The 72,089-nt window shown below is 32.8% G+C and overlaps 2 protein-coding genes and 2 non-coding genes across 4 annotated transcripts; 2 read left to right on the forward strand and 2 right to left on the reverse strand.

Moving 5' to 3' along the window:
- Nucleotides 1-15,358: 15,358 nt before the first annotated feature.
- On the reverse strand, nt 15,359-21,558 carry LOC105787023 (uncharacterized). The gene is made up of 3 exons (XM_012613490.1): nt 21,512-21,558; nt 20,971-21,235; nt 15,359-15,442 (listed from the first exon to the last, which is right to left on the reverse strand). Exons 1-3 carry the CDS (start codon nt 21,556-21,558, stop codon nt 15,359-15,361), a joined length of 396 nt encoding a protein of 131 aa, XP_012468944.1.
- Nucleotides 21,559-21,944: 386 nt separating this feature from the next.
- Nucleotides 21,945-22,050, forward strand: LOC128032799 (small nucleolar RNA R71). The gene has a single exon (XR_008189128.1). It is a non-coding gene; the product is annotated as a small nucleolar RNA R71 (small nucleolar RNA).
- Nucleotides 22,051-36,108: 14,058 nt separating this feature from the next.
- LOC128032745 (small nucleolar RNA R71) lies at nt 36,109-36,215 on the reverse strand. The gene has a single exon (XR_008189047.1). It is a non-coding gene; the product is annotated as a small nucleolar RNA R71 (small nucleolar RNA).
- A 10,755-nt stretch (nt 36,216-46,970) lies between these two features.
- LOC105785830 (glycosyl hydrolase 5 family protein) lies at nt 46,971-50,106 on the forward strand. The gene is made up of 4 exons (XM_012611996.2): nt 46,971-47,477; nt 48,178-48,425; nt 48,519-49,039; nt 49,130-50,106. Exons 1-4 carry the CDS (start codon nt 47,067-47,069, stop codon nt 49,639-49,641), a joined length of 1,692 nt encoding a protein of 563 aa, XP_012467450.1. The 5' UTR covers nt 46,971-47,066; the 3' UTR covers nt 49,642-50,106.
- The last annotated feature ends 21,983 nt before the right edge of the window (nt 50,107-72,089 follow it).

Here is a 72,089-nt window from a genome sequence, read left to right on the forward strand (position 1 = left end):
AGTATAAATATGATATGTATGCAACTATGAATTATTACTAAAGAAAATATATGAGTGTATGAATGTATGTTGGGGATGGTATGTAAATTTGGTATGGAATCTGATAAGTTCAAGTATGTGATGAGTGGTGTATGATTACTATGATGTTGAAGTATGGTTGTCTATGCCTACCTGGAATGTATGCTGTGAGATATGTGTTCTTTAGGGTGTATGTTAGGGAATTAAAGTGTTGGGTTTAAATTATGTCAGTGCATGAAAAATCTATAAAGAGAGTCTGTGCCCGGTCACCGCGGTGGTATATGTCGAAGACCATCAGCATAGAAAACACGAACTCTGATATAGAACTCTAAAGGAAAAGTCCATGGCCATGGCAATCGCTAAAAAAGGAACTAAGGACAGCGTATGTCGCTGGGGGTTCTCTACGTCTCCTGAAGCGGTGATGGGCAAATCTCACGCGATGAGAGTTTAGGAAAATCTATATCATAACCACGATAGTCTTGAAACATCTAGGTGGCATTTTGTTAGCCTTTTTGACGAACTCTGAAAGAATAGTCTTTGTGGTGAACTTTGAAAAAATATTATTTGTGGCGAGCTTTGAAATAATAGCCTTTATGGCAAACTCTGAAAGAATAGCCTTTGTGGCGAACTCTGAATGGACTAACTTTGTGGCATACCTTGATTTGGAAGCTTTGTTGCATGTTCTATATGATTTTTTATATTACTAAAGCAGTATGCTATAATATATCTATAAGTTACACGGTAAGTACTATATAAGGCTAAGATTTGACTGAAGTTAGTGAATTGAAAAGATACAGAGAAGAAATGAGACAATCTTGAAAACATGATTCTGATTAAAGGTTTGTATCTATATGTTTGAAGATTGTATCCGCCAACTATGTATGTGCTCATTCATGATAGGTGATTATGCATTAGTTTTGGGTTGAGCATGCATATGTAATGATATATTGAGTCGTATGGATCTTTAAAGAGAAAATAGGTTAGGATATATGAATGTTTAGATTGAAGGATATAAGTAAAGAATCGAAGTCATCAATGAGAAACAAATGAATTTAGAGTAAGGCATGGTAACTAGCATATTTAAAAGATCAGAATTCGATAAAGTATTCAACAGAAGTAAAGTTAAAAGACTATGAATGGGGTAATCGTTATAATGAATTATGAACTAATACATTCAAGTATTAGTCAAGGTAAAGAGCTATGTATTTTCTCACTAAGTTCTTGAGAACTTATCTATATTTTATATTATGTTACAGGTTTGACGACGTGAGCCTACACCAAGAAGGACAATGCCAGAACTATGCCAATGGAGTGGCGTATCAATCTATTATGCATACAGAGCATGTTTGGTGGCATTTACGGATCAATAGCATTGCATAGGAGTATTTATTTAGGATAAATGTAAAAAGTTATGATATTAGGTGATGACTTTTGTAATTAAATCTCTCTACTTGTCCTTATATATATTTCTTTAACATTTATGTATTCATTTGAAAACATAAATTATTCTAAGTTTTATTAATCACTTGTAAATTTATGTCTATTTTCGCGTGGTAACACCTAAGATTTAGATCTAGTGAATCTGATTAGGTTGAGGGCGTTACACTCCGAGGGTCAAAACAACTCAAAATAGTGGAAGGACCCTTTTTTGGAATAAATATATTAGTACAAGTGGGGACTTGTACCTATACAACTCCTTGGTACTATAACTTTTTGCATTTGGTTATACTTGTTTTGATACAACTAGTCTCAAGTATCGATATAACTATGTTAGGGGCTAAAAATCACCTAAAAACTCACTTTTTTTGCCACCTAGAAGCTTAATATCAAATCATGCACTTATGACTCCCAAGAAATCAAGTTTAAAACATCTAAAACTAAACTCAAATCACTATCAAAACATGTGATCATCCAAATGCCATAATTGAAACTAAAATTTAACCTCATACCATCCTCTAACCTATTCAAAACTTAGTCATCAAGCCATAACATATATGCATACATAGTTTAAGACCCCATACATGAACTAAAGCAATATGCTCAAAATATTGTTGTAACCCAAAATACACAATCACCCACATTAAGTAAACAAGCTTAGCATGAATGACATCAACTATAACACCCCCAATTCGGTGGGTAGACCAAAGAATGGTGGTGTTACCAAAAGACTGAAAACATCACACAATACCGGAAAAAAATGTTTTGCTCATTAAGCCATTAAATATATAATAGCGAATAAGTTTTAGAAATGTCGTTTGGAAAAATATGGTTGTTAGGGCATATACCCAAGGTAAAATATAAGAGTAAGGCAAAATATGGTGAAGTGCCAATAACATTCAACTTATACAAAATAATGATTGAAGGTACAACCCAAATTCACTTTGTACAAAGTTTAAACAAAACAGACTGAACTACGAGCCACCCCGATATACGCATGTTACAAATTAAGCAAATGAATGGCTAAAAATTGAGTTAGCAATCTGGCTGTATCCCTTCAAAGAATTCGCAACCACCCAAAAATACTTGAAATAGGGATAAAGGAAGCTAGGTAAGTTCAAAAGAACATAATGTGTTCTTGATCTATCACAAATTGTAGTGGCAAATTAAGTACTTTTTGGCACTTAACGAGCTTGTTTACTAGTCATTTTCATATCTTTTATTGCATTTTCACATTTCTTAGCTTAGATATAAATTATTGCAAAATAAACATTTTTTACGCATGTTTTAAGTGTTTTGACAACCCGTTAGGCGAACTCAGGCCTCAGGAATGACTAATGTAACAACCCGTTTTCAGTGGAATCAGAATAGTGGTTTTGGGACCACAAATCCGAGGTTGAAATATTTATTTTATTAATATTTTATTGTCTACGACATGATATTATTACCGTATAAAAATTTCGTTAAGAAATTTTACCATTTACATGCTTAATTCGATAAAAAGCACTAAATTGCAATAAGTGCAAAACTTGAGTTCTATAACTTAAAGAGATCTAATAGTCATGATATTAAATGGTTAGAGGGTTGATGTTGTAATTAAACCATTTTTATTATTAGTGGTCAAAGATAGACATGAGATTGATGTTTTAATTAGTTTAAATTTAAGGTTAATTAAGTAATTTGGAAAATAAATAAAGAAAACAATGTAAAAGGTGTTGTCATCTTCTTGGTTTATCTTCACCACCAAAAATTTTAGAAGAAGAAGCCATATTTGAAGCTTGAACATTCGGCTAGATATATTTACCTTGCATGTGAGTAATTTTTCTTCCCGTTTTTAATAATTTCTATGTTTTTGAGATCGTTATAGCTTAATCTAGCTAGCCTGGGGATTAATTTGTGAAACTGTTAAACTATTAGGGTTTTTCCATTAATGAATGTGTATGAGTTTTGATGATTTTTAGAATAAAATGATTAGTTGTTGTTAAATAAACATTTGTTAAAGTGATTTTTAATGAAATTGACAAATAGGGATTAAATTGAAAGATAGAAAATGTACTTGGTAAATTTGTTAAATAAATGAAATATAGGGCTGGCTAAGGATTTATATGAAATTTGGCTATAGTGAGTTGAGGATGAATTTTATGAATTTCCATTTTTATGAGCTATGGACTAAATTGAAAAGACATAAAAAATATAAGGGCAAAATTGTAATTTTGCTAAAATATGAATTTGAGTTAAATTGATTAGAGTGATTATTGAATTGAGCTGAATTTATTCATTTAGATCAAGATAAATCATGTACGGCTCTAGATCGAGGCAAGAAAAAAGCTTCGAATTAGTCGACTTTATTTTTTCTACGTTTAAGTTCGTACATTTAAGTTTCGTTTTTATTTTATGAGTTGAATACTATTATTGTATAATATTAAATTGAGTGTTGATGAAAAAAATCCAACGACGTAACGTCAATCATCAACGAATGGAAAGGAATAGCTTCGGCTATCGATTATGTAAAGGGAGGTGATGACCAGCTAACTATTAAAAGGGATGGTGACTACCATCGGACTATGAAAAGGGATGGTTTCGGCTATTGAACTATGGAAAGAGATAACTTCAACTATCAATTTATGAAAAGGGATGGCTTCGGCTATCAATCTATGAAAAGGGATAGCTTCAGCTATCAAATTATGAAAAGGGATGGTGACGACCATTGAACTATGAAAAGGGATGGTGACGACTATCAAATTATGAAAAGGGATAGCTTCGCCCATCGAACTATGAAAGGGATAACTTTGGTTACTGAATTACGTAAGGGATGTGTCAACCATCATATTATTAGCTTGTGTGAGCTTCGGTAAGAGCTTTCAATGCAAATTTACATTAATATGATGAAAGGTAGGTAATGTGTACCTTTTTAGAAATTAAAAGTAAGAATGTATATATAAGAGTTTTCGAATTAGATGTGCTCATGTTGATTTGGGATATACATGCATTGTAGTTGTTTAATGTATTGGTAAATTTAGACTATATTTGTTACGAACTTACTAATCATGACATGCTTACTTTGTGTTTATTTTTCTGTGTTTTTAGTTGTCGGAAGCTCGCTCAGGTTGGAAAGTTGTCAGAGATCTATCACACTATCTATCGGCTCTTTCGGTACTTATGGATGTTTTATTTGATTATTATGGCATGTATAGGTATTTTGGCTAATGTTAGCCATGTATTTTGGTTGTTGAAATGGTCATTTGGTTTGGCTTGAATCATGGTATTTTTATGGTGTAATAAATATAGTTTTGGCATGTAAATATTAGCTTTAGAATGGTTAATGTTTGGCTTGTTATGCTTGAAAGATGGTTGAAGGTGGGATAGGGTGAATATGCATATGGTAGATTTTTTTATGAGGTATGTGAATGTGGTAATTTGGTGTATTAGTTATAAGTGCATTATATAACTACTTGGAGCTAATTTTTGAATGGTATATTTAGTACCTTTTTGGTATGTTTTTGGTTGGTAAAACAAATGGTACAATATGGTATAAACTTGGTTAAGCATTAGTTAAACAATTGACTAATATGTGTTTATATTGTTACATGTTTTAAATGTTGTTATTTGAGGTGTCATTGGGCGTTTTGGTTGTATGAAATTATACCATATGTATATAGCTTAATTATGCAAGATTTTGGTGCCTTGTTATGGCTTGTGCATATGCGCAATTTTGGTTGTAAGTACATGCATAGTTGGGTGAGAAAAATGGCTTCTAAAATGACCTATTTTCATCCACACGGGTAGAGGCATGGGCGTGTGTCTTAGCTGTGTGTGACACACGGCCATCTGTCCCTTGTAGCTTTCAAAGAGTTATAAGTCAGGCAGTTACATAGCTTAGCACACGGCCTGGCACACAGGAGTGTGAGGTTATTTCGAAAGGTATACGGCTTGGAACATGAGCGTGTTGCTTGGCCATGTGACCCAAGTCAGTGAGTTACACGGGCACGGACATGAGCTAGGACATGGCCGTGTGTCCCTACTTCGAATGTCCACATAACCTGAGACACATACGTGTCTCTTGACCGTGTGAGTCACACGGCCTAGCCACACAGCCATGTGACCTTGCAATTTGAAAACTTTTATCCTTTTTCAAAAAATTCTATAAGTTTACGATTTAGTGCCGACTTGTTTCTAACACATATTTAGGGCCTCGAGGGCTAATTTAAGGGACAATATGTTTGTATTGAATTAGTTTTAATTTATTTATTGATATGATTTGAAAATTTCGAAATTTATGTCCATTTGATTTGAAAACTCCAGTAATGCTCCGTAACCCTATTTTGACGACGGATACGGGTTAGGGATGTTACAACTAATAGGTTATTTGAAGTGTGCAGGATACCATTTTAGGCCTAAAAATACAAAGAATGACGATCGTGTCATGACATAGAACTTCGAAGTCAAAAATGAAAATCCTAGGCCAAAACAGTGAGTGTTGCTACACAAGTTCCTCTATGTCACACATAAGGGTGCATGATGCAACACAGGGATGTGCATGTCGCGACTAGCGTCCTGTGTTGCAACACAGCCTGGACAACATCATGATGTAGTGCTGACGTCATAACCGTATCTTGACAGATTTTCTTAGATTTTATTTCTTACTTGTACTCAAAGTATCAAAGGTATTTAGTATTTGCCAATATAAACACCTTTATAACAGCATTAGACGGGGATTGGACCTAGACCTAGACAATATTACTTTATTTAGTTCTTAGCTTTAGTTTATTTTTATGTTTGCTTAGACGAAATTTTTCCTGTTCTGATCTGGAGACGAATGCAAGAGGAGATTGTTCTAGAACTGCACATATATCTATCTATTCATGAGGTTACTCATATCTCTTATTCTTTTATTTATATTTCGTTAGCCTAATCAACTACTATTTGTATGAGTATTAGAATAAATTATTGTGCTTTATTTATATCTAGCATGTTTCGGTTATAAAACTATTTAATTTAAGCTCTGTTATATGTGGCATGTACCTAGAAGTTGTTATGTTACCTTAACATGATAATTTTGGTTTGGAAATTTAGTTAACAATGAACTTGTAACACACCAAACCCGATCCCTTAGAGGATCTAAGTATGACGTGTGACTACATATAAATGTCTATCTTTAAAACTGTTTTCGGCGTAAACCTTGTAAAACTGTAGTGTTTGAATTAAACCTTTAATAAAATACTAAAATAAAATATAAACCAAATGGCGTATAAACTTCAATAAGATGATTTCATCATTCGAAATACAATACTATGAAATCGTTCCATAAACTTAAATGAAATTTTATTAAAACATAGTTTATCACATGTAAGTTTCAAGTACAAATCCTTCTCAAAATACAACTAGACATCACCCCAATTTATCATGCATAGTACAAATAAACAGATATCTCACAGCAATAGATGTCCTCTAGTGTAGTTCTTCAGAAAGTCTTCCTTCAACAGTAGGCCTGAGAAAGAAAGGGTAACAGGGTAAGTTTAAAAGAACTTAGTGAGTTCTACAGAGATCTTAAGCAAAATACTAATAGCAAAATCCAATATTTCAAAGGAATATCTCAACATCATAGAGTATGCCCAATTGCATATACAGAACTCAGACAAACTCAGTACACCAAAAGCGTATCACAAGGGTGAATACAATGCGCCAACACAACATAACTTAGACATTCCTTTTTCATGTAAGTCACATACCCAGAATTCAGAGCCAGATACATTCCATATGGTTTCAGTTCATTCATATACATTCACTCCTTATAACTCTCCTTATCAATGTCATTTAGTAGCATGTTTTATTGTGAACTGTCAATCCGATTTGCGATATATTTTCCCTACCAGAGGCTAGACAAAACCTATGTCCTTAATGATATCTCCACATATCAGTCCATATCATTTCATTCATATTAAAAACAAATGGTAGTGAATTAACATGAAAATGGCTCATACTTCTTATCCTAGACATAATAAACTCAGACTGACAACTCTGAAAAGATAAACATTACTCGTACATATACAATAATCATCCTTTACAAAGTAAGAGTACTTGCATTACAATATTATAAAGTAAATATAATCACAACACATGAAGTAAGACAAAACTCAATAGAAATATAACAAAGTCTATATAACAGGTCTTTCACCTTTATCACTTGGACCTTCAGTAACTTCTTGAGGTAAAATAGGGATAATTCAACATATCAGATCACAACTCTATCTAATCTAAGCATGCATGCAAGAACTATCAACATTTAACCCAGAACCAAGAAGTTTAGTTCCTTTCACACCAATCTATACTTATGCATGCAGAACTAGAAATACATAAATAACTTCAAAAATATCCTAGGGTTCATCAAAATTACTAGAGAGCTGAAACAAATGTATAAGTTAGTTGACTACAGCGAACCCAACTTTGGAGAGGTCTTATAGACTTAAGTTTCAAAAAATGTCAGGAAAATCAAGGAGGAAGATGAATAAAAAGAAAATGCAATCAGTGAAGGCACTGGTATGCTTATATTCTTAAGCATGGAGACAAGGTTTAGTGGAAAAATCAGATAATTCCACTAACACTCTTGATTCTTATGATTAAGTGTGCTTACCATAATTTAAGTCTTTTCATCTTCAGTAGCTTAGTTCCATTGTAACTAAGTCTCAATTTAACTAACTAAATTATCTTACTAAAATAATAAACAAATCTATTTAACAGTAAAACAAGCAAGTTTACCAAAGCATCTGGGTGGCGTACACTTAATGTAATAGTCCACCAAACCACCGATCTTCACTAAGCTAAGAGTTCGCCAAAAGACACATACAAAGAATTTTATTCTTAATCAAAACAAACAATTTACTAACTCATCTCTACTTTTAATTTACCAAAATACTGTAAATAATAATCAGATACCGAGACTTCACTGGCTGGTTGTTACAGAACTTGTGATGTAAATGGCAAATGGCATATGTACTTGTATTCAGTAACATGATGTGTTATGTGTGAATGGTATCTAATGATGCATAATTGAATGTGAATTGATTTGAGGAGATGAATGTTGAATAGCTTGTAAAAACATATGTAGTTTTCATGTGAATTGGTGTCAATTATGGCATATGGGTTTAGATGTTTGGGATGATGGTCAAACGGTGTGCTTTGGAATAAATTTGATATTTTTGGAGTGGGTATATGTTATGTTTAATGCATCCCATTTGGCTATTTCTGAAATATGGTATGAAGTAAATGTCAACTGGTCTATTTTGCTCCAAAATAGGTTCCTTGTCCCGACGAAAACTTCCCCTCGTCCCAATGTCGGTAAACAGTTTTTGATGTCACGACTTTGAGTGGTTCGACGTTATAACGTGACATACTATTTTAGTGATGTCCTGATGTAGAGGTAGTGATGTCACAACATCGTCCCTAAATTTTTGAAACTTTACAATTTGGTTCTTCTTCGATCTTGAGTCAATTTTAGAGTTCACTTAAGCTCGTATAAGGCTTGAGAAAGGTTTTAATTTATACTGAATGATTAAAATGATAGATGTTCTTGGTTTTTTTACTTGAGTTGTTTGTTAAATGTTTGCAATTGTTCCCATTTTCGATTGTAGCATTCTATAGCTCAAACCTAATGACCAAGTCAGGCAAAAAGTGTTATATTGAATGGTATCATAGCTATTATGTAGTTGATTCTAGGATTGAACGTAGCGCGTATCGAGTCTAGAAGTACACGCCATAATAACCTCCTACTGTGTGATACAATCTTATCTAATTTGAATCTACTTTCTTATAGATAAATCATATTGGCCAAGTTTAATCGTGTCGTATCTGACAAGGTAGACAACAATGTTCTTACTTCCTATCAAGGAACTGCTCAGAGCGTGCCCACCCCGAAAGGGCCAGAAAGTGAGGTGCAAGGTGGCTTCTTCCAAATGCTGAATGAGTGGTATACACAGTTTTTTGCGAACTAATCATGCGGCTCCTTAACCTTTATCCCCTACAGTACCTTCTGTGGCACCCCTTTGTCTTAAGAGTCCCAACACGGTAAACATTCATAGACCTCCGATAGATCAGATTTCAAAATTTGGAGCTGAAGAGTTTCAAGCAAAGAGAGATGACGATTGGCCGCCTCCGGACGTACCAACATCCAGAGTAGAAATGCTGCACAAAAGATGGGGAAAAACAGTATCTGCAAGAATATGAGTTAGGTTATAATATATTTACAATGGAGTAGGTAAGTACTCTAAGAATCGTACCCAAGGGAGGCAAACACTAAATTAATTCTAATTTAAACATTGATAGATCTAAATAGTAGTTTAATCGAATTATAGTACGAAGAATTAAAATAAAGGTTTATGATAAACTATACTAAAAATAATAAGCAAGGAAATAAAAGCAAATTAAATAAATGAAAATTAATAAATGAAATAATTGAATATGTATCAAATCTAGGCATATATGATTAGCTCTCTTTGGCATTCGTAATCAATTGTCAGCTTGGGTTTTCTTATTCAATTAACTAGTCAATACCCTAGCAGGATCTTTCGATACGTCTACTAAAATACTGAGTTTGCAAGAACTACTTATCTTACGATCTCATAGTCCAAACTGGTTCAGTTTTAAGGTGTTCACAGATAGGCCATACAAAATTTGGGTTTATTCCCACCTTGAGGACTTCCTAAGGTTATCAGGTCTAGGTTTTAGATTCTTCCTTTCCTAAACAGCTGATCTATTAAGAAATTCCTACAAAACAGTTAATTATTTATACCTCTACTCTCCAATCCTCCACAGGAGGATTAGTTCCTCATGGATCTAATAAACAATATAAACTTGAATGAAAGAATGAACATAAAGAACAATTCAAGAATAGAGTTTAGAAGAAGCCTAATTTGTATTAAGCGTAAAATCCTCACAAAGTTTAACAGTAATTCTAGAATCTAATTTCTTCAAGTAAATAACATGAACATAGTTTGATAGTAAATAAAACCTAAGAAAAGGAAAAACTAAAGACTAATCTAAAGAGAAAATTATACAACATGAAAGGTGTCTGTAACATGTGCTAAATGAGCCTATTTATAGACTTAAAGGTGGTTGCCGTCCTTAACCCTAGGTCAATTGTCATCCTCATGTTTAATGTTTGACTGTGTGGACCAAAATGCCCCTGGCTCATAATTATTTTCCATATAGAGGCGATGTCGCAACACACCAGGTCTTGTGTCGCGACATCGAGGGCAATATGTTCAGCTTTAGGGTGACTTCAAGGGTATGTCGCAACATCCTCAGGCTGTGTCGTGATATTGAAGGTAGTCTCAGAATTCCCTATTCTGCTCTCTATGTTGTGACACTGCATGCTCCATATTGTAATCTAGTAACCAATATTGAGTTATTACGCCTTCTAATGGTCTCTTAAACACTCACAATGTATATTAGCTCACCCTTAGGCCTCATTCGACCCCTAAGGTCAATAAAGGACTCAAATTGCATGTTTTATTTACTTAACTAATACTTCTGAAAATGTAATTAAACTTAACTAAAATACTCATGTTCAGGCTCCTAAAGTGCAAAAACTAGGTTAATATGCTACATCGAATTACAGCAGATTAAAATACCCCCTACTTAAGTCATTTCTTATCCTCAAGCAACACAAGAAAAATAATAAATGAAAAGACAAACCTTGAGAAAATATGGTACAAATGTTAGCTTTGGTGCATATGAGTAGGCATTTCCTACTCACACATAATCTTTTCATGAAATAGAACTGACTTACCACTTTTGATGTCAAACATCTAAGTTCATTTTATTACAAAGCATACAAGCAATAATGGTCTCAAATGCATGAATCCATCAATAAATTATACAAGTAACTTGATTATCTTGGCAGCCTACAAACAGTCAATAATGTAATTATTTAGTATAATTTCGATTTGTGAATAAGTTTACCTAGATCGAATAGGGCTTTTCGGCTTGTAACCTTCTAAGGCTTAAGACATGTATGGATTTCAATAGTAGTAAGTATCAAATAGTTTCAGGCACAAAAATATTTGGCACATCATATTGTCCCCTATTCTCCTCCTTAGTAACCCTTTCCCGCTCACCGCCTTATTTCTCCTTCTTTCACCTTATTTATTTCTCCACATAGGTAAAGTCACACCATAATATAACAACTACGGTTAGCTCAAGAGCTTTTCTGCACTAATGAACAAGTTTTTCTACTTTTATGACTTTGTCATATTTTTCTTTTTCAATAGATCTCACTCACAAATGCTTTTACTTTTCAAGTACCTTTTTCTACTCATTTTGATTTTCTTTTTGAATTTGTATTTTATTGCACATATTGGCTAACCTATAATCACTATATCACACTAATCCCTCCTATTTCACTCTATTTTTACAAAATCTGCCATAATGTATCTACTTAACCCTTAATACGTATGGCCAAACATTTATAGCCGTGCAATTCATCACCAAAGAAAAAGGGTAAGTACAAATTGATATTTTGGCTCGGGTTTTGTACGTAGGTTCATCAAGAAAAGTTTTCTGGCTCAAAATTAGGTACTAAAGATAAATAAAAGGGTTAGCTTTTTTGCTCTAGATGTATATCAAACAATTACTTAAGTCATCCCTAAGTATCTCAATATTCACAACTCTAATCAACCAAACAACCACAAATTCAACAATTTATCATTCATGTCATCATGCTCGTTTCCTTGTATTCTCTATATCATTTGGTACATTCAATTGCTTAATACTTATTTTACAATGTAATATATAGAACATATTATTCTAAAAATAATAATAATTAAAGTCATCTATCTTCATGCCAAATTTATTGTAAATTGTGTACATGCTCCTAACCAATCACTTGTATTTCTACAAGCTCAAGCACACAAATGGCAAGAAAAATCAAATAACACCATAAAAATTTAAAATAAATTTTCTATGTTACACCCCACACTTTAGTTAACACATTTTTCCTCAATGTGTAACCCCTAAAAACGATAAAGAAAGAAGTTATATAATAGCCCATTTTTCACTAGTGTCAAAAACGGTGGTTTTGGGACCACAAATCCAACGAGTGAGTTTGCATAATTAGTATTTAAATTATACTAGTCAATAATAATTTTTATATTGAATTTTAATTTAAGGAATTTTAACTAATTGAATTAAAAGTTAGTATAAGTGTTTCGGTTCAAAAGTCAAGTGGTTATTGAAAACGAGGTATTAGGACCTCATTTCCGTATCATAGAGTCGTATTACATGTGAATTGAAGTTTGGTCCAATAATTTTGATGATTTATTGCTTAATTACGGTAAAAGAATTAAATTGTAAAAGAGGTAAAAGTTGATTGCTATAGATTTAAAATAGTAAAGGGACCAAAATGGGAATTTAACCATTGTCAAAAAGTCCAAGCGGTGGTGGATATGATTAATCCACTAACTTTTGGGTTATTTATTCATTTAGTCTTAATAGGTTAGGGTTAAATTGAAATGAAGTTTAATTAACTAATAAATTAAAATAATTGAAGGATCAATTATGCAATTAAACCCACCTTGAATGGTAAACATACCATAGGTGACGATTATGGACGGTAATGGGCTTGAAATTGTTTAAATTGAATGGAAATTAAAAGGGTAAAATGGTAATTTGATAATTAAACATAATGTAAATAAAATAAAAGCTAAAATAACTATCATCTTTTGAATTTTCTTCTTTCCAAAACCGAATAGCCATGGGAGGAGAGGAGCAAGCTTTCGGCCAAGCTTAGGGTTTCTCGTTTGATAGGTAAACCTTGCCCGTTATTAGTAATTTGTATGTTTTTGAACTCAATCTAGCTAACCCGAGGACTAATTTGTAAAACTGTTAAATGTTTTGGATTATTCCATTGATGAGTTATGAAATTCCTGGAATTTTATGATAGATCATTGAGTTTGGTTGTTAAATAAGACTACTTTGTAAAGTAATTTTTAGTAATTTTAATGTTAAAGGACTAAAATATTAAAGTGAATAAATTATAATGGCTTGATGTGAAATAACAGCAAGTATGTGCTGAAATGGGGTAGTATATAGTTCGGTTGAACTTAAATTTGATTAAAATTGGCTAAATTGCAAGTTTTAAGCTTAGGGACTAAATTGCATAAAAGTAAAATGTTAGGGTAATTTTGTAAAAATTTTAAAAAGACTTAATTGCATAAAATAGTTAATTATGTTGCTGGAAATTGATAATTGAATGAAATTATTATATAGATCAAGGATTAGCTGATAATTGAGGAAAAGAGAAAATTATTGAATAGTCCCTAAACTTTCGTTATTGCTGCAGTTAGTCTAGTAAGTTTGTTTGGTTTAATTTTAGTACATTTTTAAAGATATTATATGAACCTAATGACATAATGTTGGTTTATATTGATGTGTGTAAATGAAAATGGAAATAATGATTTGATACAACGTCGATCACTGATTGAGATACTCTGAACTGTTACTGCAAATCAGTCCAGTAAGTTTGCACAATAAAATAATTGATTTAGTTGTTTTTTTGTGAATTATTGAATAATTAAAGTATATTGTATTTAAATTTTCTTGTATAGTAAATATTAAATTATGGAATTGAATCAAATTGAAATGAAATTATAATTGAGGTCATGATTGGAAGTCGAAAAGAATATAATTGAATTCATGTGACAAAGAACGCTTAACTAATTATATGATATGATAGTTACTATTTATGTTACGAATGAATTAAATTGATTGATATATGACAATTAGTAAATTGAACTAGATTGCATTATTAGTTAATTTGGTGTTCTTTCTGATAAATAAGAAATATATGGATGTGTGCTCGTAATGGTATAATGTAAAGAAAGTTAATTGAAATGGACATGGTATATGACCCTTATGAACCTCGTAAATACTTGGAACACAAAGGACAGGTCGTTAGGGGTTATACATTTCGACTGCTAGTCTTGGATGTCGTACCGATGGATAGTCCCTATACTTGAGCCGTTACTGGAAATTGGTTTTGTAAATTTGATGCTCATCTTATATATATATGGTTATATTTTATTATTTATTATTGGATTTACCTTTTTAGCTTCAGTATTATAAAGTTGAATGTTGATTGCCGGGAATATATAATAGAATTGAGTTGTTATGGCGGTGTATTGTATTGGGCCTTGGACCTAGCAAGCTTTATGTCGGTGTATTGTGTCGGGCCTTGAGCCTAGCAGGCCTCGTACCAGTGTTTATCGGGCTTTGAGCCTAGCAAGCTTCATGCTAGTGACCAATCGGGCTTTGAGCCTAGCAGGCTTCGTACCGATGTTCATCTGGCTTGATGCCTAGTAGGCTTCGTGCTGGTGTAACGATTCATATTGGATATTGTTGACTTGAGATCTTACTAAACGACGACTTGGAATATGAATTAAACTAATGTGCTGTACAATACTCACTTGTTGTGAATTGTGATTGAGATGAACTTAGTTATTTAATCCTATAATTTGATCTGTTATGTTTAAATTTAGTACGATTATCATTTGATTTAACGAACTTACTAAGCTTCAAGTAAGCTTACTCTTGTTTTGCGTTTGTTTTGTAGATTGCATTTTGTAGTTGGGAGATTGGGTCAACCCGAAGAATCACACTATCCCGGGGACTCTTTATGGTAGATTTTGTAAACATCTTGGCTTATATGACATGTAATAGGGTAAATGAATATATGAAATATTTCTAGATATGTGTTGGATTGGTATGACTTGGTCTGGGTTCCTATGCAATTGCAAAAAAAATAAAATGAGATAGCATGACTTTGGTCATTTTCAGGTACACATAGCCTGGGACACAGGTTGTCACAAGGCTGTGTGTCATACAATTTTTAAAAACAAAACTTAAAAAAATTTCAGTCATCCTTCTCAAAATCCATCTCATCATCTTCTTCATCGTCATCCTCTCCTTCCTCTTCACTTTCACGCACCTCTTCCTCCTACTCAGGATACGTCGGCCCAAACATATCTAGCGTGTAATTAGGTACCCTAATATTGTTTTTCCATGCAAACTTCTGAAAGATTGGGCCTGATTCCTACATCCAATCCAGTTTTGGATGACTGCTTTCTTTAACTTCTTGTTGAGTGGTTGATTTGGTTTTCCTTTGAGACAAAGTCAAAGCAGTTGTCGCCTCTTGTTGGCGTTTGTTCTACTTCTTTATCTACTTTATTTGAAGTTCAATGTATTGAGTAAACAGAGTGTCGCTAATGATGATTTGGGATGACTTTATTGATTATTTTGTGGATGCCATCGGAACACCTATTTTTTGCATAAGGTCGTCACCAAGTGAGGGAAGAAAACTCCCACATCCTGGCCATTGATGCATCTCTTCATATTTTGGTAGATCCATTTTTTGATATATATATATATATATGTTTTTTTTTTTTGCAAAATAGCATAAAGAAAAACCGCTTGAAAAGTATTTACATTACACATTTAAAGCAAGAACAACTTGTCTGCATAAGAACTGAATCCACATTTTAGCTTTAGAAAACATTATAGCTTGATGAAAGTAGGTTGGGATATTGGTACCTGGGCGATATTTCTATTCACCCCTTCCTTTTGTTAAAAAGTTTATAATGTTATCCATATCTATGTCTCGAAAATACTCTAAGTCAATTTCATCAATAAAAATATTTTTCATAGTATGGGGCATTATAAAAGTTAAATAATTCGAGGGGTTATCCCCAGTTCTTTCCCTCGCATAGGTACTGTTTCCCACCTATGACCTACAATATTTCTAGACTTTTAGTTCTGTAAAGATGCATAAAAATCTTGAATAGCAGAGACCACAGCAACGTCTTTTAGGATAATCAAAAAATGTTCCCACCTATGATATCTAACTAAAGGCTATATTTCCTGGCAGATAATCATGGATGGATCAAATCTTCTCTCTTGAATGTAGGTTTTTCCTTGAACTTCTACAAAACATTTCTCAACATTCAGGTTTAAGAAATTAGAGGGGTTCGGAACCATCGATGATTTCAGTTCATTAGTTCTTCGAACCTTCCTAGGAGGCATGGTATTTTCAGATTACAAACTAATGAAATATCAAACAATTAATTTCAATGGAACAACAAAAAGTTAAGTTAAGAACTCTTAACCTCGTGTAATTAGTGGAATTCCTTGTAATATTTTTTTTCATTGGGTGTTTCCCGTCTTTTCTTTGCACCGAATAAGATTGAAAGAAGAAATTTTCCTAATAACTAAGAAGGAGAAGTAAAAAGTGAATTTTAGGGTTTTAAATGAAAAAAAGGTTTTGAGTTTGAGAGAGTCTGGAGGAGTTTAGGATATTAAAAGATGTTTAGAATGGGTGATTAGAGTGTTTTTAGGTTAAAAATTAATGTTTTGGAGGTTAAAAACCAGGTAAATTAGGTTCTAGCAAACCGGGTTGTGCACTTGGGTCAAGTGAACCCTGTAGAAAATTGCAGTGATGTCGCGACACAAGGTTGTATTGTGACATCCCTGTTAATTTGCTATTGTCACAACAACGGGGTTTGATGTTACGACAAAATCTAGACTCTTGGATTTCTAGGTAAGTTGGCTTCGGTGTTGTGATAATCAAGGGCTGTGTCGCGACATCAAAATTATTCCGTTAATTCTGCCTTTGATGTTGCGACACGGGGTTACCGTGTCGCGACACTGGCTCTATTTTGACCCAAAATTCCAATTTCTAAAGTGTTATGGTTTCTATAAAACATAATTTTAATAAAAATTAAAATCTAGACTAAATAGTTAGCTAAAGATAAAATAGTTTACAAAAAGTTAAATATTAATTTAAATAATTCAAGTTTTACTACCGGATCCATCCGACAGCATCATTAATTCATAGATTGACGATTCTCCGGTTCTATCAATATTAGTTCATCGTCTGTCATGCCACTCCACCTTTGTCCGCTTATTCATTTCCTTAAACTTGTTTTTTCGACCTGCATGGATTAAAGGAAGTACATCCCTTGACTTGGGATTATTAGAAATAGATAATTCATTGTTCTAACGCCCTATACCCGGCACGATCATCAAGCCCAAGAACAGGATGCTACACCACCGTCTCACATCCCATACAACATAAGTCAACATATTATTAAACATACATATTTTTGTTTCCTTTATTATTATGGATTCATACGAATTGTAGTTATGCTTAATCTAGGGTGTATAAAACGTGCTAACATACATTGTACAATCATAAAATAAGCACCAAAAAAGCATTAGGATCACTTAGCAAAATATCCCAAAATTATTACGTAGGTATCGATATTGGTAGAGTGCCATCGAAAATTCTCTCAAGTGGTATTGATACCGCTTGGAAAATTGTTACCAAATTAACTTACTATTTCTCATCTTAAGAACCCAACTTTCAGAAAATATCGGTACCACTGAAAAAGTATCGATAATTTTACCCCGATTATCGATACTCGTGGCAAAATATCGATACCAACTAGGAAAACTGACTTCTTGCACTTTGGAATATCGATACCTCTATTCCAGACCATAAAAACACAACATATTTCAGCATACAGATCATTTCAAATAGGTTCCAAGCATCATGCGTCAATTGTCTCATAAAATAAACACCGATATGTCTCAAATAATAGTCCCAAACATCATGTTTAAAGCCTACAAATTTCCCTAGCACAATAGCCATGCAAACAACCAAAAATCATGGCAAAGCCAACAAAACATCTACCACATTGCCTTTTATTCCCAAAACAAAAATAATCAAATAACATCTGCTAATAGCGACTAAAGTATTTGGCTTGGATCACCCCTCGAGACCACACCACTCACACTGGCACTAATTATTTGAAATGGTTAAAAAGGACTGGGTGAGCTTAACAAGCTCAGTGAATGCTCAGAACAACCACTATGCAAACAAGTCATTATGTATCGACTAAGCAAACAAGTCATTATGCATCAACTAAGCAAACATGTCACATATTCATAACATATTTTCACTCTAATATCATATTTCACACGTTTAATCATCTTCCATTTATACTATTACACATTTATCACATTAATGACATGATTATTTAAGTATACATTACAACACATATAAATCACATTTAACCACATTCAAACACATTTTACGATAGTTTGGCTCTTGAAGTTATGAAACATAATGTGGACTCAATCACCACACATTGGATGCATAGATCTCCAAAACACCAAAATGACTCATAGAGTCTAACATATTCCATAAGTGAAGTGTATAGCAAACACTACCCAACACACTAGACACACATATCCCGGTGATGGAACTTAGCTCACATTCTCTTATCTCTCCAAAACCTATCCATGGGACTCAACACCCCAAAATCATATCACAAGGTGAGTACTCACAATCCGATGGCATGCCAATTATATCCAATGGTCTCATAAAACCACAAGGCCAAAATATCCACATTGTTATCACATATTTACTCACCGAATTTTCACACATATTCATTGCATATTTACTATCCCATGGTATGAAAACATACCCACATATTTACTCTCACATGGCATGAATATCATACCAACATATTCTCTTTCACAACAATCATCACAAGCTTATGGCACATCTCATAGCATCTCTTATATGTTCATATTTTCACAATTGCACAAACACACATATAAAATTTAGTCATAGGCCTGAGAACACTTACATTCAGAATTTAAAGTAGGGGTTTAGGCTACCTTTAAATTCCCAATTACATAATGAATCATCTACGAGTAGCGATTCCAAAACACTCACCAAAATATGCTTTCGCCGAAAAATTGAAAGCTCAGAAAAGATTTTCTTTGCCTTTGTCTCTACTCGTTGAAGGTCATATTGATTTCGACACTTAAACAAGACAAACCACACAAATATACAATCAATAGTCAGTCATTAACTCACCTTAAATAGTAAAAAAAATAGCTTAAGCTACGTTCTCTTTTAACCATAACCTTCGAAATAGAAAACTTTAAATTCGTATATCTCAGCCTACAATTAATCTTTTTGCATGATACAAATTTTGTTCATCTACGTAATCATCTATGACTAATTCCCAGCCTTTAAACTACACAAAACTACTCAATTCTTAGTATCGACATTTTTCGACAAGCTTTGGCCATTATGATAAAAATTCATTAAAACTCGAGAAATTCTTAACAAAACCTCAAAGTAACTTTAGAAACATTTTAATCATGTTAAAGCAAGTTAAAAAACACTTTGAAACCACATTTTAATCTACAGTCTCGAAATCCACCATTAACAACTAAATTTTTGGCTTTTTATCTAAAACATGCATTTTAATGGCTAAAAATTCAGTTCTAGAGACTAGATATCATTTAAAACTATTAGAAATATGGATGGTTACCTTTGATGGAAGAAAAATGAACTTTGACGTAAATTCGAGAAAACGCACTCTTGAAGAAGATGATAAGATTAGTGAGGTTTTTAGGTGTTTTTCTTGGTTTCAATGGGGATTATTGGTTGAAAGGATGTTGGAAGTCAAAAGGAATTAGGATTTGGAGTTCAAAATCAAGTGCGAGAGACTTGGGAGAGTAAGGGATGGCACAAACAAGAAGAGGGGTTAGTATCGTGAAACAAACTAGAGAAGGGGACTTTAGGTTTATTTTAAAAATCTAGTTAAATTGCTTCATAAAACCTTTTAATTTTGACTCTTTTATAAATGAGTCCGATTTTCAAAATTAAACGTGTTGGAAACTCATTTTCAAAAATTAACTTAATTTCTTAATAGACATTGTCGAAATCATTATCAGTTACAAAACTTATGATATTCTGAACACATTTAGGCTAGAATTCCAAAAAAACCCTTAAAACTTATAGGCCCAATTTTAGGGTGTTACAATTGCAATGCTCCCCTGACTTCTTCCTACCTTCCATGTGCTATTGGTGACCACACTTAAAAGTTTTGGTCTCACCATTAATTTTAATGGTTAGTTCATTTTTTTCTAAATCAATAGTGCACTTTGATGTGGCTATAAAAGGTCTACCTAGCAGGATTGGTATTTCTCAATCTTCCTCAAAATCTAGAACCACAAAATCTACTGGGATGATAAAGCTATGCACTTTGACTAACACATCTTCTAGTACTCCTTTCAGATGCACTAAAGTTCTGTCGGCCAACTGTAGTGTTTTCTAGGTATTTTTAAGGTCCCTTAACCTGAGATTTTCACAAATCGATAAAGGCATTAAATTAATGCTAGCTCCTGGGTCACATAAAGCTCTATTAAAATGAAGGCTCCCTATCTCTATAGGAATAGTAAAACTTCCCGGTTCTTTCCAATTTTTGGAACCTGTCTTGAAATAATAGCACTATAGAAACCACTTATTTTAACTTGTTCACCTACCTTAATTTTCCTATGCCTAGACATAATTGCCTTTAAAAACTTGGCGTACTTAGGAACTTTTTAAATTAATTCCATCAAAGCCAGGTTAATATTTAATGCTTTGAAAAAGTTTAGAAAACTTACAAACTCGTCTTCATCCCGCATTTGCTTTTTTTCTAGCCTTGAAGGGAACGATATTTTTTCTACAATAGAATCTTTAGTTGTTTCTACATCTGGCTCAAATTCTGATGCAACTACTTCCTCTAACTCCGAATCATCTTTAGCTTTTAAGGGTCTTTCTTGAAGATCATTAGTATTCTCTATATTTACCTCTTGATTTGGGTCTTCTGGGCTACCCAGTACATTACCTGATCTAAGCGCTATTGCTTTCACATGCTCATTCCCTTTTCTACTAAGTTTATTTTTGGTATTAATAGGAAGAGCTGTGCCAATTTTTCTTTATATATTGGCTCATTTGATCTTCCAGTTTAGTCAAGGTTCTCGTTGAATTTCTGCACTCAGACTGCACCTACTTTACATTTGTTCTTATTGACTGCATCTCCCCCTTGATTCTATCCAAACGTTGACCACATACAGTATGGTCACTTGGGTTGGCCCTTTCCTAAGGCTTTTTGTAAATAAGGAGGTTAATAGTTAGAATTTTTGACTTGGTTCGAGCTATTACCTCCTCATTGGTTTCCTCCCCATCTCAGATTCAGGTGATCTCTCCATCCAGGATTGTATGTATTTGAATAGGGATTCTCAACCCTATTTCCAATGTATTTTACATCCTCGGTGGGATTATTAATATAGTGGAAGAGTGGTTTGTCTCCTCCATAGATAGATGGTGCATTCTTTTCAACCTCTATTCGGTTGATTCTATCCACTGACTCTTGATATTTTTCATCTGCTTAGATAGCCCTCACCGAAGATGGTCTTTCGCCATATGTATATCGTTTAGTTGGCCAATGGCAAGAATTCATCGCCATACTTTCTATTAATTCATACGCATCCTTATACGTTCTGTTCATTAAGGCTCCTCCTGCTGCTCTATCTAATCCTGACCTCGAATACACATCCATCCCTTTCTAAAAAATTGTAGTCGTAGCCACTCAGGCAATCCGTGGTGTGGGCATTTCTGAATTAGCATCTTAAAATGCTCTCATGCGTCGTGTAAGCTTTCTCCCTCTAATTGCTTGAACATCAAAATTCCTCTTCTTAGCTAGACCGTCTTACTAATTGGGAAGAACTTTTGTAGGAATTTCCCGTCGACTTCGTCTCATGTCGTGATTGATCTTGGTGCCTGTGAATCTAGCCAAGAAAAAATGTTATTGATTAATGAAAAGGGGAACAACTGAATATGAATAGCCTTGTCAGTGACCCCATTGTATTTGAAGGTATTACAAAGCTAGAAGACCCATTTTAAATACTGAATCAGATCCTCTGTCATTGTTTCGTGGAACTGCATATTGTTCTGAATCATCTGGATCATCGCTGGCTTAATCTCAAAATTATTGGTCGTGATAGCTAGCCTCATTATACTCCATTGAACCATATCTAGATTGGGTAGCGGATACTCTCTTAGAGTGCTCTCGTTATGTGCCATGTGTATATTTACTAGTACTTGTGGTGGTGGTGGTGGTTGATCTTCTATATTGTTATTGTTAGCCTCGTTGAACAGCGAATTCTCGTGTGGTGGTAGATTCCCTCCAAAAGGCAACTAATTTTGTATTGGTTGTTGCTGTTTTTGCTGTTACTATCGATGATTTCTTCAGATTATTCTCTCTAGATCTTTGACTGGCTCTATAGGCTTTCCCCTACTACGAGTCATGTGCTAAACCCAAAAAGATAAAATTAGTAGAAAACAAGAAAATTAAATTTGTAACTATAACCTAAAAATTATCTAATTATTCTATTAATATGTAATATAGTGACGTTGCCTCCCCGACAACAGTGCTAACAACTTGACTGCCTCCGAACGTACCAACGTCCAGAGTAGAAACCCTGCACAAAATATGGGAAAAATAGTATCCGCAAGTATACATGTCAGGTTGTAATATAGTTACAATGGAGTAGGTAAATACTCCGATGATCGTACCCAAGAGAGGCGAGCACTAAATTAGTTCTAGTTTAAACATAAATAGATCTAACTAGTACTTTAATCGAATTATAGTACGAAGAATTAAAACAAAGGTTTTTGATAAAATATATTAAAAATAATAAGAAAGAAATAAAACAAATTAAAATGTCACTCTTACGATGATAAAAGCAAATTTAACATTTATCATCTTTATTTCAAGTACTAGTTTCAAATGTCCTTTTTCCATATTTATATTCTTATAAATATTTTGTACAAACAATTAAGTAAAATCGTTTATTACATATGTATATATATATATTTCCATACAATCATTTCAGATAACCATTTCATCTAAACATTTCATCTTACCATTTCGTTTACACATTTAACATATCATCCCCAAATCACTTCTTCCAATTAAACAATGTGAAAACTAAATAAATTAGATTAACCATACTTGTCAATCATTTACAACACGTATAGAAATGATACTAAAATGGCTCATCATATGCTTCATGTTCTATAATAATTCAATCCAAACTAATTCATATATGAATATAAGTATCTACCTTTAATCACAAAAACATCGATATGAAACATATTACAAAATCATTCTTGATACAATATTTCAATGGTATACATCAATATTTCAACATTAAACACATATTTTCATAACCTAGTGAACTATAGAAACATGACCCGGTAACTCGGGTAACTACACCACGCCAAAGGCATCGAAGATACGTAACAGAGGCACCGAAGTGCAATCTTGTACAAACACGCATACTAACCCTATTGGCATGCCAATCGTATCCTAATCGTTTACTACGTTCAAATGGGCATTTAAACAAAATTCTTAACATTTATAAATTAGAGGCACTTCCAAAAAATTCGTACACATGCTGTGAACTTGATACATTCATTTTGAAATCGTATAACTCATATTTCACAATCATTCATCAATTTCCAATTAAATATTTTCTTTTTCACCTTGTACTTAATTGTAAACAATTTATAGCTATATTATGATATTAAATATTCAACCACATACCAATTTAAGCTAATCCAAAAGAGCATAAATTATAAATATTTATATATACATTGATCACATTTCAAGTAAATATTACTCACCTTACATTCAACCATCAAGAGTTAATATTCTCAAATTAATATTAATAATTCAATGACAAATTAATTAACTCATTCATACAGGATATTATATGAACATATAAACATGTATCTATTATATGAACTTCCCTAATGCACCAACAGTTGACTCACAGGGACTACTCGGTAATTTTTCCTTTTTCTTGATTATTCTCCGTACTAATCAAATCTTAATCTAAAATAATTAAATTCAATCTCATCAAATTCAAATATAAATCCCAATTCAATTTTATGCATGTGACCCTTAAGTTTTCATTATTTACACATTTTCCCTAAACTTTTACCTTTCTTACAATTTAGTCCCTAAACCCAAAATTACAAATTCAATAAAATTTCTCAATACCCCAAGCTAACTGAATTAGTATCCATACTAGGAAAGTCCATAATTATTCAAAATCCACAACAATACCATGTCAATTTTAACATTTCAACTAATTAGTCCTTGAACTAAAACTATCAAAAATTACTGTACAAACTAATCCTAATCAACAACCAATACTTCAAATCCATTACTTAACATCATAAAAACAAGGATTCATCAATGGAAAAATCCTAATTTCTTGAGAGTTTAAAAAGCGAAGGTACAGGTTAGCTAGAACTAGTTGTAATGATCTCAAAAACATAAAAATTACTAAGAATAAACTCAAAAATCATACCATGCAAGCACCAAAGAGGAGACCGAATACTTAGAAGGTTCTTTCATGGAGTTTCGGTTGTCCAAAGAAGAAAAAATAAAGATGATGATAGTTTTTTGTCTTATTTTTACCTTTATTATTATGTTTTATTCCTTTTAAATTTTAAATAATAATAACATTAATTTTAACCAAAAACAAAACGTTAACCATCCACACTAATCAAAAATGGCCTATTTTCCATGTAATTCCTCCCTCAATAACCAATTTAACCATTTAATCACTGAAAGTCAATAGTGATTAAGTTTTACATCTTTACAATTTAGTCCTTTTAATAAATTAACTATCTAAAAATTAAAATTTCTTAACCAAATTTTAATGTGACCCTAATAACACTCCATAAATGTCGGTTTATAGAAATACTTTAAGGTATGCCACTTGAACCTAATTATTCTTTCAATTAACAAAAATCATTAAATCAAATTTTAACGTATTTCTATACTTGACTCATAAATATCAAATATTAATATTTACAGACTCACTTGCCAAACTTGTGGCTCTAGAACCACCATTTCTGACACCACTAAAAAAATGGGTTGTTACACTCACTTTCTAAACCAAGATAAATTATTATTTACTTGGTTCGACTTATCTATTGATCTCATCTATCCTATGATAACTTATTTGGGTTATCAAGCCTAATATTTTAAGAACACATAATTTATACCAACTAATCCTTCTTAGGAAATCCTAAATCATTCGTTAGTCTCATCTCCATCCACTTGTTAATCTCCCCTAAAGGATTTAGCCACTCATGTTATTCATAATCTCAACTTCGATTGAATAAACCATGTGAGAAACACGATTGATTCAGAGAAAAAAAAAGAGATGTAAATGTGGAACGACAGAAATATGCAAGTGTACACAATCGTAACAAGAAATAAAGTACAAGTATGTCGAGTTATCATAACCACAGGGACTATATAAGCAAATATTTATGAAATATAAATTTAAACAAATTGGTAGAGAAAAATATATTGATTTGAAATAGGTGATCTAAAAATTAGAAATTAAGTAATCAACTAAAATTAGAAAATAAAATTCCAATGACATAAGTGTGTTAGATTAATTTCATTCTTTAACTTAGAATTATTAAAACTATGTTTATGTTGTTATGAATAATTTCATGACAACTTGGCATTTCGCTAACTAATGCACATACATACTTATTGAATTAAAAAATAAACATATTCCTATGTTGGATTAGTTAATCAATTCATAACCAAGTATAAGACAATAATTCAATATATTTTTTATACTAAACGATTTAATCACAATAATCTTACAATTTATGCAAGGCAAGAATATTGTTTAATATGATTACTAATTTAACATTCATTTAACTTAGAAGATTAAATGTGCCATTCATTTACCTTAGAAGATTAAATGTGCATCAATTAGATATTGTGTTAGTTAATTATAATTTCAACCCGATTAATAATTAATTCAATTTTCATCTTACAATTATAATGCAAGCATAATATAGGCATGATTTTATCTAATTGAACAAATTATCAAGGCCTATAACAAGAAAAACATTATTTAAATAGTTTAAGTGGACAGAATGCAATTAATCCAACATAAACAAGATTTAAGTCATTTCAATTAAAATATAAGCATAAAAATAATAAGAATTCATGTTTATGATCACATAATAAACTGAAAAGATAAAGAAAAGGGAACTAGAAGGCAAATCTCGATGAATCTCCGGAGTCAGACTAGCGTGCTTCTCTTCCTCTCTACTTGTTCTATCGATCAACGACCTTTGAGAATGCTTGATTTCTTCCTCTCCAAGAGACATTCTAGATCTTTCTCAAGAGGGGAAATCGACAAAGGAAAGGGGAAAGAAAATGAAAGGCAAAGGTGAATGAAGAAATGAAGTGAAAGAAGAAATGAGTGAATGATGAATGGTGTGTGAAATGAGGAAGTGAAGGGGCTATTTATACTTGAAACTGTCAGCTCAAGTTAGCTAAAAATAGCATGAAATCCCCCTTCTTATGGTGGGCCATGCTAGGTGGAAGGAGTAGTTGAATTAGTTTGCTATTTTATAGCTTGTGGCTAGAAAGAAATTGCATGAAAATGGGAGGGGTTGGACTGTGTCTTGAACAAAATTTTAAGGATCATGTTGCAATTGTTATAATCAGCTTAGTTATATTATTTGGGCAGCAATTGGGTCAGCAATAGGTTGCTATTCCCTTAATGGATTAGACCTCATCAACTTAGCAAATTTAGGCCCCTTTCTCTAAATCAGGCTAGGAGTAAATTTAACCCAATTTTTATTGGATCAAAAATAATTTTTCAAATGGTTCAAGAATTATAATTGGGGCTTCCATGGATGGAGAATAATCAACCATCCTCATGGGTTAAATGATCTAAGAAGTGCTTCAATGGTCCAATCTTCTCAAGGTGACTGCCGAGCTGATTTTTCATTATTTGTGCAAAACTGTCAAAAATAGACCAAATTATGCAAAATTATTATAAAAATAACTAAAATTTGAAATGTTTCATAAATTGAGTTCAAATTAATTATTTTATAATAAATTTTTAAAATTTGACAAAAAAATACTTAGAAACTACATGATTTAGTGCTCAAAAGGTCTTGGAAAAGTCTATATTTTAGTGTTTCTACACCCCAAACGTAATTCATTAATTGTCCTAAATAATGAAAAAAGGAATTTAATAAAATAACCTTTTGAAAAAAATTCAAAATCCTTGCTTCCAACAATTATGAGTTTAGTAAAATTGTGCTTAAGAACAAAAATTCGAAATCATGGAACTTAAGTATACACATTGTTCAAATTATTCTCAATTATTATCATGATAGCAAGAATAAACTAAATGCTCTCTCAATAAAAATATGCTAAAATTTTACCAATTAACTTTTATTTCCTCATTTAAGATTAAATTGTAATCTCTAAGTTTAATTATGCCTTCATAAGTTGAGTTTAGCATTTCTCTCCACTAATGTAGTCAACATAGAAATTTGAATCAATAGGTCTTTTAAATAGGTTGTAACATGGCTTGACTAGGGGTAGGTAAAAGATAGATAATTTTAATCTAAAAACCCTAGACTCAACTTGCATTGGACCTTCGAAATAAATACCTCCAAATTCACCAACTAATTTTGCACTTGAGTACATTGTACCTCTATTTTTTTGAGTACATATGCTCTCTTTCACTTTTTTTTCCTTTTATTTTTTTAACACGCTCAAGCATATTACTGTATGTACTACAATTTTTTTAGCATTTGATACTTCTTTACAACTCTCCCAAACTTATTTTCAGAGAATATTTTGGATAGATTGAGTTTAGTGTTTAAGACAATTTAGAGATAAATATTAAAGAACAAATGGCTTATGTATGCAAGGTTCCAATAAAATCAGGCAATATAGTCTCAAAATCGAGTTTCAATGGATAAATATTTGTTAAGGTTGGCTTAAAAGGCTCAAATGGTCCAAACAAAATCTGCCTAAATCATGTTCAAAATTTCATGGCACCTAGGATTTTGCCTCAATAAATTACTAAGTCAATTCAAGAGACTTAAGCTTTCATTCATGCTTAGTGTTTCTAAGGAATTAAAAATTTCATGGTTTGATTTACATACTTTTTTAAGACTAACATGTATATCATAATTCAGCTAACATAACAATTATTGAGATAATAGAACTTTATTTATACTAAATTTTAGCATAATCAACAAAAATTCAAAATTTTGAGCAAAATATAAGTTAATCATAATTTGGTAGGAAAAATGAATTCTTGAAAAAAACCAATTCAATTTTTGGTCCCCCAACTTAAAAAGAACAATGTCCCTATTGTTAAAATCGATAAGTAGAAGGAACAAAAATAAAGAACTAAATAGATATTGTACACCACGTAGGACCTTAGGAAAGGGAGGTAAGTCAAGGTTAACTGCTTAAATACCAAGTCTTTCCTAGATAGGTCCATTCTTAGACATGTAGATATCTATTACCACATTTATTATTTTGAAAATTGTTTAATTTTATTAATTATTTCAACTTATTGTTTTATTTATGCAAGAAATAGAAATATCCTAAAAGAACTTAAAACTAAAAACTTAAAATATCCTATAAAGACCCCCTTTTTTTATTTATTTGTAGACCTTTCAAATCTGACCCATCTTTTGCCTCACCGTTCTTGTTCTTGCTTGAGTCATCTTGTTCCTTCCTCGACATTGGACTCCATGTCTCAAAGATGAAGTCTGAAAATTCAGTGACAAAAACAAGCGGGTTATGAAATATTTTCTTAAATGCATATTTGATCAAATAATCTCATATTTTTTCATATCTCCAATAAGCCTGTTGTTGCCAATGCATGTTGTGCAGCATATCCATTATAGTAGACTGTTCACTTTGTGGAATGGTGCTAGACGAAGGGACTATTGGTTTCAGAGTTAGAAGATATGTTAAGAGTGGTTTCAATTTTGGGTCTGTGGGTAAATAGCCAACAGTAAGGTTTAGAGATGGAGGAGGTAGCGGTTTGAAGGATGGTTTAGGTGCGATGGCTGGTGGCTTCAAATGAAGGTGTTTGGGGTGGTGATTTAGGGAGTTAAGGGTTGTGGCATTAAGGGGTTAAGGGAGATGCACTATTGGGATACTTGGGAGTGTTGATGGGGCTAGGTAAGGGCTGCAGGTTGGTGATGGTATGTGTGGCTACAGAAGTATGCGACAACAAGGTTCTCTAGATGTGGATGTGTAGCAAAGGATTGGGTATTTCCCTTCCTAGAAGTGTCTTGAATTTTAAGCCCAAATGTAAAACCTTTATGGATACTAAGTACTTGTACTGAAAGTAAATTGAAAAAGACCCAAAGAAATTAATGTTTGGGTAAAAAATTAACCTTTTATTTAACAAAACAAGTAAATAAATTTTTGGGCTATTTAGAAAAATACTTCTTTTTAAATTACATTAAATTAAATTCCTAAGAAAGACTGGAGAAGTCATAGATAGTCATTCTTAAGTCTCAATCTCCTAGACAGAATTTTAATTAATGTATTGATCCAAAGAAAATTTTATCTAAGTCTTCCATTTTATTCAAAGGAAAAAAAAACTGAAAATATAAAATAACGATTGAGAAACTGAAGAGAACTCCCTCAATGTCACTGGGGATCGTCACTGATTGAGGCAATGTCAAAGGGCCATTTTTCATGCCAATCATACCCATCTAGGAAGAAGAAATAATCTTTCTCAACAATTTTGTTTAGCATTTGGTCAAGGAAAAGAAACATGAAATGATCTTTCCCGGTATTCTTGTTGAGCTTCCTACTAATCATCCAACTTGTGTTCGTCCTTGTCAAAATCAACTCATTTTCGTCCTTCATAATCGTTTCATCCTTTTTCAGCCTATGCTCAATAGGGCTTACCTAATGAGTGTAAGGGTCGAGATAAATGACTCTAGCTTTTAACCATTGAGACTTGAATTTTCCCATATCAAATACCCAAGATTGGGTCAATCCCCTCCGTCCTTCATTTAATTTCAATCCAGGTGGCTTTTCAATGGGAGCTTTTGCTGCTTTGAATCCTTGTGATGAAAATTCTAATGAACCAAACCGATTTTTAGAAATGACTTGCTTCGAATCTGCTTCTAACAAAACCGAACATTCATCATCTTCATCATCATTCGTTGGATCACTTAATAACATGCATTCCAATTCTGGGGGAACTAGCAATTCTATCTTGGAAAAAACAGAGCATTCTATAATCTCATCAAGGGATTTAATAGCATTGAAGACATTAAAAGTTACTATGTCATCGTGAACCCTCATGCTAAGTTCACCATTTGTACATTGATCAGCATTCTTCCGGTTTCAAAGAATGGTCTCCCTAGAATGATAAGAACTTCTTTATCTGCCTCAAAATCCAACACAATGAAGTTAGCAAGAAAGATAAAGTTATCGGCACGTACCAGTATGTACTCAATTTTTCCTTCAGGATGTGCCAATGACCTTTCCACCAATTCGAGTGTGACTATCATTAGTCTGACCTCACCAATCCCTAGTTTCCAGAACACAGACATAGGCATCAAGTTGATGCTTGCCCCTAAGTAACACAATTCCTTACAACAATAAGTTACCCCAATATTACAGGGTATGGTAAAGCATCCTGGATCCTTCAATTTTAGAGGTAGCTTGTCTTACAGGAATGCATTGCACTCCTTTGTCAGAGCTACTATCTCAAATTCTCCAAGTCTCTATTTCTTGGATAGGATAACCTTCATGAATTTGACGTAGTTTAGCATCTGCTTAAGAGCTTCTACCAACAGAATGTTGATGTAAACTTACTTAAGTACGTCTAGGAACTTCTTGAACTAGACAATTTGTCTACTTCTGAAGTCTTTGAGGGTAGGGTGGCGGAGGATTCTTTACTTGCATTGGGAAATTTGTCTACTGTAGCATTTCTACATCTAAAAAATATGTTAGTTTATCAGAATTTACTAGGCTAAAAGTTACCTTATCATAATTTACAGATTCTGATTCTACGAAGCTGGGTTTTCAACACTCGATTAAACTACCACTTTATCTTGACCATCAGTTGGCTCCTCTTCAACTTCGACAATGTTGGGCTTTATCATGTTTTTTTCCTTAGATCCAATACTTTACAATTCTCATTCCTCATATTTCTTGTATTTTCCATACCACTAGGTAAAACACCATGTAGTCGGTTCCTAAGTTCAGTAGCAAGTTGACCCACTTGATTCTCCAAATTCCTTAAGGTGGTGTCATTCTTTGCCTTATATGTCTTCAATAGGTTTTTAGACTATTGGAAGGTTTGACTTGTGGTGGTTTGTGAACTTGTTGAGTAAATCCAAGTGGTTGGGTCGGTCTGGGTTGTACATGAGTGTTACTGGGTCCAACCCTTTGGTTACTCCAGGAAAAATTCGAGTGGTTTTGCCAAGATGGATGATAAAAATTGGATTGTGTTCCATGCCTACCTCGATCCTGGTTTTGGTTACCCATGTAATACACGGATTCTGGGTTTGATGGGCAATCTTTGAACAAGTTCCCTTCCCCACAATAAACACAGGCTATATTCTGGAATTGATTGGAAGGTTGAGCTATAACATTATTATACCCTTTAGTAGTAAAATTTTTAAGCATTGAGGATATCGAAGATACTTGAGCTACAAGTGAAGTGAGGGCATCCACTTCATGTACTATTACGACTCGTCTTGAAGTTGCTCGACTGGTTGGCCACTAGTAATTCTCACTGGCAATTCTCTCAATAATTTCATAAGCCTCATTATAAGACTTAGAAATGATAGCACCATTAGCAGAAGCGTCTACTACCATCCTTGTGTGAGCATTGAGATCATTGTAGAATGTCTCTAGTTGCATGCAATGTGGGATTCTATGATGAAGGAATTTTCGTAGCAGTTCTTTAAACCTTTCCAACGTCTTGTACAAGGACTCATCATCCATCTGTTGAAAGGTAGTGATCTCATTCCGCAACTTAGCATTCTTGCTAAGTGGGAAATATTTCATAAGGAAGCGTTCTGGTACCTCTTGCCATGTGGTAATGGAATCTAGTGGCAATGAGTTCAACCAAGCTCGAGCTTTATCCCTTAGTGAATATAGGAACAAATTTAATCTTAGTGCATCTTCGGGTACTTCGGCTAACTTGAAGGAATTACTCACCTCCATAAACAATCTGAGGTGAAGGTGAGTATCTTCACTAGGCATTCTATTGAACTGACCCACTGTCTGAAGCATTTGGAACATGACCGGCTTCTGCTCAAACTATTGTGCCTCGATCTCGGATCTCTTAATACCAAGATTAAGCTCATGAAGTAATGGCACAACATACTGTCTTAAGGCTCTATCTCTATCTTCAGCAATAAGGATAGGATTTTGAGCATGATTCATTCCATTTCCTTGGTTTTGCTTTTTCTTTTTGAAATTCATCTCTTCGGTCCTTTGATTTGCTTGTCTTTTCTTTTTTCTGAAAGTTCGTTCTATTTCAGGATCTATAGGGAGTAAGTTGATAATTCAATCAATACTCATAAAAACTTGAAACAATCATAAAAAAATAATTTAATTAAAATTAAAAAGAAAAATAAACCAAAAAGCAAAATTAACAATTTCACAAATAATGTCTTTTAAAACAGTCCCCGACAATGGCGCCAAAAACTTGAAACAGTGAAAATGTGCAAGTGTACACAATCGTAACAAGAAATAAAGTGACAAGTATGTAGAGTTATCGTACCCATGGACTGTTTAAGCAAATATTTATGAAATATAAATTAAAACAAATTGGTAGAGAAAATATATTGATTTGAAATAGGTGATCTAAAACTAAAATTAACTAAGAAATCAACTAAAATAAGAAAATAAAAATTCCATTGCACGATTTCTAAAATGGTTTTAATCAATATGGCATAAATGTGTTAGATTAATTTCATTCTTTAACTTAGAATTATTAAAACTATGTTCATGTTGTTACGAATAATTTCATGGCAACTTGGTCTTTTGCTAACTAATGCACATACATACTTATTGAATTAATCAAATAAGCATATTCCTATGTTGAATTAGTTAATCAACTCATAGCGGTACAAGATAGAGTGAATTAAATAATTTTTGTACTTAACAATTTAATCACATCAATCTTACAATTTATGCAAGGCAAGAATATTGTTTCATATAATTGCTAATTTAACCTTCAATTACCTTAGAAGATTAAAATGCACCAATTACATATCGTATCAATTAATTACAATTTCAACCCGATGAATAATTAATTCAATTGTCATCTTATAATTATAATGCAAGCATAATAGACATGATTTTATCTAATTGAACAAATTGCCAAAGCCTATAACAACAAAAACTTGATTTAAATAATTTTAGTAGAAAAAATGCAATTAATCTAATGCGAAGAAGATTGAAGCTATTTTAATTAAATAGATGCATAAAAACAAGAAGTATTCATGTTTATGATCACAAAATAAATTGAAAAGATAAAAGAAAAGGGAACTAGAAGGTGAATCTCGATGAATCTCCGAAGTCGGACTAGCGTGCTTCTCTTCCTCTCTGCTTGTTCTATCGATCAATGGCCTTCGAGAATGCTTGATTGCTGCTGATCCAAAAGGCATGCTAGCTCTCTCTCAAGAGGGGAAATAAACAAAGGGAAGGGAAAGAAAATGAAAGGCAAAGGTGAGTGAATGAGAGAAGTGAAATAAGAGATGTATGAATGATGGATGGTGAATGAAATGAAGAAGTGAATGGGCTATTTATACTTGAAACTAGCAGCTCAAGTTAACTAAAAATATCATGAAGCCCCTTTCTTATGGTCAGCCATGCTAGGTGGAAGGCGTGGTTGAATGAGTTTGCTATTTTTAGCTTGTGGCTAGAAAGAAATTACATGAAAAAGGGAGAGGTTGGACTGTGTCTTGAATAGAAGTTTAATGACCATTTTGCAATTGTTATAATCAACTTAGTCAGCTGATTTTGGAAGCAATTGGGTCGGCAATGGGTTGATATTCCCTTAGTGGATCAGTCCTCTTTAACTTAGCAAATATAGGCCCCTTTCTCTGAATCAGGCAAGGAGTAAATTTAAACCAATTTTTATAGGATGAAAAACAATTTTTCAAAAGGTTCAATGAGTCTAATTTAGGCATCCATGGTTGGAGAATAATCAGCCATCCTTATGGGTTAAATTATTTTAGAAGTGCTTCAACAGTCCAATCTTCTCAAACTGGTTGCCAAGTTCAATTTTCATCATTTGCACAAAACTGTCAAAAATAGATCAAATTATGCAAAATTATTATAAAAATAACTAAAATAAAAAATTTTCATAAATTGAGTTCAAATTAAATATTTTAGAATAAAATTTTCAAATTCGACAGAAATTACTTAAAAACTGCATGAATCAGTGCTCAAAATGTGCTGGAAAAGTCTATATATTTTAGTGTTTCCAAATATTTGTGGATTGAGTATCGAATGGGGAACGAAGTAGAAAATATATCGATTGGAATAATGAAATAAAAAAATGCAATAGAAAATATAAATTGAATACTTTAATTAAACAAACAAGTCCTTGAATCAAAACTGATTCAAGAAGAAAAATAAGAAAGTATTTAAAAAGCCGAAAATAAAATAAACTAAAACTAATTAAAAAATACGATGGTTTTTGAAGGCATCTAGGATAACTTGATTACATTCAACCCCTAATATCTTATTTGTAGAGGTGCTGGCAACCTAAATTAGGTCTTCAACACGTCCTAGATCTTTGTATAAGTTTGATTGTGTAGACGAAAACAACCTCAAAATACTTGGGCAGCACGTCAACCTTAAGTTGTGCCACACCTATGACATGGCACGACACAAGATGAATATAATTCCTTGTGTCGTTCCTTTGGTGTTTTGATGTCCCAGGAAGCTTGTGCATCACTCGACATTTGCTTCCATGTCAATTGGGTCTTTATATCTCCATCCTACATACTCAATTGAACCAATTAGCAAAAACCGAAAGCCTGTGTCGGCCTATTGGGTCACCACACCTACAATATGTGTTAAAAACACTTATTTTTATTAACTTTCTATCCTAAGGACTAAATGTTGAAAACATAAATTAAAATCCTAAAGTGCTTAGAAAACAAGGTCCTTAAGTGCGAAATTGACCCGAATTAACTACTGCATTTGATGGCAGGTCAGATAGTTAGGAAATTTTTAAATTATAGATATGATTTATATTTTTTTTAATTTTCATTCATTTAATTTTCTAAACTTTTCTTTTACTTTTTGGATTTCAATGTATGACTCGGAGTAGGGGAGCACCTATAGAGCTAACCACTAATCCAGAAAGACTTATTCATAGAAATCGTTGGCAGTAGCAACAACAACAAATGAAGACTATGCATTAATAGATCTACCACTAGTTAACCCGCTATTCGACAAACCACACTTACCAGATCTACCACCACGACCACAACAATTACCAATAGAATTGTCGATGGTTGAACTCACTCTGAGAGACTATGCGCTACCAAACCTAAACATAGTACAATGTAGTATCACGAGTCCAAAAATTACCACAAAAAATTTTGAGATAAAGTCGGCCATGATCTAGATGATTCAGAAAAACATGTAATTTAGACCAACTATAACGGAGGACCCAAATCCACACTTAAAATGGTTTCTCCAAATTTATGACACTTTTAAATTTAATGGGGTCATCGATGACGCTATTCGTCTTCAGTTTTTCCCCATCTCCTTAATAGATAATGCTTCCTCTTGGTTAGAATCGCAGGCACCAGGATCCATAACGACGTAGAATGAACTTGCTGAAAAATTCCTATACAAGTTTTTCCCTAATAAGAAGATGATCCAACTGAGAAGAGAGATCACAGATTTTAAACAAATGGAAGGAGAAAGTTTTTATGAAGCTTGGGAGAGATTTAAGTTGCTGGTAGAAAGATGCCCTCACTATGGTCTACCTAAATGCTACGGTTGCAAATGTTCTACAAGGGTTGGATGCACATTCTAGGATAGGACTAGATGGAGCTGTAGAATGAGCCTTGATGAACCACACATATAAAGACATCTATCAATTGATAGAGCATATGGCATTGGACTCCTACTAGTGGCCTAATGAGAGGTTCACTTATGGTCTGAGACCACCCATGGCCAAAGCTATCCACGAAAAGGACTAGCTTAATCGATTGGAATCCACATCCACTAGGCCCATGGTGCACGAAGCAGTTAGAACAATCGGCCAGTACCCTAAGAATCCAACTGAGGACGTGAATTATATCGAGAATAGGGGTGGAAATCCCTATTTGAACACTTATAATCTAGGTTGGAGAGACCACCCAAATATGAAATGGGGTGGTAATCAAGGAGGAGGTAACAATTCCAATCCAAATAGACAAAATATTACTTACCAACCTCCTTATTTGCAGAAAACTCAAGAAAGGACCAACCCTAATAATCATATTGTATGTGGTCAAAGGCTAGATCAAATTGAGGGAGAGATGCAGTTAATTTGGACAAAGGTGAGACAAATGCAGTCTAAATGCACTCAAATAAGAACCACATTGACTAAACTTGAAGATTAAATGAGCCAATTAATGAGCATGATGGGAGACATCAAAAGGCAAACTAGCATAACCATCCTAAGAAATAATAAAAAATAACTTTAAGAAAGAAGGGAAGGAACAAGTGAAGGAAATAACGCTCCGTTCGAGTAATATATTAACTAACCCAAATAACCCTACTCTAGAGGAGGGTGAAGAAGATGTTGATGATCCTTAGGAAGTAACCTCTCAAGGAGATGATGCTAAAACAGGGCTAGAAACGGTAGCCGAGCTGACAGTTGAGCTAAAAGCTTAGTAGAACAGATAATGTAACACCATATACCCGGTCTAGATGTCTGACCTATGCTATAAGGTATTACGACCTTAAACTTTAACATCATTTGAAAATTAACAGAAATAATCAAATAATTCATTTGCAATCATTTACCATGATGTTCAATCAAAAAGGAGTTAAATCGAGTTTACGGAATATTTAAAACAAGCCTAAAACAATTCTAGATTAAAATGAAACTTTTACAAAATTTTTAGTAAAAAGTGAAAACAGGGGTCATATGGCCGTGTAGCTAGGCCGTGTGATAGAGCTCAGCCCGTGTGGCCAAATCGTGTAACAACCTGAGCCCGTGTAACTCAGGGTCACATGGTCGTGTCATCAGGCCATGTAACTTTCTAAGACCGTCTGGATAAATCTGCACCAAAAATCGAAGAAGCCACATGGCCATGTCATGCAACCGTGTGGGACACATAGCCGTGTGTGCCCAAAAACACCTTCAAACACAAGCCAACTCACATACCAATTCTTAGGTTCCAAGCCACACATTAACCAACATTTAAACCTATTCAAAATGTGCCAAAACTTGCCAGAATATACCAATTCGCAACCAACCTATATGCCTAACCAATATGCCCTCATTAGCAACACAATTCAAATATAAACAACAACCAATCAAACCAAAACATAATCAACATTCTAACCTCATTTAACCATCATTCAAGTCTCAAATATCATATGCTAAAATCATCCATTTATACCAATCTTTCAAATGCAAACATACTCCAACCTAAGTTCATAAGTTACTAAACCAAAATTACCATTTCAACAACTACATATAAACAAAGGCATCAAGTGATAAGCTACCATTTCAAGTTACCAAAATACAAAATTACATCCCAAATGACACAAGTCATTACCAAGTTACCTAATAGCATAAATATATTGAAAACCTTATTTACATGTCATTTATAACCAAGCCAAAATAAACAAATAACTAACGAAAGAGTTGTCAGATAGTGTGATCTCCAACGATATTCCAATCGACAACAAACGTCCGACAATCTACAAAGAAGAAAAAAAAACAACATAAAGTAAGATTACATAATACTTAGTAAGTTCATAAAACAAAACATCACATACCTGTCAATTTAATTTATAAATCATACATAACATAGAATAAACATTTCGTTGTCTTGTTTCATCATTCCCACTTTATGAAGTAACTAAAACCTGAATGATTCATATCACGTTAAGAATCACATACCAAAATATAAACAAACAAATATAATCCATTATATCACCTCATTCCATTTCTATTTCAATAGCTAATTGTTTTTCCCGGAGAACAATAGTAAATTGGTTTCAAATACGCGAGAGGGTAATGCTCACACAAGCTGACTAGAGGACATTAACCAATACATGATACTGCTCACACAAGCTTCAGAGAATCCACAACACATGCAGTACCTCAAACCATCTTGTACACTAGGTAAATTCCATATGCTAATTGTCCAAACAGTTTAGTTAGTTTATAACCAAATCTAGTTACCAAAACTTGCTCTTCACAATGCTTGAGCAAACCAGGTGAACTATACCTTTGGCGGTAACCTACACATAGCTTATTTTTCTTTTATCAAGTTCTTCTTTTATTAAAGAACACATCAAAAACTAAATCTTGATATACTTCCATAGGCCAATTCTCAATTCTCCAAGACATTAGTTTTCTAGAAATTTACAATTTGGTGAACTAACCATTAGATTGCTCTAGAACAGACAACTTCACGTCTACACACCTTCAACCCGGATCATCCAGATTTGGGGTGTGACAATCATATATTGGTGTACACCTTTCTCTGTACAGAGCCCATTCAAACCTCCACAAAGTCGAATAGCATATATATATCCATTCTCCGTTCAATTTGCCCGAACCTTCGCAAAGCCAATTAACACGTGGAACAATATATCATCCGCCAGTACATCCCTCTTTACTCTGCATATCATTCATATACATGCATTTCATACACAAGCACTCATCCAATACTATTGTTCATACATGACACATTTTAAGCCAAGCATTTCATCTATACCACATAGTTAAACTTACAACCAAGCATGCATTTGCATATCAACACATAACATGCGTAACAATACATCAACATTCAACCACATAATAACTCATCATTTGCACCACACTCAGCCATAGAATAACGCATCATTTGTACAACACTCGACCATACATACCAAACACACAATACTGAAAATAATTGGACAACCATTAAAGACCTGAGTTCTGGAACTCACCTGAAAGTTGATGTCAAAACCATCTGCTTAGCTTTTCCTTTGCTACTTGAACCTCCTTATTCAACAAAACATAACAACCATTTCAGAATTCCAATGAAGACAATTCATCATCATAATAACCATAATTTCTTTGCATGCAGAGGCAATTTAACAATTATCCACAACCTTACCCAATACAAAACAGAATCAATGGATTAATTGAAATCCTTAACTTTCTTCCCTTTTCTTAAATTCGTTGATACAAAAAGGTTAGAAAGCTTACCAGCTTACGAAATTTTCAGTTTCTTATGCTCAAACTTCAGTCTTAACCCTCCATGCATAACACTCATTAATCCTTTTTTTTAGAGTAGACCAGAGAAAAATGAAGAAGAATAGAAAAAAAAGAAAGAATAACACCGAAGAACAGTGTCTCTGCTATATTAATACCCTTGCGCTTCCTCCACCAATATCAATTAAATAGCCAAATCATGTCTCGTACTAAGAAAATTTCTAGTTCAATATAATCAAACTAAAGGTTGCAATCCAATTCTTTTACCAACCAGCCCGCAATGTGCTCTTATTTACTCAAGAATCCGCTCAAATTGAAAGCTTTTTCAAATTAATACCCAAAATCACTTTTGCAATTTAAGCCTTGGCATTTTTGGGTGTGATAAATCTTCAATATATTTTTATACTAACTCCGTCAATATTCCTATTTTACCTTTACGGACTCGATTCATGAAAATAAGGTTTTGAAATTGCATTTTGAAAACTACCTAAAATCGAGTTGTTACAAAGGCAACATATCATATCTCTATTCTATTTGAACAACCAACTCCCTAGCATCCTATATACGTCCTAGTTATTCCACTAAGTTATAAGGGCAATACTTCCAGTTAATCATATTCGTATTTGTACATTTTCATATATTTACATATCCACTACTTGACTAAGTCACCTTGTCACATATTCTAAATTACAAACCATTCAAATATAACTATATATACATCAAGAATTGAATTTCATTACATGTTTATTAAACGAAGTTCAATATCATTTCATTTCCATTTTAATTATTTACCCATCAATATCATATTTCACTACTTTTCACATACTACATTGCAATTCACATTTTAATAGGCATTTTATGGCCATCAAGTTTTCATCACATTATTAAGAGATGAAAAGGGAGATATCTCCCACATAAAGATGATGGCTGGCTAGCTGGGGGAAGGATGAAGATGATTCCACACTCTTTTTCCCCTTATAAGTCTTCAAATAAGCCAAAAAGTTTCCAACAAATTTTAAATCCATAATTTAACAAATTGTGACCTATTATTCTTAAACATGATCTAAATAGCCGAAATCAAATATAAATATCAAATATCTTAATAAAATAGTATTTTCAAGATTTAATTCTCTAGAAATGACTAAAATGCCCTATTGTGGCACATTAATAGGAAATAATTAATTCCTAACCTTGTGGTTCACTTATAAAATTTGATATGGATATATGGATGGTGAAAATTTACATCTTTTCCTTTTCTCAGTAAAATTAAAAGAAAATTACAATTTAGTTCTTGTGCTTCCCAATCTTTCCAATTAAGTCTCAAAAGTTATTTTCCTCTCACTAACATATAATTGAATACATTTCCATGCCAAATAATCAATAATAATTCAATTTTCTCATTTTGGTAAAATTTACACTTTAATCCTTAATCTTTTGAAACTTGTAATTTAGTCCTTTTACCTTATTTTTCTTTATGAAATTCTTTCCATTAATTCCCTTATCCAAATTCTCTTAATAATAAATTTTTTAACTTGTTGTCCAAATTTTCTTATAAATTTACAGATCCGACGCCTGCATAGCATCACATATTAAATTGAAATTTTCGGAGAATTCCAAGTAGAGCTGTTAGGCGTGGGTGCGCCTTATTTTCATATTTAAGTGTATAAACTTTTAGATAAATTAGGAAAGTAGAGATAAACTTTATATTTGAGATTTATTTATTTAGTAGGATTCTCTCCTTTATATTTCCTTTTTAATTATCTTCATTTTTATTTTAGGAAGATAAATATTTTTATATTATTTAGTATAAATAGGAAATTTTAAACTTTAGAAAGGAAGATGACAACTTCAATTTGTTTATTTCTGTGCTTTCTATCAACATCAATTACGAAACTCATTTTTGTAGTTAAAAGAATTTTGATATTTCGATTCTACAAGTTTTAGGATCTAATCATTTTCTTTTCTATTTACACATCTTCTACTTAAATTATCAATATTTTGATTTGTTAGAGTATTTTTGTTATGAATAGAATTATTGAATCTGTAATTATTTAATTATTCTAATATTTGTAAGTATACATTTTATGTTATTGAGTACCCAATCTAGCATAAATGAACTTTTCTAGTTTTTAATGCTATTAATAGATTAGATTCTAGGCGCTAATTATAGGATTATTTGTTAATAAGGAAAAAAATTTAACGAGCGTTCTTTTGATTCTTGAGAAGGTAAGAATAATTTGATAGCTAGACTCTTCACCATAACTATAATCAATTTATATAAAAAATTTAAAATCATCTTTGCATGGATGATTAAACTCATAAATCAAAACTAAAATATCATCTTTAACTAGATTTTCACCAAATTAATTTATCAATTTTAGTAATTTTAAATCAAACTTTTAATTTCAAACTCCTCTATTATTTTTATTTTATGAAGAGATTTTTTATTATCAATTCTTGTGAATGCGCTGTTTATAAATTTATATTTTGAGTAAAACTATTCTTTTGTTGGATTTGAAAACCATCAACGTCTAATATTTACCATATACTAGACTCCTTCGGATTGTTAGTTGTGGAAGGAAATAAATCTTGAGGATCTTTTTCATACAATAATACATTTATTTGATCTATGATTTAAATGAGTTGTAATTTTCATAAAAATAAAGATTGAATCAAGTAAAATAAAAATTAAATTTTATGTAATTTTTAGTTTTTATATTTATATTTTTAGGAATTTAGTCTTTCTACTTTCAGATTTAAAATTCAGGTCTAGTGGTTAACATCGTTAAAATTATTTTGTTAAATTCAAGTTTAGTTTCATGACTACTAAGTGAGCTTTTTTTCTATTACAAAATATCACATCAACAAATTTAACAAAAAAAATTTAACAGTGTTAACAACTAGATCTAAATTTTAAATTTTGAGTAGTAGTAGAATTAAATTTCTAAAATTAAAAGTATATAGACTAAATTCTAAATTCGTGAAGAGTAAGGGAGTTAAGGCATATTTTAACCCAAATATAAAATTTTAACCGACTTGTTTTGAAATCAAGTAGGATTTTATTTACTTCATAGCCTATAGCAAAAGCAAATGAATGCATTGCCTTGAAAGTGTGCCAAAGGCCACCCACCTCAAAGGCGAAGGTACCCTACACCAGACATAATAATAACTTAACCCTAAAGTAAAACGTATGTGCGAGTAAGTGCAAAAGTGGGGATTTTGATTTCTGGTTTTGAAGGCCTTTGCTTTGCCCATTCACTCATCTCGTTTCAACAATTTTGAACATATGGCCTCATTACTTTGCGTGTTACCAACAACAACAAACATAAATGGTCCAAAAGGGCAATTCCTCAACGCAGAACTCAAACTTTCCATGAAACCAATCATTTCATCGACCACCAAACTTGCTTTCCTTCCCTGGAAATATATATACACACATCATCCACATCGGTGCATGCATTTTATAGGTTTGCGTAATTAATTAACATAGTTTAGTCGAGTATCAAATTCAAACTCTTGCTTTATGGTTGAGTCAATCCACATGTTTATTTGTAATCTTCACTTTTCAATTCCATCCCAATTTTAAATCCAACTTCATTTGGTGGTTGTTATTTTCAAATCTATTAATTTTAAATTATTTATTTATAGAGAGAAACTTCAACACAAGGATACCTTCAATTTCAATAAATTATTGTTTTAAACATTAAATAATAAAAATTACCGCTTATGAAAAGTTTTTACTTGCATATACTGAATATGTATAACAAAAGTAACTCATTGTAATGCACAACTTAAAACAATTTATACTTCATCAATTTAAATCCAAAATAAATATAAAAGAAAATCCATGATGAAATCTGAGTTAAAATATCGATCCAAAAATTCAACGTTATCATTTTATTCTATTCCCATTGTTATCGTGAGATATCATTAAACAACACAAATTATGTGCAACATGTTTTATCACTTTAGTAACATATTTAAGTTAAAATAATAAAATTAATATGTTAATATTGATTACAATAAAAATTAGTGATCGATTTTATTTTTGTTAATTTCATCACTCATATTAAGTCAATTTTACATTCTAGTCACTCTATTATTAAAATGTGTTTAGTCATCCACCGAAATAATGGGGTGGTCTTTTTTATTAGAATAATAATCATTTTAATCTTCAATGATTACCCGATTTTGTTAATTTACTCTCGATTTTTTTAAAATCAATAAATGTAACCTTCAATATTTACACATTTTGTCAATTTAGTCATGATTCTAAAATTTTAAAAAATAAATAAATAATTTAAATATATAAAATAAAAAACCTATTAAAATTTGAAAATTCAACTAAAATTAGGACTAAATTTATATCATACAAAAAAAAGGTCATGTTAGTATTCTATTATCGTGATAAAAACCCCACAATATAATCAACAAAACTCTCCGATAAAACCTATGAAATGAGTGCAAAATACAAGTAAAAGTCGACAACAAATACACTGACAATGCAGCACAAGCACTCCCAAAAGTTACATTCATTCATGCGAATAAATTGTCTATTTATAGGTCAAATGAGGTAGCCTTCTAGATCAATTTTTGTAGAGATAAATACTAAAATTTGGTGCATAATAATTCAGGATAAAAGCTTCAAAAAATTATCCCAAAATATAGTATTACCATCAAAGAAAATTCAACAAATAAATAAGATAAGCCTTACGTGATAAAGCATGTTGATCTCCAACTTCTTTAAACAGTCATACTCGATCACCAATGTTTGAGATGAAAAGAGATACATATCGGAGTGCATTTGGTTATGATAAAAATATATATGTAAGCCCAAGTTAAACTGTCAACATCTCATAATACCTAGGTTGTCCCAAAGATCTTGTCTAAATAAGTGTTCAAAGAGATATTTAAACAATCTGTGTTCAAACCGTTGTTTAAAGAAGAGTCGTGTCATTAATCTTGGATAGCCTTGATCTTAAAAGAATTTATCAAATTTATTTTCAAAATTAAACAAAATAAATTTATTTATTTTTAATTTGATGAATTGATTGTGGAATTAAACATTTTATATAATTTTATTATTATTTCCTAAATTATATTATATTAATTAATACATAACCGCTGAGAAAACTAATTGTTAGATATATATGATACAGTTTGAGGATAATTAAGCTCGGTGGAGCAATGGTAAATGCATGATTGGGAAGCAACATTGTTTCTCTAATAAGGTGTTGCAACTTTCTTTTCTTTTTCTTTTTTCTTTTTGGAATTTTTAAAATTCCATTTGAATGTCTTATCAATGGACCGTTATTTTTTTAATCCAGTTCTTAACAATTTGTCAAAATAAAATTTCACGGAAAAATTATAAAAGAAAGTAAGCTAAAACAATTCTTTTCTATAGTTTGAAGGCTAAAAATTCTTTATCCCATTTAAATAATATTATAAATAATAGCTAATAATAATGGTTTAATTTTTAAAAAACTCTATATTTTAAAAAATAAAAATAACGAATAATAAGAATGGTTTAATTTTCTAAAACCTTGATGCTTTTTAAAAATAATTTAAATTAATTTAAATGAATATTATTGTTTCATACAATGAGGAAGGAGTTTTAATTTCATAAATGAGGTAAAGAAAATTTAATTGATATTTTAAAATTAAAATAAATAAATGTGTCAGGTGATAATTTTTAATCTTACTCGTGAGATTAAAAACTTCATAGCCAATAAAAAATTAAAAAATTCTTTGCTAATAAATCAAATAATTTATATAAGGCAAATGTTAATTTAGTGTTAAAATTTTAAAGGTGAAGGTAGATTTTAATAAATAACTCAAATAAAAAAATTATTTAATTTTACTATTTTTTAAAGAAAATCAAAGGCTTCCGTTAAAGAAATATCAAAACACAGAAAAAATGAATAAAGAGAGAACAATTAAAACTTGAGCCATCACGGATTGCAAACTTCAGCTAAAACAGGGCCAAAAAGAGCCTTCTCAAACTCGGCCATAGCAGTCGTGAATAACAGCCATAAAACCTTCAGCACCTTCAGGCTCCAACCAAGATGCATCAACGTTACACTTAGGAGGAGGAATCCAGAACTCTACGGTAAGCATTCCTAGGCACGGCTACACCGTCAGCCATATATTAACGAATATTGTCTATGTAAAGTCGATTAAACAAAAAATATGACAAAAATTCCTGCACAAGTTTAAGTCTGACTAATAAAATACAGCCTAGACTATAGGGATTCATCCCTTTTTCTTTTTCTTTTTTTTCATTTAAAGAAACAATCATTAAAAAAATGAATCCCTCTCAAAGTAGCTCAGCATTGCATTCACCTTTTGCAAGCTCAAAAGTTCCAATTAGCTCCAAGCAATCTATGATAAAATAGTAAACCAGTGGGAAAAAGATTCAACCAGTCGCATGTTCGGGCCATTCATTTACACTATGCTAATTAATTAAATTAAGGAGTCGGAGTTAAGATATAATTTAAAATGTACTTCAAATCCAAAAAAGTAATATATATAGATATATATATATATATATATATATTATGTTAAAAAAGTAAAATATATTTGGAAAAATTACATTTAAGGTCACTAAATTATTAATAAGTTTACATTTTGATTACTTAACTTTAAAAGTTATAAAAATAGTTAATGAGCTATTCAAAAGTTTTCATTTAAATCACTGGATTATTCAAATTGTTGTTGCATGACCTTCTCAATTTGCAACCCTTACAACAATTAAAAGTTTTCCTTCCCCTTCTTTTCTACAATTCAATTATTTTTTCATGAAACAACTTTGAGTGTTTTGAATTTACGAATCAAAGTCTAAACAACTTTCTTCTCCAATCTCTGATATTGATTGTCAGATCGACTTGAATGTAATATATGTTATACTTTTTGATGGGTCATAGAATTGCTTCTTGGAGCTCACTAACCGGACTTTAAAAAAAAAACTTTAATAACCCAGTGACTGAAACAAAAACCTTTGAACAGTTCAGTGATTTAAATGAAAACTCCCGAATAGTTTAGAGTTTTGTAACTTTCTAAACTTGGGTGATCAAAACATAAACTTATTGATAATTTAGTGACCTAAGGTTTAATTCACCCTATACATTTAATATGAATAGTATTATTTGTTGAATCAAATAATAAAGAGCTCGATGTCTCTTAACTAAAATCTCAAGTTCAAATATTATGAATTGAGAAAACAACATTAGAAAAGCTTCAAAACCTAATTTTACTACAAATATCAAAATATCTCAATATAAATATCTCCAAACGGACAATTGGTGTTTGCTTTTAGGATGACCATGATATAGTCACTACTATATAAACCAGACACTCAAGTTGTCCTTCAATGCAACCCCTCCTTCAAGTAAAGAGAAAAAACCAAATCCATGGGAAGCTTCATTTCATCATCTATTCTCCTTCTCTTCCTATTATTTCCCACCATCATTCAACATGCCAAGCCGGCCATGTCTCTCCCTTTGTCAACGAATTCACGTTGGATCGTGGACGAGGAAGGGCGGCGTGTGAAGCTAGCATGCGTGAACTGGGTGTCACACCTCGAACCAGTGGTTGCAGAAGGGCTGAGCAAGCAGCCAATGGATATGATAGCCAAACGGATTGTGACAATGGGGTTCAATTGCGTTAGGTTCACTTGGCCACTGTTTCTGATCACCAATGACTCTTTAGCCTCTATCACCGTTAGACAATCGTTTCAAAGACTTGGTCTGCTTGAATCCATCGCTGGAATCCAATCCAACAACCCTTCCATCATCGACGTTTCCCTCATCAAAGCTTACCAGGTATCTAAATTTTTCACTCCTTGTTTTCTCCGATTAGATCGCCATATTAAAGAAAGAAAAAAAAGAAGCTGAAGAAATTAAGAAAATGAAACTTTTTGGAGACCCAACTCTCAAACAAACTCAAACGTTGCAGCTATCTTGTTAAGGTTATCTCAAACTTTACGGAATTAATTGATTAAGGCTTATCCAAAGTCTCCAAACTAACCAATAAATCGATGAGTTTTTCTTTTTTACTTTTTCTCAACATTTTCTTGTATGATGTGGCCGACATGCGGTTGCTTTCCTAATAGTTTATAGGAAACACTTGGTCAAAATACGATGATAGTTACAAATATATTCGTGATTGGTAAGAAATATGGTGTTGTAGTTAAAAGAATTAACCTTTACTCGCATTATTTGCCCTTAATGATTTAAATATCAATTGACTTTGACTACCCATCTCTTTGTGTGTGGCTTTCTCTTATTTATATATGGTGTTTAGAATTTATTTTTTTTATTTAAAGAAATTTAAGGTTTAAAAATTAAATTAAATTAAATTAAATTATTAAATTTAAATTTATTTTAATTTCTAATTTTATTTCATTACATAACCATTTAACAAAATAAAAATTAAATTTCAAATTTTCTAAGGGTAGTTTGTTGTTATTTTATTAATAAAAATTCTTAATGAGTTTCTTATCAAGGGAATCATATATTTCAGGCAGTGGTGTCTAGCCTTGGAAAGAACGATGTAATGGTCATACTTGACAATCACTTAAGCAAGCCCGGTTGGTGTTGCAGTAACTTCGATGGCAATGGTTTCTTCGGTGATCAGTACTTCAACCCTGATCTATGGATCACTGGGCTGACTCGGATGGCCACCCTATTCAATGGTGTCACCCATGTGGTTGGCATGAGCTTGAGAAATGAGCTCAGAGGCCCCAAACAAAACGTAAATGATTGGTACAGGTAAAAAAAGCTCCTCTCTCGCAAAATCAGATTTGGAAAGGGTGAAAAAAAATGGGAAACTCATTGCAGTTATGTTGATGAAATGAGTTATAGGTACATGCAGAAAGGAGCGGAGGCAGTTCACTCAGCAAACCCAGATGTTCTAGTTATACTTTCTGGGTTGAGTTACGACAGTGACCTGTCATTCATCCAAAATCGACCAGTACAGCTCAGTTTTAGTGGGAAACTAGTATTTGAGGTGCACTGGTATGGCTTTTCGGATGGGCAGGCATGGGTAACTGGTAACCCGAACCAAGTGTGTGGCAGAGTGGCGAAAGACATGATGAGGAGATCAGGGTTTTTGGTGGATCAAGGATATCCCTTGTTTGTGAGCGAGTATGGGGTGGACCAAAGAGGAACCAATGTCAATGACAACAGGTACTTGAACTGCTTCTTAGGCGTAGCAGCTGAGCTTGACCTGGACTGGGCATTGTGGACACTGGTTGGGAGCTATTATCTCAGAGAAGGCGTCATTGGGTTAAACGAGTACTACGGGGTCTTGAACTATAACTGGTGTGAAACCAGGAATTCAAGCTTCATTGAGAGAATTTCAGCTCTCCAGTCTCCTTTCCGTGGTAAGCAAACCCTATATTAATTTGCCTTCCCTTCATACAGTTTCTTGAACAATGAACCCCATTGTTTGATTCTTCCACCATGGCATGCAGGTCCAGGTCTATCAGAAACCAAACTGCATAAAGTCATCTTCCATCCCTCAACGGGGCTTTGTGTCATAAGGAAATCATTTCTTGACCCTTTGTGCTTGGGTCCCTGTGCCGACTCTGAATCTTGGAGCTACTCCTCAGACAAGACTTTGGTAGTAAAAGGAACTTATTTCTGCTTACAAGCAGATGAATCCGGGACACTGGTGAAACTCGGTATCTTCTGCAGTGACTCGAATTCAAAATGGGAAATGATAGCTGATTCCAAGATGCACCTCTCATCTAAGCTTAGAAATGGCAAATCCATTTGCCTTGATGTAGACTCCAGCAATGCTATCGTCACAAACAGTTGCAAATGCATAAGTAAAGATAACACATGTGACCCTGCGAGCCAGTGGTTCAAACTCGTGGACAGCACAAGGAGCAGAAGTGAGGAACGATCCTTCTTACATTTTGACTCCATCTTCGACTTGCCCGGAAAGGGTTTCCTCTCGAACCTTATGGTTGGCTCGATATAAAAAGTTTTTATTTATTTCTGTAAAAATAGAATGTCGGTAATGATAATATATCGCAAAGAAAAGAGAAATAAAAAATAAAAAACACACAGATTTTTACATGGAAACCCTTTCGGGAAAAAACCACAGGTAGAGGAGAAGAAAGTTCACTATATAGAATTCGAATAATTACAAGAGGAGTAGACTATGTCTATTTATAGGCTTGTAAAATCATATTCTAATAGAAGTGTAGTAAGATTGAAACACCTTATTCTAATCAATATCAAATAGATGGAGTTTAATAAGGTTTAAAAAACCTTATTCTAAAATAAAATAAAAAAAGTGTAGTTCTATATGAATTTTACTTTTATTTTATTTTACCACTGTATTTTATTTAAATAAGGATTCGAGTCACTCAATTCTAACAATCTCCACCTTGACACGAATTCTCAATACACAAGTTCTTCACCGCGAACTCTCAACGAACAAGTTCTTCACCTATTCCATAAAACCCCTTAAGGGTTTAACTTCAACAATGAACACCAACCAAGTCTAAGCAATGCTCAAACTTGGTTATAGGAAGTGACTTAGTCGTCATACCTGCAGGATTTTCATGAGTACTAATTTTGCTCACAATAATATCACACGAGCAATAATATCACGAACAAAATGATACCGAACATCAATGTGTTTTGTTCTCTCATGAAACATTTGATCTTTTGTAAAGAATATGGCACTCTGACTGTCACAAAATATTGTATTAATTTGAAGGTCTTCATTGAGTTCACTAAAGAGTCCCGTCAACCAAATGGCTTCTTTACAAGCCTCAGTAATCGCCATGTACTCAGCTTCAATGGTAGACAAAGTGACTGTAGTTTGCAAAGTGGCTTTCCAACTGAGTGCACAACCTCCGATTGTAAAGACATAACCTGTGAGAGATCTTATTCTATCAAGATCTCCAGCAAAATCAGCATCAACATACCCAATGATTCCATCTCTAGTTCTTCCAAACTCTAAGCAAACATCAGTAGTACCTCATAAGTATCTTAAAATCCACTGAACTGCTTTCCAATGTTCTTTACCAGGATTCACTATGTATCTGCTAACTGCACTGACTGCATATGATAAATCTGGACGTGAACAAACTATAACATACATGAGAGATCCCACTACACTAGAGTATGGAACATGTGACATGTACTTAATCTCATCATCTGATTGTGGAGACAAAGCTGATGAGAGTCAAAAATGGGCTACTAAAGGAGTACTAACAGGCTTAGCACTCTGCATATTGAACCTGCAAAGAACTTTCTCAATTTACCCCTTCTAACTTAGGTACAATTTACTTGCTTTTCTATCTCTGAGAATCTCCATACCAAGTATCTTCTTTATTGGATCCAAATCTTTCATCTCAAATTCTTCACTTAGTTGGGCTTTGACATTTCTTATATCTCCTTTATCTTTTACTGCTATCAACATGTCATCAACATAAAGGAGTAGATACACAAAAGAACCATCACTATTTGTCTTAAAGTAAACACAACTGTCAAAGCTACTTCTTTTGAAATCATCAAAAGTCATAAAGGAATCAAACCTCTTGTACCACTGTCTTGGTAACTATTTCAAACCGTAAAAGGACTTTTCAGCAAGTAAACATAGTCCTCTTTTTCTGAGACCATAAAACCCTCTGATTGTTGCATGTAAATATCCTCTTCAAGTTCTCCATGCAAAAATGCAGTTTTTACATCTAACTGCTCAAGCTCCAAATCATGCATGGCCACAATACCAAGCAAAGCTCGAATCGAACTATACTTCACAACTTGGGAGAACACATCTGTCAAGTCTACTCTTGGTATTTGACTGTAACCCTTTGCAACAAGCCTTGCTTTATATCTGGGTTCTTCAACTCCTAGAGTCCCTTATTTCTTTTTAAACACCCATTTACAACAAACAATCTTTTTATCTTTAGGAAGTTTCACAAGATCCCATGTTCTGTTTTTTTTTTTTTTTTGAAATGTATAGACTATTAAGGAAATTATGTTGTTCATACAAAATCCAGTTCATATGGTCAATAAAGACAATTGGCACTTCGCATTTTAGTTGGTAAATTGAAGTTGAAAAACAAAAAATAAACCTTAGGGTGTCACTTTTTCCTCTAAATATCAATCTCTTAAGCTAAGAATGAATATCAAAATATTCAAAAAAAAAAGAGTATAGATCAACCTATATGAACTAAGCGACGCATTACTAAAGACATATGGTGCAAAATTAAACATTTCTAGGTATCCGAAATCTTAACCAATGAAACCCAAACTGTAACGCCCCTAACCTGTATCCATCGTCAGAACAGGGTTACAAATCATTATCGAAATTTCAAATCAGATAAACAGAAATCTCAAACATTTCATATCATTTAGCATTCATGTCAAAAACCAATCAAATTTATACATATTGTCTCTAATCTGAGCCCTCGAGGCCCCAACGGCACCTTAGAAACAAATCCAAACTATATGTTAGAGTATGCCCAAAGATCAATCATGAGATAGTTGTAATAACATACTTGATTTATCATGTTTATTAATATAAGGCGTTACCATTATTATTTCAGTTTCTTTTTTGTGTGTATAAATAAACTATTTTATAATAAAGTCCTGAGAATAATATGATTATTCTTAAAAGGTCTTTAGTCAAGTATTATTGTTGGATAGGACAACAATAATGCATTAAGACTAACATGTAGTTGATTGATGATAAAAAGTTGTCATTGATATGGAATGTCAAAATCGATGCATGAATATGTGTGTTAGAGAACAACATATTGGACTAACCTGTTATGAGTATGATTCTTGGATTATTATGTAATTGTCACAACATTACTCATAGTGATTAATATGTATATGATCCTCAGACTTGAGATCATCATAATCCCAACATCGTGAGTTGTATATTTTAATATAGTCAAACGTACACCGTAACTGGTTGTTCTATAAAGGCTGATGTTGGATATACCACGATATATGTAGAGGGATATGGTTTATCGATATAGGATAAGTCCCTCCTACATAATGAGAGTAATATCTTAGGCCACTTTATTGAATGAGACTAGAAATGCATGGCCATGTTCAAATAAGCTGATATGAGATGTCATACTTATTTGTATATCATAGTCTACTTAAGATATCAAGGAACATGGAATGGACTATGCAAGTGTGACTATTCCATGACTTGTGTCCAATCCAGAGATAAAGGACTTAAGGATTACTGCATGAAAGGTTAATCATAAAAAGGTTATGTTGAATCATGATTTCTTGTGACTTAGGTAGCAATGATGCATTGCTAGGTGCCACTCATTGTTTGTAACATTGGAATCATTCTAGTATTACTGCTAACGTTACAAGAACCTACAGGGTCACACCTATAGTTGAAATGAACGGAATAAAACATAGTTGGTATTGTGTGTGGTTGTCACTTGAATTAAATTAATTATAGAATTAATTTAATTGGGTAATCGAATATCGAACACATTATGTACAAGGTTGTTGTACGCATAATGAGAACATGAATTTGGTTAGTATATAAATTCAAATAAATATATAGTTTACCGAAATCATTATTATAATTAATGTAATTATAATTTTCGGTTTAAAACATTGTTATATTTATTTAGTTTCTAGAAACCCTAAAAATAGATATAAAAATCCCATTTTTCTTTGCTTGGGGTCTAGCAGCCGTCAAAGCAAAGTCTTTTAAAACAATAGTTTTGGGGATTCCTTCCGTTCATTGTCAACTGGGTGGATTACGTAGAGGCCGGAGTCACGATAGATTGCGGCTTGGTTCGATAGTAGATTAGATTACTGTTCTTTGGCGTTCTTGTCTACTCAGAATAAAGATTCGGTAATTTCGAAACCTTTATTTCACCCTGATTCGTTCCTCACACATGGATCCATGGTTAGGATCGCTGAATGTTTTATTTTTCCGCTGCGCCATAGGGGTGTTGGTGTTCCAACACTATATTGAAAGTTTAAAGGATTTTTTGTCAACTTAGAAAATTTTCAAAACTGTAGGGGTCACACGGCTGTGTGGCTAGGCCGTGTGACTCACACGACCAAAAGGCACGCAGCCCGTGTCCCTACCCGTGTAACTCTCTGACTTGTGCCACACGCCCAAGCCATACGCCCATGTGCTAGACCGTGTGAGTATATTGACTTGCTCTTTTAAAATATACAAGGGACACACGGCCATGTCACCTGACACACGCCCGTGTCTATGCCCGTGTGGACGAAAATAGGTTATTTTCCAAGCCATGTTTCTCACCCAAATTTTTACCAACTTAAACGCAAGAATTTCTATATAACCAAGTCATAAATAGGCATCCAAAACCAACCAAAATCAAGCTTAAAACATGTAATATTATCACATACAACCAATATGCTTTTAGGCGCCTCAATTGACAACTTATCACATGTAAATCTAAACATTCAATTTATCCAACTGTTTGACTAACTTGTATGCATATTTGTACCAAAACTTACCATATAGATCATAAATCAAAACATAAAATTTAGTGCTATTTATGTACTAGATCTCTAGCATCAAAAGGCCATATAAGTAACGTATAACTTGTACACCAAAAACACCAATACAAACCATTCAAAATCTAACATCATTTCACATATGTGCTTTCCACAACAAGCACTAAATCACTCCAAATTATAATACATATTAACCATAACAAAACACACATCAAACATGATAAGGCCATTTACATATATACATAACAAAATACACCAAAACACAAGCCAATTCAAATGGCTAAAAACATAACAAAACATGTAGGCTATCATTAACCAAAATAACCTATACATGTCATTAACAGAAATTAGATAACCAAAAGTACCAAAATAGCTGATAGATACTGTGATATAGCTCCGCCAAACTTCCAACCCGAACGAGCTTCTGACCCACTATAAAACACGAAAAATAACACGGAGTAAGCATTTAAGCTTAGTAAGTTCCTATAACACAGAATTTAACTTACCATTTAATCACAATTTAGGTAAGTAACTCAATGCATATCACAATTCAATTTGGCCAAAGCCTAACACATATTAATCAACCAAGTTAGCCATGTATTCATATAAAAACTGAAAATCATGTATGAGTTCAACAATTATTTAAATTCCATGTACATGTAACATCTTTACCATGTATCTGTATATCATATATAAACCATTTCCATGCAATTCATGTAAATACCAGTACTAGTTCATATGAACTCATATAAACTTATAACAAAACAGTGTCCGTTGAACTATTTAGAATATTGTTAGATACGCTGGTAGTACACACGAGGTGTACTGAACTATAATCTGTCAATTCCTGTACATGTATGCTCATACGAGCTATAAACGGTAAGCTCATCCGAGCTGAATAATGGTAAGCTCATGCGAGCTAAGTATCGGTAACCTCATAAGAGCTGAAATCGATAGCCCTATCAGTCATACAGTTAAGAGTTCAGCCTTATACACACAGTTCATCTAAAAAAATAGGGTTGGCAAAGGACGCCCTTAGTGCGACCACTGTAAACAACCTAATCATGTGAAGGAGACATATTAGAAGTTGCATGGTAAACCTACAAACTAGAAGCCATCTATTGGCATATACGAGAACCGTGCAAATGTTGTAGTGATAATAGAAACCAGTGTCGAGGCTAATCTATTCACCAAAAAGTAGATTGATGTATTGTAGAAAATGCTTAACCAAGTTACTAATGCAGGCCAAGCAACTCCAAGCACGAGAGAACATCACACCCATCTCTTTGCACATAAAGGTATCCAATACTATATTTTTAGTGTAAAAAATAATCACTCAAAAACTTGGATAATTGACTCAGGTGCCTCAGTCCACATGACTGGTGATTACAAAATGCTTAACAATTTTCAGCCACGCACCAATCACTCTAGAGTCAGAAACGAAAAAGGCTCTTTCTCTCCTATGGCTGAAAAAAGATCAATTTATTTGACAAAGGAACTTTATCTTTCTTATATTCTTTATTTCCCCAAACTTAATTGTAATTTACTTTCTATAAGCCAACTTACTCAAGACCTAAATTGTGTTGCTAAATTCCATTCCAATTGTTGTTGTTTTCAGGTAGTGGATTTGGGGAAGGTGATTGGTAGTGCTGATATGCATGGTGCTATATATTTGCATAAGGAAAAGGATCTTTCAATTAGAGAAGTTCACCCATCAAGTTGTGGTTCATATTCTACTCAAAAGTCTGTCAAATTTGCTTTCAATTCAGTGTTTGTTTCCAATTCTATTTTTATTTTCATTGAAAATCAAGTTACGTTATGGCATTATCACCTTGGTCATCCTAACTTACTTTTGTTGAGAAATTATTTCCTCATTTTTTTATCCATAAAAAACCAAATTCTTATTTTTGTGAAGTTCGTCAATTAGCAAAACACAATAGGCATGTTTATTCAAGTTTGCAATATAAACCCTCACATCCATTTTCTGTGATTCATAGTGACATTTGGGGTCCCTCTCATGTAAAAAAATCAATAGAGCTAGGTGGTTTGTCACATTCATCGATGACCACACTAGAACAACTTGGACATTCTTTTTGAAGGAAAAATCTTAAACTGCCTCCATTTTTCAATCTTTTCATACCATGATCTCTAATAAGTTTGAAAGTAATATCAAAGTCCTAAAAACCGATAATGCTAGAAACTACTTTAATTCCATTCTTGGGTCATATTTTTCTAAACATGGTATCATTCATATAAGCTCTTGTGTCGACAGACCACAATAAAAAGGAGTTTCTGAAAGAAAAAAACAAACACTTGCTTGAGGTAGCTCGTGCTACTATGTTCACCAATAATGTACCTAAGGATTTCTAAGGGGAAGCAATTCTTATTGCCAGTTATCTCATCAATAGAATGCCTAGTCATGTAACACCCTCTACCCGACCTGAATCATCGGATTCGAATATCGGATGTTATGACACACAAACACTTATTAGAATTTTTACAACTAGCACAAAACATCCTAAACATACTTTTATTTCTTTTTCAATTGTTTTTAAACCCAAGATTTATAATAAAAAATGTCTAAAAATTACTTCAGACTTTCAAATAGCATATGACGTTACAACTAAAACTTTGTTAAAATTAGACTCTTCATGGTGTAGTAGACTAAGCACCATACTCCTATAATACCCTTTATATGTATAATATAGAAACTCGAATTGCCACCCTGGTGCAGTCCTGACTTGGTCCCTCCTGGCATACTCACTCTTAAAATGAACCTACAACATAAACGATCATTTGTAAGTTCATACGGACTTAGTGAATTTTAACCCAAATTACCTTGAAGCATTTCTTGTTGAATTCTTCATCTTGAAGACTTTGGATTTTCACTTTGTCTTTGGCAGGCACTTTCTTAATATCAGGCATATATATATATGCCAACGTCCATACTTATCCATCCTACACATAGTTCGCTCCTTAAACATATTCAAGACTTTAACACTCAATATAGATTTCATTCCTTTTCAAAAAACTAATACACTTATCAAAAGGATATCCATATAGAACCTACCTTATACAGATTCTCACTCAATCAGATGTTGAATACATTTCCTAGGATGGCATGCTCACAGATACTATTCTTGGTGGATACTTATACTAACTGATATTTTAAGATGAACTTCATCTATATCCTAAATTTGGCAGATTCTCTTACTGAATTAACAACTATCAAATTACTAGTCAAATCATGTCTTAAATTAACCCAGATCACAACTTATTCTGATGGATGAAATATTTTAAGTTATCCGGTAGAATCCAAGACAACCTTGTTAATATATGAGAATGTTCTGATTTGAAAAGCAACTAATACTTTAGATAACCTTTTTATATATGGCGTGAAACACTCAAATTTGACAGATACCATATAATTCAGATTACTTCTTTACATACCAAAAACAAATTAGATTTGATAAACTCTTAGACTATTCATAATTACGAATACGCCAAATTACCTGTACTGACAGACTACTATGGTGGATTCACCCTTCAGAAACATTATTAAGAAATCTTTTAGAAAATGTCTTTAAGTCATATTCAATTTCATCACAAGGCTTTCCAGACAGAGATGCTTTCAAACTTACACAGATCTCTACCACAGAGCTATCTAGTGAAGAAGTCTATAAACTTACCCTAATTTCACCACAAAGGTGGTTATCCAGATCTTGCCTCAAGGGCATTACAAAATATGCTTCAAAGCCTTTACAGAATACACCACAAAGGCTTAACAGAACATGCCACAAAGGCTTAACAATTTATGCCACAAAGGTTGTATAGAATGTGCCACAAAGGCTTAATAGAATATTACATGTTTATTGTCCTGGCGGACTATCTCAGAGAGTGACATGGGTTTCTCCCACATGGTCTTATACATGTTTTCATGTCGTGATCTGTGAATCCAGTCTACTTCTTACTGGAGGCATCACCATGAGTATTTTCATTGTCATACAATGCCATGGGTCTCAACCACATGGTCTTATACATTCTCATGTCGTGTTTAATCAGTCTGATTTATATCTCACTAGAGGATACACCATGAGTATCTTCATTGCCATATGATGTCATGGGTCTCTATCATGTGGTCTTACACACATTTTCATATCGTGATTTGCCAATCCAATTAGCAATGTACATGCCCTACCGGAGGCATCATAAATGGTCGTATTACTCACTTAACACAAAATGCATCTACCCAGATTTGTTCACACTTATGACGATCTTATATTCTTTTATACCTGATTTTACAAGCATACATACCACACATCATCTTGATCATGGGACAACTCATATGAAAATTCATACACATACACTCATCAGCTATCTGAGAAGACATTAACATTTGATCTACCATTATAAACTAACATCTAAGAGTTAGGAAAAAAGACTCATCTGAAACTCACCTTTACTATAGCTCGGAGTTCCAATTTCAATCGTCCTTCCCAAACCAACAACAATAGCTGCTTAAAAGAACAAGGAACTTTCATTAAAATATTATTTACAATCGATTTACTAACATCTTGATTACAGACAACCCCCATGCAGGGCCTCTTATACAACCCCTACTATTTATATGCTTTTTGACACCCTTACTCTTTCAAAATCATAATATGCAGAGCTATCAAACTTACTAGGAGGTTGAAACATCCACTGATTAACCCAAAAACCTTAACTTCTAAGTTAACGAAGAGGAAAAGAATGTTTAGATCTAAGAAGAAGAATCAAAAGGTAGAATAGAAAGAAGAAAAATAATCTCTCTATTCTCTTATTACCATAAATATACATATACTCAGCTTTTCTTAGTAGATCTTGACAAATGGAACAGAAAGAAGAAAAATCTGGGGCAAGTAGAGGAAAATCCACTGAAGTTGACGTTTAAAGATAGGCTAGTCAAGAAGAGAGTCAAATCATTCCACTCAACCCTCAACTAACCCCATTATGAGAACCGACTAGAACAGTGTTCATGCAAACCAAGCGTATTACACCTTGATGGTGACTTGCGTATAGCGTGGTCTTAAAGACACTTTAGTCCCTTACAGTTTTCTCATATACTTAGTAGGTGCTTCATGTTCAACCAAACTCTAAGGTGGACCCTTAATTTTTTGTACCATTTCTTCAATTGAAGAATACCCTTAGATAAAATCCTTAGATAGTACTACGAGTAGATACATTATGCACCAACTTTAGTTTGCCAAAAGCCTGTAAAATGTTGGACTATGCTCAATGGTGCACCAAAATAAGTAACCTCCGTGTCTATTTTCCTTCTTCTTGGATACACCAAATTTGGGGTGTGACAAGTCATGCCCTCAAATTTCAGTCACCTCGTTACGTTCTCATCTCTTCATATCCTCAAACACTCTCTATTTCTATAAACCTACCATTAAAGGTCTTTGGTTGTACATCATTTGTTCAAATCCACCATAATTATTGCACCAAACTCAATCCTAAGCCTCTCAAGTGCACTTTTCTTCGTTATTCTCCTAATAAAAAGGGCTACAAGTGTTATTCACCCATTACTAGGAAAGTGTAGAATTCCATGGATATTACCTTTCTTGAAAACCAATCTTTCTTTCCCAAATCTGACATTCAGGGGGAGACTTCAAAGGAATATTATATTTGGGATTTCCTTCAAGAAACTCAAACAGTTTTCAACACGTTAAATTCAATCACTGATCCATTCGTTATCCCTATCAATGAAACAAAAACAACCCTAATTCCCACTCAAATTCTCTACAACTTGGCACATCCGATCCTTCTGAGCTTTGTGTCTATAGAAGACCATCCAAGCATATAGAGGAAACTATGAAAATTCAACATTTTCAATCATAAGAATCGAGTCCTACTACAACTGATGTTCATGATGGTAAGAATCCATCATACCATAATCCTTTTATTCATATTTTTTAGTATTTAAATTTTTCTATTGCTCATAGAAAAGATATGTATGGGCATGGGTGCATTGAACATCTGATATTGGGAATTATGTTGTATATTGGAAACTACTGCATCTTTATAGAGCCTTTGTCACAAATCTAGATAGTGTGAAAGTGTGAATGTGCCAAATCCTATCCAAGAGGCTCTCAAGGCGTGGAAAAAGGTAGTGAAAGAGGAGATTAGAGCTTTGGAAAGTAACAACACATGGACCCTTGTCAAGTTACCTCTATGTAAGAATCTAGTTGGATCCAAGTCGAGAGATTCAAGGCCAGACTTGTGGAAAAAAAGGTTCAATCAGCCATACAAAATTTACTGTCAGGAGACATTTGCACCTGTGGCAAACTTCAACACTTTTCGAGTTTTACTTTCTTTTGCAGTTAATCGAGATTTTCCATTGTATCAACTCGATATTAAAAATGAATTCTTAGATGGGGATCTTGAAGAAGTCTACAAGACTATTCCTCTTACTCTAGAAAACAAGTTAAACAACAATCTAGTTTGCAAACTAGAGAAGTCTTTGTATGGCTTGAAGCAGTCTCCTCGTGCATGGTTTGAAATAATCACTAAAATAGTGATAGCCAATAGATATCAACAGTATCAAACTAATCACACATTGTTTGTTAAAAGTAGACTATAAGGGAAGAAGGTTATTTTCATAGTTTATGTGGATGATATCATCTTGACAAGAGATGACTCTGAGAAGATTATGAATTTGACAAAACTACTGGCAACAAAATTTGAGATCAAGGATCTTGGGACTTTTAGGTATTTCCTAAGAATGGAGGTGGCTCATTCTAAGGAAGGGATTGTCATATCTCAGAGGTAATACATCTTAGATCTGTTAAGTGAAACAAGGCTACTTGGATGCAAACCAGTTGACACACCTATGGATTCGACAAAAAGATTGAATAGAAGTGAAGGAAGTAGTCCAATAGATAAAGGAAGGTGCCAAAGGCTAGTTGGAAAGCTCATCTATCTATCTCACACTAGGCCTTATATCGCATATTCAATCAGTGTGGTCAGTCAACATATGAAAAATCAAACTGAATATTATTTAGAGGTAGTAAAAAGAATCTTAAGGTATTTAAAAATGACTCTAGGACATGGTCTACTATTCAGGAAGTATGCAAACCATGAAGTGGATATCTACACCGATGCTAGTTAGGCAAGAGGGCAAACTGATCAAAGATCAACCACTGATTATTGCTCCTATGTTTAGGGAAATCTTGTTACTTGGAGGAGCAAAAAGCAAGTTCTAGTCTCATGGAGTAGTGCAATGTCAGAATATCCTACTCTTGCACATGGAATATATGAAGGAATGTGGCTACAAAGATTGTTTAGGGAACATAAAGTTGAGGTACAAGACTCAGTCATGATGTTCAGTGATAGTCAAGTAGCTATTAGTATAGCTAAAACTTATGTACACCATGTCAGGACAAAACACATTGAAATTGATCGACACTTCATTTCAAAGAATGTCAATAAAAGTATTGTCCAGCTCAACTATATTCCTACAAAATGACAAATAGTTTATATTCTTACTAAAGCATTCTCAAGGGACGGTTTCAATGAATTGATTTCTAAGCTTGGTTTGCATTACATATACAACCCAGCTTGATGGGGAGTGTAGAAAAAGGGATCAACATTTTATTTTATTTAAAAGATTAGATTTAGTTTCTAATTATTAGGAACTAGTTATTGTAATTTATTCACTTTCCTATTCTATTTGAATTCCTAATTAATAGGAATCTTGTTTCCTATTTTAGTGGACTGTGATTCCAGCCACTCTTTAGCCTATATTAGGTTGTAATAAGATTCTACTTAGAACAAAAAATTTAGATTTATCTTCAAACATAGTTTAAGACAGAGATAATTTTATTCAGTTTTTAGTTTTCTTTTCTTTTATTTTTGCTTAGTCAGAACTTTTCTATTCCGATTTGAAGACAGTTAAGAGCAGAGATTGCTCCGGATTCGAGCTTTAATAGATTTATCAATGAGAATTCTCTTTACTTTTCTATGTTATTTTTTTATTTATATTTATTTAGTCAGATCAATTAATGTTTGTATGCATATTAGAATAAATCCTGTGCTTTATTCATATCTTGTCGATTCATTTATTGAATTGATTAATTAATTAAGTCGATTAATTAATAAAAGAATAAGGGTTCATCATAGAATTAGTAGGTATTAGTTATGTGTTCTTAAACCCTAGGCTTAACAACCCTAGGAAGTAATCAATGGTTAAATGAGGCTAGGAGACAAGTTTCCCGAGTAAATCATAATTTATATCGGTGGAGAAAGTGAGGTCGAGGGATAAGCGAGTATGTGTCTATTGATTAATTAGTGGAGGTCAGGAGGTAATACTAGTTAATTAATAGCTAATTCATATTAAAAATCAAATTCTGAAATTAGTTAATCTTCTATTTATTAATTACGGATTTAATCGATCATAGGCCAGAGGCTCGCATTGTTGACACTAGGAATAGGAAATTTCATTAGGTTAATTTAGGTTAAGTAATTTTCTTAGTTTAATTAATATTTTAGTTTGGATTCACACTACTAATACGTGATTCGATTAGATTAGTAATTATTTTCTATAATTAATTTAATAATAATTTCTCCAATCTGCAATCCCTTGGATACAATCCTCGGAATACTTACCGGTGTTCTGTTGTAACACAATAGTATATTACAATTTGACATATACGCTGGCAGACACCGCACTTAAATATTAATATTTTTATTTGCACAATTTTAACTCTAAACGTTCGCACGTTTTGAGGTGGTCAGCCACTCTTGGATTTAATTACCATTTTCCCTAGCAATAATCTAATCATGCAAACACACAAATAAACTAAAATGAGAGAAAGATAGAAATTAATCCATTTGGTAGGTTAAATGCACTCGGTTCCGCGAAATCCTTTAACAGCTAGCAAGATATCGATGTTGACAATCAAGAAGTGAAAAAAAATATAAAAAATACTTAAAAACAAATTTTTTGATTCAAATCGAATCCACGTTGAAGAACAAGAAAATAAACTGTTTAGAAAAGAAAATAAAGACTTAATTAAAATTCTAATTTAAACTAAAACCTAAATCCTAACCTAATAGACTCCTCATTGGCTTAACATCAACTTAACTATTTATATGCAGAGTTAGTTTCCCGCTTAGGTCAATTACAATGCCTTAATTAGGCTAAAAATGTATTATGCGGATGAAAATACCATTAATTAATTTTTCCTTTTGTTAGACCTGTGTCACTACATAGGCTTATGTGTGTCTGACACACAACTTTGAATGTGGGATCTGAAGCTTGTCTTATTGTGTTACGACTCTAGAAGCTTGTGTTGCGACTCGACTATCATTCCTGGTGTGTTTAGGCCTAAAAATAAGTGTCATGCACACTCAATTGAATAGTTAAAACTACCTTAAGGCTTGTATTGGCTCGAATGGTCAACTAACTCAAAATTATTCGTAAAAATGTTTACTTTTCAATAAATTGAATCTAAGCTTTAAAAACCAAAAATGCAATAATTAAACACGAAATGACTTTAAAACAAGCTCGTTAAGTGCCGAAAAGTATCTAAATTGCCACTACAATTTGTGGTAGGTTAAATATCCCCACACTTAAGTCGTTGCTTGTTCTAAAGCAGAAAAGATAAAAGAAAAATAAAAAAATATAAAGCAAAAGTACTCGAGCATGCTTTGTACACGAGATTGGATTGGAGCACTAATAATAGGAAGATTTGTTAAACAGGTAATTCTAGCTAAATGTGTAAATGACTTACAATTTTCACATTCAAACATGCTATTTTAATATATTACAAGGCAAACAAGTCAAAGATAGTTAAACATATGACTCCATCAAAATGCACACTCGAGTATATCATTTAGGGTTGAAGAATACAGGTAATTTGAATTCTACATATTCAATTTCTTTTATCCATGCTTTGAACTCTATTACGATATTTACAAGTATCAGCAATTCAAGAGTATTTCTGCCAAAATGAGTGAGATTTTCTCAATTTCTCATATTTTCATTTATTTCACTATGATCACTCTCCACTCCCTTGGCTTTTAACCGTTCTATGCTTTTATGCCACTCGCTTTTCTTTTAACCCTCATAATGCTTTTGGTCCCTCATTTAATTTTAATTTTAAGCACATACTTACAAGAATTTTATACTTCGTCTATTATATCATTTCAATAAACATGGATTCAACCATTTATTATTTGAATTTAAACAACCTATAATTCAAACAAACGTATATGCCTACTCATGCTTACCTTTTCTCAATTGGTACGTTTAACTCATTTTTCTTATTCATAGTTTAAAAAATTGAACTAACTAGCCTAAATGCAAACAACCTAAAATTGTTTATTCTAAGGCTAAATTTACATTTTAAACAAACAACCTATTTACATGCTCCTAACTGATCACTTGTATTCCTACAAGCTCGAGCACAAATAAAACACACAAGAAAAAAATTTTAACTAATAAAAGATAATAAACTAAACTAAAATAAACATAAAATTTTAAAAATTCTATGTCACCCCACCACACTTTATTTGGCACATTGTCCCTAATGTAAATTTAAAAATAATTAAGGAACGAGATTACCTGTTTTGGTGTGAAAGTGCCTTTAGAATTATCGGGTCGTCTCCCCTTCGTTTGTTTGGCTCTAATATGTCATACCGTAAAAAATGTGGAGTTCCTACACAGAATGAAACATATTCTTTTCACAGTTAAAAAAATCTAACTAAGCAAAATAAAAATCATCCAGGTTTAAAATTTTACAAATCTGAAAAAAATAGTTCAAATTCAGTCGAAGACTTGTTTGGACGCCTCGCCCTCTTCTTTCTCAGGATCTTCTTCCTCTTCTAGGTCCTCTTCAATAATTTTGTTGTTGTCTAATCGTAATTTATATTTGATAGGTGGGATATGTGGCATTCGCAGGCCGTGTCTCTGTGCATAATCCACATAAATCAGCCCTGCATCTTGCATCTATCGAATTATCCATTTTGAGTCAGGAAGGTAACTTTTTTCTGAACTTTGTTGGGCATCAAAATCTCTCTTTCATTTCAAAAAATTAATAAACTTTCTTGCGATGAACTCTCATATCAAATTATTTGATGACTGCAGAAATAGTTCAAACCAACCCATGGGAACTTTGGCTTGCTTACATAAGGCTGTCACAAGATGTGGAAGTACTTGCCCTATTTTCTTCTTACGAACATAGCGGATCATACTTCAGTATATCCAAGTTCCAATGCAAATTCTTTCCTTCTACATAATGGCATAAACATAGTGGCTACAAAAACATTTATCTTAGCCACATTTACCTCAGAATGTATACAAGTCCAAATAAATTGGAACCACACCTTGGCCATAGGTGATAGTCTATCATTCAAAAAAAATTAGAAACTCAATATCAAACTTACGTGTCCTTTCACCTTTCCCTTCAATTAAGTAGAGACTCTCTCTCTATCAACGAGAGAGAGATAAATCAACACTTGGGAGTTTAAAATAAGATATAAAAATTACAGCTTTACTACAAGTGTGACAGGTTAATTGTAACATTTGTAGTGTTACAATGGAACACTAAAGTGTTTCAAGGATCGAACTCATGAGAACCGTGGATTGAACATTTTCTAAATAATGTGCATGTAAAATAAATAGTCTAACCAACTAATTGCAAAAAACTATATTACAAAAAATCATTAAATAAAGAGAAATTAATCTACTCTACTATTTAGCTAGCAAGAACTAAATGGTAAAACATGCAAAGTTACGAAATTAACAGTTAAATAACAATCAGTGGTTGATTGACATTGATGTGGTTTACTAATCCTTGAATTAAGGATCCAAATCGCTTAAACTCCTAAAATGACTTTGTTTTACCACTCAGTCTCCACTTTATCAAGTTAGACAAATTAATTTGGATTATCTTTCGATCTCATCAGTTAACTTGGGACTAATGAATTAGTGCCCAACAAGATCTCTTACTCGGTGTCACTTGCCTTAATGTTCCCTTAGGGTCGTCAATCCTAAGTTTTTAAGTTCATTCGAATTAATCCAATTTATTACAATTTGGTCCTTCATCAAAAATCAGCTAACCAAATCTCCATCAACCGACCCCGTTAAACGCTTAACTACTTATGCTAAAAATAAAACTAACAACCATGGAAATGAAAAGAAAAGAAAAGAAGCCATGAAAGTAAAGCTTAAAAAATATATAAAATTTAAGATTTTTATGAAATAAAATCTAAAAGGCATGTAAAGAAAAGCATTCAACAAAAAAATCTAAAGCAATAAATATAATAGGAGCAAACTTTAACAAATACAAAGTGAAAGAATCTGAAATACATTAAACTAAATTTGAAAATGTCTTACAAGGTACATGGACTAAAAATGAAAATAAACCTTAGCCTAAGCTACAGTGATAAGTAACTTAATTAACACTAAGAACAATTAAAACAAGAAAAAAAGTTGATGGGAAATGAAAAACCTAAGGAGCTTATTCTCAAGCACAGTAGCATCCTTTCTGTAGTTTTTTGTAATTTTTAGATTTTTAAGTTAATAAGTATAAATATCTTATTTTTACTCATTTTGAGACCTAATTTGACCAATAGTGACATTAGGGGCCCTAACGTGTGATTAAGTGACATAGGGACATGTTGGAGGTTAAAAATGAGTGAAAACGACACCAAAGGAGAGGATATTGCAATATCCAAACCTTGAAATCACGATACCTCCAATAGAATCAAAGATTCGGTACCATATTTTAGTGGTATTGGGATATCCACTTTGGGTATCACAATATCCACCCTCCAAGAAGACCCCCAAGTTCAAAACAATTCGAGGTTTTGCAATATCCTCCTCCTTGGTATTGTGATACCAATATTGTGAGGGGACAAAATCAGACAAAAAGGGTAGTTCTTCTCCACTTGAAACGCCAATCAATGAAGGCTCGTTCAAGGGTATTTTGGGCACACAAATTGGGTCAGAAGTGCTATTATATCAGCCAAAAATTGGTTGAAAGAGAGAATATGCCACATTACCTTAGTTTAGGCTTAGTTTTCTCTAGGTTTTCTCTTAGCTTTTCTTCTTCTTCTTATAGGGTTTTTATTTTTCATTCCCTTAGCAGTAGATTTTACATTTCTCATAAAATTTTCTTTTTGTTTTAGTTGTTTTTAGTGTTAGTGAAGTTAATTATCACTGTAGCTTACGTTTATTTACATTTTTAGTCCCTGTACCTTGGTTGTAAGACATTCTCAAATTTAGTTTAATGTATTTTAGTTTCTTTCACTTTGTATTTGTTAAAGTTTGCTCATTTTATGTTTATTGCTTTAGATTTTTTTGTTGAACGTTTTTCTTTACATGCTTTTTGATCTAGCACTCTTTTTCTTTATTTTGCACTCTTTTGTTCACATAATTTTTATGTACTAGGACATGTAATCCCTTCATTTTCTTCTCCTTTTTTCATACACAAAGTCGTCATAATGCTTTTACCTAGCCCTTAATGTCCATGGCTCGACGCCCAGTACATAATGCATTTTGAAGAACGGGACCAAGAAAGATTAAGTACTAGACTCATTTAGGCTCTCTGCTTTGATAAAAAGGCTTGTAAGAAAAGGGTACTCGAGGTTCAAAGATATGGGCAAAAAGTGTATAAAGTAACAAGTAAGCTTTTAAGCTCCAGGCTATTTCAAACAATGTCTTAGGTCTTTCCTGAGTCAATCACCTAACACAAATTCTTTCAAGCATACATCTATTTAGATGAACAATTAACAATTAAAATTATTTATCTATAAGGATCCGTACATTTTATTCATCCTATGGTGCACTTTATACATTTTATTTAAGTTATTGCCTCTAGTCTATTATATGCATTAACTACTTGAACTAACTAGCCTACAATTAAGAATAAAAATTGTCTAGTATCATTCAAAATTTACAATTTTCAAATCCTATGTACTTATTCAATATTTACAACTAATGACTTATTACCTAATAGTAGTCCAAGTACCATGCAATTACACAAAATAAAAGATGAAAAACGAAATATATTTTTGGTATTTTTGAAAATTTTTGAAAAAGGTGAAAAATTCAAAATAAACATACAAAATAACTTAAAAACAAGAAAAATAAAACATATAAAACTATGTGCATCCCCTAACACTCAAACTACATATTGTCCCCAATGTGTCCCCAAAAAATAGGAGGTTACTGGGCTTCCCTAGAATAGAGCGCCATACTAGTTCGGGGGTCCACCTCCTCGTTAAAGCTCGTAAATGTAGTGTAGCCTTTTAGGGTAACTCGCTGCACATAAAACAAACACACAAAAAAAATACAAAATAACAAAAGTACCAAATCTAAAAACAGAAATTAAGTCCCAAAAATAATGTCATTTAATAGTTTACATGTCGCACAAATAATTAAAAGAAAAATGTGAAAACATGTAACTATGCAACATGTCCTCCTCCAAGTCAATTTCCTTGATTATCTGCCTATTTCTTCTCTTGGGAGAGGTTCTCTTGGTGCGCGTTCGACGAATGGGCGTGCTCTGCTCTCAGACGACAAGACCCTTGGTCTTTAGACATGAAAGGGTGAATACTTCCTCTGTGGTATCAGCATAAGGTGTCACATTATCATCCTTCATCGCCTCGTCATCAGCTACTTCACCTTCGTCACTCCCCTCCTCACCGACTTCCTCGTCCACGAATAAATCACTCGACAGATCAGATCATTCTATGCCCTTTGCTCCCTGACTCTCCATGAAGATATCCATGAATGGTTTCATTGCTGCTAGCATTCTTGTGTTGTAGCGCACATATCTACCGAGCCTTCGTTCCTATTGTGTATACTCTTTGTCACTTTTCTTCATGGCGCTTTTCTTTTTTATTACTGGAGGTAATTCCATCCTTTGCTTTCTTCTTTGGTTCCATTCTTTGATTTTCTTCCTATGGAGCTTTTGGAACTACCTAAGCATAGTGTCCCCGATGATACTCTGAGTGAGGCGGTGAAACTACTCACTTGGATCCATTTTCACCCCCACTCGACGACCCAAGTCCGTGATCAGGTGATGGAAATAAATACCAACCTTTATACCTGAGATGCATTTTCTAATTTCTTTATTTATCCATCACTCTAGGGACACTCATTTTTTCTACAAAATAGAATACAAAAGAGTAGCTCGAAATACATTAACAGTGTTAGTGTTCAACAGGGGGCTAATACGTGTAAAAATAAATTGCATGCATAGTTTTGCAACCGAAAACATAATGGCTTGTTTAAAAGATAGGGTGTGATTATGATACCCATCGCGCTTCTCTCCCTTTCCCTCGACTAAATAAGCTAATATGGCATCCATGTTGACATTGCTGAATTTATTGAGGTCCAATGCAGACAACTTATCATTCTCATAATGAGGTATGACATAATAATCATTAATTTCTTGTGGGGAGATGTTAACGATGTAACACCCTTAACCCGTAACCGTCGTTGAATTAGGGTTACGAGGCATTACCGTACAAAACACAGATCAGCACAATCATTTATTTAATCCCATATTCGAACCAACTAACATGCAACAAAGCCGTATTACATGTACTTTATAAATATAACATACGAACCATAAAGGCATCGCATTCATGGTATTCAAATACCTAAATTAAATTCAAGCATATTTTATTCCATATATCAATCACATATATCACCTCATTCTTTAGTATACATCTATTTCAATGGCTAATTATTATACAAACCATTTTATATACCTATGCACTTTCACATAATGAGTTAAAACAAATCATATTATACCATTTATTAGTTATCCAAATATGATTCATTAGAAAATATTAACAAATGGTTAAATATAATTCTTATACATTACCAAAATTCATGCGCATTCCAACATAACAATTTCCCATTTTGAGCACAAATGACAAATCAAACATACCAATTTCAGAACTAAATTTTATACTAATTATACCAAATACCAAAATCTCATGCTTATCAAAATGAACCAAATACCATAGTCGAATATAAATATTAATCATATATATATCATAATTTATCTCACCTAATGACCAAAGCAATTTTTATCATTCACAAAACAACTTACAAGGCAATTTATACATCAATACATAGGTCATTAATAAGCCACACCAAATAGCCAAATTCACATGGCATAGCATAGTCATCACATAGCAAATACGAACACATACCAACATTAACATTTAACCGAATAATTAACCACATGAATATATCAAATTTGCCGAATCACAAGATAGATTATAGACATCATCTATCATTTATCAATGCACAAAATAAGCTCATTTATATAGTCAAAGTAACTTCCTACAATTACACCATTTACTAACCAACTCGCATGGATAAAACCACAACCCATAAACACATCCATCAACTACATTGACATCACTCAAACCGGTTAAAATCATACATCGCACAAGATATACCATATAACACACTTTCAAAATGAGCTAATTATAAAGTCGAATTCACATCACTTTCAAGCCAATTCGCGTGGCTATACATATACAAATCAAAACCAACCATAACAAAACTAGCCTATACATGCCATACGTCAAAAGTACAACCTCTTAAAGTACCAAAATAGCAAACGATAGTGTGACGATGATCCTTGACGATCCCTGAGCTCGAAACTAACTTTCAAAATCTATAAAGCAATGAAAAGACACACAAAGTAAGCTTTGAAAGCTTAGTAATTCATAAGCAATTAAATTATCACAAGAACATTAATAGTTCAATTCAAATAGGCCAAATTTAATCAATCTCAGACACATATAAAATCATCTTACTTATATAATTACATATTACCACATTAAATATTACACTTACCTTGATCTTTCATGAATATATAAACTTCTCACATACCTGAACCATTTAGCTCAATTTCATCTTTGGTCTCGTTTTGTCAATGCCCGATGAACCATTCAAAATTTTTAAGGATACACGGAAATCATATAAAGCTCGTACAATGCCATATCCCAGATATGGTCTTACATGTTAACACATTTGAATGCCACTGTCCTATACAGGGTCTTATACGACTCATATACGATGCCAATGTCTCAGACATGGTCTTACATGTTCTCTCACTTCGATGCCAATGTCCCAGGCATGATCTTACACGAAATCACATCTCGGAAGTCCTTATGTCATGACATCAGTATCCTATACATTTCCTAAGGTTCGTTCGGGGCTTTCGACTTCATGATTAAATCAATTCATGCTCGAAACTAGTCATCCAATGTTCAAATCAATTCAACAATATACATACATCAATACATATAATTCAATTTGGCTACATATAATATATATACATTTGAATTTAAAAACATTTAATTACTTATGAACTTACCTCGTACGAAAACAAACGGATCGGAACGATTATTCAACAACTTTCGACTTTCCCCGATTCAAATCTGATTCCTTCCTTTATTGATCTACATCAATTCAAATTTAACTTATTTAAAGACATATTCATTCAATTTCATCCAAAAACACATAAATGGGCATTTTTCACTTTACCCCTAACATTTCACATTTTTACAATTTAGTCCCTATTTCAAAACAACACAAAATACTCAAAATTTCATTTAACCCATGTTTGGTCAAATATTCCTTAGGTCCCTAGCAGCCCATTAGTTCCATTTATTTCATATTTACACCCCTCAATTTACAAATTTCACATCTTAATCCTTAATAAGCATTTTTTATCAAAAATTACTTTGTAACACATGATAATCTAACATCAAACTCTCATAATCCATCATCAAACAACAAAAAGTTTAATTACTCATCATTGGCATTTCATGAATACATCAACCAATTCAAAAATTTAAGCATGGGCTAGTTAGTATATGAAGCAACGATCTCAAAAATGTAAAAATTATCAATAACCG

This window comes from Gossypium raimondii, chromosome 1, assembly GCF_025698545.1.
Source record: "Gossypium raimondii isolate GPD5lz chromosome 1, ASM2569854v1, whole genome shotgun sequence".
Classification (NCBI taxonomy): Eukaryota; Viridiplantae; Streptophyta; class Magnoliopsida; order Malvales; family Malvaceae; genus Gossypium; species Gossypium raimondii.

What these genes read in the sequence shown, in the direction of transcription:
- LOC105787023 (XM_012613490.1), bottom strand. Translation starts at nt 21,558, where the DNA reads ATGGAGAGATCACCTGAATCTGAGATGGGGAGGAAACCAATGAGGAG. An exon ending in GGGAGGAAACCAATGAGGAG is followed by an intron (nt 21,236 to 21,511) that starts GTAATAGCTCGA and finishes TAAACTTAGTAG; the next exon opens with AAAAGGGAATGAGCATGTGA. An exon ending in TGCGGGATGAAGACGAGTTT is followed by an intron (nt 15,443 to 20,970) that starts GTAAGTTTTCTA and finishes TATCCTGAGTAG; the next exon opens with GAGGAAGAGGTGCGTGAAAG.
- LOC105785830 (XM_012611996.2), top strand. Translation starts at nt 47,067, where the DNA reads ATGGGAAGCTTCATTTCATCATCTATTCTCCTTCTCTTCCTATTATTT. An exon ending in CCCTCATCAAAGCTTACCAG is followed by an intron (nt 47,478 to 48,177) that starts GTATCTAAATTT and finishes CATATATTTCAG; the next exon opens with GCAGTGGTGTCTAGCCTTGG. An exon ending in AACGTAAATGATTGGTACAG is followed by an intron (nt 48,426 to 48,518) that starts GTAAAAAAAGCT and finishes AATGAGTTATAG; the next exon opens with GTACATGCAGAAAGGAGCGG.